Genomic DNA, 72,089 nt, shown 5'->3' with positions numbered 1-72,089 from the left:
GTATGAAAAATATTTTCTTTGTCACTTATACGCTATCTTTGATTGCAAAAGGGAGGATGAGATTCTGCTGTTGTTTTTTACCTGAATGAAATGTTGTTCAATTGTGCTCAGGTGTTATTTGTGCCTCAGTGATTTGGTTTGCAATGGAGCAGGTGTCTGTTTTTTTTCATGTTAATGGCGATGGGTTTGTTGTGGTTAATAAACTAATTTTGAATTTGTTTAGGCTCGAATTTATAGGTGGTTTATAGTTTAGCGTTGTTATTTTTGGAATTTCCTTAGAGTTTGCAAACTGTGATCGATGAAGGTAAACATGCATTAGATTACGTTATTGAAAACAGAATAATTAGAATGAATTGTTTCCAATTTCCAAATACTTACTCCACATACATACTCTGAATTATGAAGGTAAACATGCATTAGATGACGTTTTTGAAAACAAAATAAACAGAATGAATTGTTTCCAATTTCCAAATACGTACTCCACATGCATACTCTGAATTATGAATGTTAATTTTTCTGATTTTGAAATTATGTTTATAAAAAATCATGCATTTTTTCTCCAATTAACTGTATTAGTCTGCTTCCCAGAATAAGATCAAGCATTGTCATGAGATAAAAAATGGAGATAAAATATTGTTTAACAGCATTTTCGGCACTACTGCAAGGTATGAAAATTTTTTTCCTTTGTCACTTATATGCTATCTTTGATTGCAAAAGGGAGGATGAGATTCTGCTGTTGTTTTTTACCTTAATGAAATGTTGTTCAATTGTGCCCAGGTGTTATTTGTGCCTTAGTGATTTGGTTTGCAATGGAGCAGGTGTCTGTTTTTTTTCATGTTAATGGAAAGGTTCTGAAAATCGAACCGGTTATCGAACCACTCTAGTTACTGGTCTGGTTCATAGGTTCAACCGGTTTAACCGTAGTTGAACCGAAAAAACCGTTTTATAATAAAATATAAATAAACACATTAAAATATAATTATAGTCTAATATAAATCTTGAAATATCATCCAAATTAAAAGTATTACATAAACCAAAATATAACACCCTGGTATTTTCAGAAGACTCAAAACAAAAATATTAGTGTAACACTCCAAGAATGAACAAACACATAAGCATAAAACAACATGAAGTTAAATAGCAGAAAAAGCTGACTCTTACTCACTCAAACTAGAAAATTAGTTGCAGAATTTCAATTTCAATTCAAGAGAAATAAACAAACAAAACCTACCTATCAATTAGTTGTAGAATTTCAATTTCAATTTCAATTATTCAGTTGAAAAATCAGTTGAAATAAGCAAACAATTATTCAATCAATTATTCAATCACTATATCAGTTCACACTTCACAGTTCACATAAAAACAATTATTCAATCACTATATCACTATATTAGTTCACAGTTGAATGACTTGAATCAGAGTTCACAAAACTTCACTATATCAGTAAACCACATATCAGATATCACTATAAAAGAGACAATGGTTGCAAAATGGGACAGAGACACCGACAGACAGAGACAAAGACACCGAGAGAAGCAAGTATGTATACCTCAAAAAACCCCTCATGTAAACAATGGAAACAATGTTTATTCACGATGAGTTGCTTGCAAGAAATTAAAATGTGCATATACACAAATAGAGTAGGTAGAAAGAGATGTAGAGAGTAGACTAAAAGAGTTTAATTTGGTGATTAAACTGCATAATTCAACAAAGTAGCAAGACCTCTTCTGCAATTAAGCTCACAATCTAAACTCATATCTAACAAATAGCTCAAAACTTCAGGCCATCAACACACCAATACAGGCAACAAAGATCAAACAAATCATCAAATTGCTGTGTGTAATAGTAACAATGCATGTTGCAATTGCTCAGATACATTCTTTTAACTTTGACAAAAACTTCATTCAACTCAAGAGAGGGATAATAAATCTTGAATCTTCCTCAGCAAATCCAAATCAGCCATAAATTTTTAGCAAAAAAAAGTTGTAAATATTTAAACTATGTACAGACTGGCTTACAACACAGCATCAGAACAAAATGAAACAGGAATTCAGCAAAAATCCTCACTACACAAGCAAGCAACATGAATCCACACAAATGCTCCTAACTGAATCCAGTGATTAGGCTCAAATTAAAACAAGACTCAGCATCAACAGGCAGGATAAGGCAGCAATAAATCAGTATGCAGCAGCATCAATCAAGCCAAATTGGCATAGGAGCAAACCATACAGCACAAACAAAGCAAGAAAATCAATAGAACAACAACACTTTCAGTCATCATCATTATTCAAAACAAACCTAAATCCACTATTCAGCTCAGATTCGCTAACCACCTAATCAACTAACATGCATTTCTAACTAACTAAGCTAATCAAAATTAACTAGCTATAGCAACAAAATGAATAGAACAGGGGAAGGGCAGAGACCTGGAAGACAGAGAAGAAGCAGAGATGGGGGAAGGGAGAGTGAGAGTGAGGCGGTGGGAGACAGCGAAGGTACCTTATCAGTTCTCCACGGCTGCTGCGGTGGCTCGACGGCGGTGGCTCGACCCGTGTGAGAGTGAGGCGTTCTCACTTCTCAGTGCTCGATGGCTCTAGGTGGTGCGACGGCGGTGTCTCGACGGCAAGCCCTCGACCCGTGTGACGCGGTGACGCTAGTGACTTCAGTGAAGCAAGCTTGCTCGAAGAAGAATCATCAACAATGGGAACCACTGAAGCAGAGAGAGCAGCTAAGCCAATTAGGGATCTCAGTCTCAGCCTTGGGAGTTTTCGTGATTTAGGATTCAGACTTCAGAGGGAAAAAAACTAAAAAACGGCAGCGTTTTGTTGCTAACTTAAAAACCGGCCGGGTCACGGTTCGGTTCGACCGACCGGTTACTGGCCGGTTCGCCGGTTCAATTCCGATTTTTTAATTTTGCGGTTTTGATGATTGACTGATCCGTTTTTCAGTCTGATTCACGGTTTGATCGGTTCGACCGGCCGGTTCGAACCGGTTTTTAGAACATTGGTTAATGGCGATGAGTTTGTTGTGGTTAATAAACTCATTTTGAATTTGTTTATGCTCGAATTTATAAGTGGTTTATAGTTTAGCGTTGTTATTTTTAGAATTTTCTTAGAGTTTGCAAATTGTGATCGATGAAGGTAAACATGCATTAGATTACGTTTTTGAAAACAAAATAAACAGAATGAATTGTTTCCAATTTCCAAATACGTACTCCAAATACGTACTCCACATACATACTCTAAATTATGAAGGTAAACATGCATTAGATTACGTTTTTGAAATTAGAATAAACAAAATGAATTGTTTCCAATTTCCAAATACGTACTCCACATACATACTCTAAATTATGAATGTTAATTTTTCTGATTTTGAAATTATGTTTATAAAAAATTTGCTTCCCAAAATAAGATCAAGCATTGTCATGAGATAAAAAAATGGAGATAAGATATTGTTCACGCTCTAACAGCATTTTCCACACTACTGCAAGGTATGAAAAAAATTTTTCTTTGTCACTTAAAACTAGCCATTTTATGGTTAGAACTTTGTGAGTTACGGGACCACCCTCGTTAATCAACGGATTCACTACCTTACTAGGACTTACAACCGGGATTACAATCTGGGCTGACCAACGTATTAACAGTTCTCACTGCTACTTCAAAGTTGTAACTATAAAATATTTGAGGTTTATCAAGAAGACTTGTAATAAAAATCCAGTTAAAAATAATTTCTTTATAAATGTTATCAGATACCTTCCCCTTGGGCTGGCTCTAATACCACTCTTTTTCAATGGTTAATATTTTAATAGGATTGGGCTTTTCATAGTAAGGAAACTGTTCTTTCAAAGGTTGAGTGTTGTAGAGATCTGATGGTTGTAATAATGTGAATTTAGTTCTCCTTTTATATGTTCAATAGTAAAATCGAAACATGATAAAATAGCTTGCCATCTTGCAAATATTTGTTTTGAAACCAAATTTTTTACATCATTCTCTAAAACATTTGGGGCTGCTTTACAATCAATTCTTATTAAGAAGGTTTTATTAAATAAATCTTCTTGAAATTTTGAAACACATAATACTATGGCAAGTGTTGTGCGGAAAACGATCCGACACAAAACTCACCGGCAAGTGCACCGGGTCGCATCAAGTAATAAAAACTCACGGGAGTGAGGTCGATCCCACAGGGATTGAAGGATTGAGCAATTTTGGTTTAGTGGTTGATTTAGTCAAGCGAATCAAGATTTGGTTAAGTGATTTGTGATTTGCAGAAATTAAATTGCATTGAAAGTAAAGGGAATGTGTAAATTGCATGAAATTAAAGAGGGCAAGAAATTAAAGTGCTGAATCTTAAAGAACAAGAAATTAAATGGCAAAAACTTAGAATGCAAGAAATGTAGACTGCGGAATCTTAAAGTGCCAGGAATGTAAACGGCTGGAATTGTAAAGGGGATTGGGGATTGGATTTGCAGAATTTAAACAAGGAAAAGTAAATTGCATCAAACAGAAGAGTAAAAGAGGGTTTGGGTTGAATCGGATCTGAAGCAAAACAAGTAAATGAACATGAAAAGCAAAAACAGAATGTAAACTTTGGAATCAGATCTCAGGACCCAGAGACTAGAAAACCAAGTCTAGATCTCAATGCCTTCCTAGATCCAACAAGAACAATTGCAAGGGAAATGTAAATTGCAAAGAAAGTAGATGAAGAGCAATTAACCGAAACTGAAATTCAATTAAGCATTAAATAAACAGAGAGATTTCAGGATGAGATTGAAACAGAATTCCTTCAATTCTCCAATCCAAGATCCAAGACAATTGTAATTAAAATTGAAAGCAATAAAACTAAGAGGAAGAGAAGTAAATTCTCCTTCCCCGAGACTAAGAAATTAAAGATCACTCAATACCAAAAGCTCTCCGAAAACTATTCTGAAAACTAAAAGGGAAAGCTCCCTCTATGAAAACTAAAAAGAAAGCTCCCAAATAACTTGAATTCTATCCTATTTATACACTTTCTTCAAATGATCTTCAAGCCTTGAGTTGGGCCTTTGCTCTTGGTGGAATTGGGTTGAGAGAGGCCTTGGTTGATTGCTCTTGGAGTTTGGAGAGGAACCGAAGTGAACCAAGTGAATCAGGTTTGAATGTTGCAAAAGTTTGAGTAAAAGTTTGAGGCAAACTTTTACTCCAACTTTTCATATCAGCCTCCATGTTTTTGCTGATACCAACGTTGGTGCAAAAGTTAGGGGTCTAACTTTTGCTCCAACGTTGGCCTTCCTTAGTGCACTTATGGCGCCAACGTTAGCCCAAAAGTTAGAGGCTAACGTTGGCGCAAACTTTTGCTCCCCCTTTGTGATTTTCATGCGCCAACGTTAGCCTAAAAGTTAGGGGCTAACGTTGGCGCAAACTTTTGGTGGCCAGAGGGTGTTTTTCATGTGCCAACGTTAGCCAAAAAGTTAGGGGCTAACGTTGGTGCAAACTTTTTACCCAAAAGTTTGTGCAAAAGTTTGAGGCTAACTTTTGGTCCAGCTTTTTGCTTCCTGGTTCATTTTCACTTATTCCAAAAGTTTGAGCTAAAGTTTGAGGCAAACTTTTGCTCAAACTTTTTGTCCTCTCTTCCTCCTAGCCATTTCTTCTTGCTTCAACCTTTCTCCAAGCTTTCTTCACCTATCATTAATCAACCAAACACATCAAAGCTATGCTCAAAATCATGAGATATTCATTCTTTCACAATATGTAACAAATATAGCATAAAACCTCATGAAATTGCATTAATTCATCTATGGTTGATTCAATCAAAGGAAGCATGAAAATCTACCCAAATTGGCTTGCTTAGAGTTCAAGAAAGTGCATAATTCAAGTGAAAACAAAAGACAAAGACTAGTGAAACTAGGCTAAGATGACTTGTCATCACAATACCAAACTTAAAGCTTGGTTGTCCCCAAGCAAGAAATGAATTATTAAGAAGAAAGAATGAAATGGAAGAGGATGTTCATGCTAGCAGAGTATTATTGGTAGTTCATGGGGTTTTGTGTGGATATGCAAACACTCACTTCTTATTGACTCTTAGGCCTAGAAAGTCTCCTTCAAGCTTCAAGTACCATACTGCTATGACCTCTCATTATTCCTTTATCCTTGGCTATTACTTTGTTCAAAAGCTTTATTTTTTGAGTGTCATGTGTAGCAAGTTCTTTTTCTTTTATTTATACTTGACACATTATTCACCATAGACACTTGGCTCACATTCCTTCTTAAAACATTGATGCCCAGCACCTCTTTGGGTTACTAAATACCTTGTAGTTAGGTTGCTCTTGATAGTGGACTTTCAGCTGATGATCCCGGATTAGTTAATCCAAGTCACCAAGTGTTGATGCACTCCGAAGAGCTTACTAATCCAAGCAGATCCTAGTACAAAGACACCACAGGCATATATTTTAAGATTCAAGCTATTGGTGTCCAGCTTTGTTTCTTTTTGTTCTGCCACTTTCTATCTCTTTTCTTTCTTCTTTTTGTTTTTCTTCTAACCAAGGATTTTTATTTAATTGAGATTCATAGACATAGGCCACTTTACACTTGGGAGATATCCTAGCTCTTTATTCACTAAAAGTTAGCTATATACAACACACACATACTTTTTTATACTTCTATCTACAGAGACTATCTTGCTTCACATTCAACATTTCTTTTATTGATTAAAGATGCAGGGGCAAAAGCATGCTTTTTGCTAAGTGAAAGTAAACACACAAGCACACACATCTTACTTATTTTAAATTGAATCTGTTTGAACTAAGTGAACACTTTAACAGAACATAACTCAAAACATTTCTCAACAGCAAAGGTTATAGATACAACCTATTGGTTTGCAGTTCTTTTGTTCTTCCTTCTGTTGTGCCCCTTTTTGAGTCATGATGCATAATGTCTTCAATTGGTTAATTCCCAGACTTCCTTGCTACTTCTCTGAACAGTACTCTGGGCAACTTTTTGTTCTTGCTAAAGGTATAAGTCAGGACTAAAAAGCGTTAAATGGTTGAATAATCTGTTTGATTGCTTGGAACTAGCAATGTGCAGGAAGTTAGAATGTTTCTGAATGAAGTTTTAGTGGACACCAAACTTAGAATCCTACATTCTCCCTTAAGTTGTTTTTGGTGTACATACCAAACTTAGTTCCTTGCAATACATCAATATTCAACATTTCTATTGAAAAAGCTATGAAAAGAAAACTCAGGTTGGGTTGCCTCCCAACAAGCGCTCTTTTATGTCACTAGCTTGACATCTTTCATTCTTTCAAGAGGGCTGTAGGTTCTGGACCTCTTTTTCTTATCCCATGTCCTCCAAGTACACTTTGCTCTGTGCCATTACTGTGAATTGATTCTTGTTGCCTCATCAGCAGTTCAATACTCCCATAGGAAAAACTTTGTCACCAAATATGGCCCAGCACTTAGACTTTAGTTTGCCAGGAAAAGTTTAAGCCTTGAATTGTACAGGAGCACTTGCTGTCCTGGCTTGAATTCCTCTTTGTCTCTTGTCATGCCACCTTCTCCTTGTATATCTTAGCACTTTCATAGTGTCTAGCCTGAATTCATCTAACTCATTTAGTTGTAACAACCTTTTCTCTCCTGCAGCTGGGATCAAGGTTGAGGATTTTAGTGGCCCAAAAAGCTCTGTGTTCAAGCTCTACAGGGAGGTGCAGGATTTGCCATACAAAAGCTGAAAGGGTGACTTGCCAATAGGAGTTTTAAAAGCTGTCCTATATGCCCACAATGCATCCCTAGCTTTCTAGCCCAATCTTTCTTGTGATTCCCACTGTTTTCTCTAGGATCTTCTTTAATTCCCTATTTGCCAGTTCAGCTTGGCCGTTAGTCTGAGGGTGGTAGGGTGTGGCTACCTTATGGATTACTCCTATTTATGGAGGAGTTTTTTCATCTGTTGTTGCAAAGTGACCACCACCATCACTAACAAGCCCTTGGGCACTCCATATCTTGTAAAAATGTGCTTTTTAAGGAATTGGGGACGATCTGTCACAGTAGTTGTGGCTATGCTTCCACCCACTTTGAGACGTACTCCACTGCTACTAAGATGTATCTGAAAGAATAGGAGGAAAGGGTCCCATGAAGTCAATTCCCCATAGGTCGAACAATCTATTCCAAGATGAAGTTTTGAGGCATCTTCCTTCTTGTTATCCTCCTGCTTTCTGACATTCATTACATTGGTGAACATATTCTCTGGCATTGAAGAAGTTGGCCAATAGAAGCCACTCTGCAGTACTTTTGCAGCTGTTTCTGGGCCAAGTGTCCACCATAAGCTGAACCATGACAATGCCACAAGATGTCCCTTATTTCACTCTCGGGAACACACCTTCTAATTACTCCATCAGAGCATCTCTTGAACAGAAGGTTCATCCCATGAAAATTTCCTTGCTTCATTGATTAACTCTCACTTGTTGCTTAGAGAACTCTTGAGGTATCTTCCTTCCAACTTTGTAGTTTGCTATGTCACAAACCAGGTGCTTGCTGGATCTCAAGAGGTGCTCATCTGGGAAGCTTTCATTTACGGCTGAGAAGCTTTTTGAATTGTTTCATGTGGTAGCCTTGACAGATGATCACACCCGTTTTCAGTGCCCTTCCTATCTCTTATCTCATCAAACTCTTGTAGGAGCAATATCCACCTGATGAGTCGTTTAGCATCCTGCTTTGACATCAAATACTTAAGTGCAGCATGGTCAGTATAAACCACAACTTTGGATCCTATCAAGTATGATCTAAACTTATCAATGCATAAACTTTTGCCCAAGTACAGCACCAATTGCAAGGTCACTTGCATCACACATGAGTTCAAAAGGTAATTCCCAATCTGGAGGTGTGATTGGTGCTGTTGTGAGTTTTGTTTTTAAGGTTTCAAAGGCATGCCGGCATTTTTTCATCAACACAAAGGTTTCAAACATTAACAGATTACTTAAAGGTTTGGCTATTTTTGAAAAATCCTTGATAAACCTTCTATAAATCCGGCATGTCCTAGGAAACTTCTAACAGATTTCACATTAATTGGTGGAGGGAGTTTTTCTATTATCTCACCTTTGCCTTATCACCTCTATCCCTTTTCTTGAAACTTTATGGCCAAGGACATCCCTTCGGTACCATGAAATGGCATTTCTCCCAGTTTAAAACCAAATAGTTTTCTTGGCACCGTTTCAAGACAAGGGTTAAATGGTTCAGGCAGCATTGAAATTATCACCAAAATAGAGAAGTCATCCATGAAGACCTCTAGAATTTTTTGACCATATCAGAGAAAATGGATAGCATACACCTTTGAATGTGCAGGGGCGTTGCAAAGCCCAAAGGGCATCCTTCGGTATACAAAGACTCCAAATGGGCATGTAAAGGCAGTCTTCTCTTGGTCCTTGGGGTCCACCACGATTGTTATACCCAGAATATCCCTCCAAAAAGCATAATATGCATGACCGCCAACCGTTTCCAGCATCTGATCAATGAATGGAAGAGGAAAATGGTCCTTTCTGGTGGCATCATTTAATCTTCTATAGTCTATGCACATCCTCCATCCAGTCACTGTTCTAGTAGGAATCAACTCATTTTTCTCATTGGTGATGACCGTCATTCCTCCTTTCTTTGGTACAACTTGAACCGGGCTCACCCATGGGCTGTCAGATATTTGGGAAGATTATCACTGCATTCCACAACTTCTTACTTCTTTCGGACAACTTCCTTCATTGTGGATTTAACCTTCTTTGAGTTGAACTACTGGTTTGGAATTATCTTCCAAGAGTTTTATGTATACATACTCAGGGCTGATTCCTTTCAGGTCATCAATGCCATCCTAAAGCATCTTTGAGCTTTGAGTACATCAGAAGCTCTCCTCTCCTTCTTTGTCAGGGATGAATTAATGATCACTGGGAAGCTTTCTGATGTGCCTAGGAATGCATATTTGAGATGGGGGGGGTAGTGGTTTCAGTTCTTGTTTTCGTACTTCTTCCTTCTTGTCTTGTTTTTCATCTTGCTCAATGAAGGTCTCGGCTACTTGTTCTTCTGTTGCCCCTTGATTTCCTTCTTGCTCCTGAGAATTTTCTTCCAGCATTTCTTCCACCAAACTCTCTATCATATCCACTCTTACGTAGTCCTCTTGCTCAGGAATGTGTTGCATTGACTTAAAAACATTTATGACCATTTGTTCATTATGGACCCTGAAGATCACTTCTCCTTTTTCTACATCAATGATGGCCCTTGCTGTGTGTAAAATGGCCTTCCCAAAATGATTGAGTCGTTTCTTCCTCTTTAGTATCCCAAAATCACAAAATCTGCTGGGAAGATAAATTCCCCAACCTTCACCAACAGATTCTCCACAATTCCATTGGGTGTCTTGATTGATCTGTCAGCCATGACTAATGACATCCTGGTGGTTTAAGCTCTTCTATAGCAAGCTTTCTCATCATTGAAAGAGGCATTAATTGATGCTGGCACCAAGGTCACAGAGAGCTTTGTTGAGAATTATTTTTGCCAATGGTGCATGATACTACAAAGCTTCCCGGATCCTTGAGTTTTGGTGGAATGCCCCCGTTGAATCACAGCACTACATTCCTGAGTAATACGTTTCCTTCTCAGCCAACTTCTTTTCTTGTTAATAAGTTTTTTTCAAAACTTGGAATACAGAGGCATTTGCTCAGTGCTTCAGCCAGGGAATTTGATTTCCAGCTTCTTGAAGGTCTCAAGGAACTTGTGGAAATGCTGGTCCTTAACCTCTTTGTTGAACCTCTGAGGATATGGCAGTGGAGGTGCGATGCTCTTTCCTATTTGCTGCTGTCCTTGAGTCATTTCCCTTGAGCTATGTGGCTGGTTGTCCTTCTCTTTAAGTTTCTCAGTGCTTTTGTTTGGCATCACAACTTGCTCCTTAGCTTCATCTGCCTTTGTTTGCTTCTCATCCTCTGTTGGTTCTTTGATGCTCTCTGTTTGCTTCTTTGTAATGTCATTGTTGCTCATCAACATTCTCCCACTCCTTAATTGTATTGCCTTGCATTCCTCCTTGGGATTTGGGATTGTGTCACTGGGCAGTGAGCTTGAAGGTCTCTCAACAGAAATTTGCTTGGAAAGTTGCCCAATCTGCCTCTCTAGGCTTTTTAGTGATGCTTCATGGTTTTTGTTTGTTATTTCCTGGTGTTTCATCATTTTGTCTATCAAGGTCTCCAAGTTGGTGAGTCTTTGGGGTTCAGGTGGTGCTTGTGGTGGGTTGTGAGCTGTGGGTGGTGGATGATAAGCATTTTGGTTGGTGGGTTGGTTATTGGATTGGTACTGGTTGAGATTGGGGTAGTTGTTTTGAGGTTTTCTGTATGTGTTTTGATTAGTCTGCTGCTGGTTGTAGTTTTGATTGTTTCTTGGATTGTTTTGGTTTGAGTTCCTCTGCCATGGTTGTTGGTTTTGGTTGTGAGTGTCTCCCCATCTAAGGTTGGGGTGATTCTTCCATGAGGGGTTGTAAGTATCACCATAGAATTCATTTGGACTTGAATGCATGTACTGGACTTGTTCTTGCTGTTGCTCCTCTTGAATTTCTTCATTTTGCCCCCATGTGGTTAATGGTTGGCTAGTGTTAACTGCTGCAACTTGGAGGCCATCAATCCTCTTGGTCATTTGCTCAAATTGTTGTTGAATTTGCTGCTGCATTAATTTGTTTTGAGCCAGGATTGAATCCACTCTTTCTAGCTCCATTACTCCTCTCCTTTGTGATGGTTGGCGACTTCTTTGATGAGCAAAGAAATATTGGTTGTTGGCCACCATATCAATGAGTTCTTGAGCTTCCTCTGCAGTTTTCATGAGTTGCAAGGAACCTCCAGCTGAATGATCCAAAGCTTCCTGGGATTTCAGTGTTAAGCCTTCATAGAAATTCTGCAGCTTCTCCCACTCATTAAACATGGCAGGGGGCATTTCCTGACTAGAGCCTTGTACCTCTCCCATGCCTTATAGATGGGTTCAGCCTCTATTTGTGTAAATGTTTGTACCTCAGCCTTCAACCTTATGATCCTCTGAGGTGGATAAAATTTGGCAAGGAACTTGGTTACCAAATCATCCCAGTTGTTGATGCTGTCCCTTGGAAAGGATTCCAACCATTGAGTGGCCTTGTCCCCGAGAGAGAATGGGAATAGCATCAGTTTGTAACTGTCAGGAGGCACACCATTAGTTTTGACAATGTTGCATATCCTCAAGAAAGTGGATAAGTGTTGGTGCGGGTCTTCAAGTGGTCCTCCACCAAAAGAGCAATTGTTCTGAACCAAAGTGATGAGTTGTGGCTTGAGTTCAAAATTGTTTGCATTGACATTTGGAGCCAAAATGCTGCTTCCACAATGTCTAGGATTTGCAAAGGTATAGGAGGCCAAAACTCTCCTCTGGGGTGGGTTGTCATTGTTGTTGTCTGCTCCACCAGGTGGATTGGTTGAATGTTCCTCCATATCTTGGAATTCTTCTTCGGATTCCTCTTCTCCAACAATATTTTTCCCTCTTTCAGCTCTTCTTATCCTCTTAAGAGTTCTTTCGTCTTGTTCATGAAAGGTGGGTGTGATTCTCCTTGTACCTGACATACAATCATAACATAAGAAACGCACAAACTAGTGATACTTCAATCTACTGCTGGAATGAAGTTTTAGTTAGCTTAGGCAAAAATTCAAACAGTTAGTGGGTTAATCAAAAATTAAAGAAAAAGTGCTTGATCTAGATCTCCACTTCACTTAATCATTGTCAATCTAATCAATCCCCGGCAACGGCGCCAAAAACTTGATGTGCGGAAAACGATCCGACACAAAACTCACCGGCAAGTGTACCGGGTCGCATCAAGTAATAAAAACTCACGGAAGTGAGGTCGATCCCACAGGGATTGAAGGATTGAGCAATTTTGGTTTAGTGGTTGATTTAGTCAAGCGAATCAAGATTTGGTTAAGTGATTTGTGATTTGCAGAAATTAAATTGCATTGAAAGTAAAGGGAATGTGTAAATTGCATGAAATTAAAGAGGGCAAGAAATTAAAGTGCTGAATCTTAAAGAACAAGAAATTAAATGGCAAAACTTAGAATGCAAGAAATAGATTGCGGAATCTTAAGTGCCAGGAATGTAACGGCTGGAATTGTAAAGGGATTGGGGATTGGATTTGCAGAATTTAACAAGGAAAAGTAAATTGCATCAAACAAAGAGTAAAAGAGGGTTTGGGTTGAATCGGATCTGAAGCAAAACAAGTAAATGAACATGAAAAGCAAAAACAGAATGTAACTTTGGAATCAGATCTCAGGACCCAGAGACTAGAAAACCAAGTCTAGATCTCAATGCCTTCCTAGATCCAACAAGAACAATTGCAAGGGAAATGTAAATTGCAAAGAAAGTAGATGAAGAGCAATTAACCGAAACTGAAATTCAATTAAGCATTAAATAAACAGAGAGATTTCAGGATGAGATTGAAACAGAATTCCTTCAATTCTCCAATCCAAGATCCAAGATAATTGTAATTGAAATTGAAAGCAATAAAACTAAGAGGAAGAGAAGTAAATTCTCCTTCCCCGAGACTAAGAAATTAAAGATCACTCAATACCAAAAGCTCTCCGAAAACTATTCTGAAAACTAAAAGGGAAAGCTCCCTCTATGAAAACTAAAAAGAAAGCTCCCAAATAACTTGAATTCTATCCTATTTATACACTTTCTTCAAATGATCTTCAAGCCTTGAGTTGGGCCTTTGCTCTTGGTGGAATTGGGTTGAGAGAGGCCTTGGTTGATTGCTCTTGGAGTTTGGAGAGGAACCGAAGTGAACCAAGTGAACCGGGTTTGAATGTTGTAAAAGTTTGAGTAAAAGTTTGAGGCAAACTTTTACTCCAACTTTTCATATCAGCCTCCATGTTTTTGCTGATACCAACGTTGGTGCAAAAGTTAGGGGTCTAACTTTTGCTCCAACGTTGGCCTTCCTTAGTGCACTTATGGCGCCAACGTTAGCCCAAAAGTTAGAGGCTAACGTTGGCGCAAACTTTTGCTCCCCCTTTGTGATTTTCATGCGCCAACGTTAGCCTAAAAGTTAGGAGCTAACGTTGGCGCAAACTTTTGGTGGCCAAGGGTGTTTTTCATGTGCCAACGTTAGCCAAAAAGTTAGGGGCTAACGTTGCAAACTTTTTACCCAAAAGTTTGTGCAAAAGTTTGAGGCTAACTTTTGGTCCAGCTTTTTGCTTCCTGGTTCATTTTCACTTATTCCAAAGTTTGAGCTAAAGTTTGAGGCAAACTTTTGCTCAAACTTTTTGTCCTCTCTTCCTCCTAGCCATTCCTTCTTGCTTCAACCTTTCTCCAAGCTTTCTTCACCTATCATTAATCACCAAACACATCAAAGCTATGCTCAAAATCATGAGATATTCATTCTTTCACAATATGTAACAAATATAGCATAAAACCTCATGAAATTGCATTAATTCATCTATGGTTGATTCAATCAAAGGAAGCATGAAAATCTACCCAAATTGGCTTGCTTAGAGTTCAAGAAAGTGCATAATTCAAGTGAAAACAAAAGACAAAGACTAGTGAAACTAGGCTAAGATGACTTGTCATCACAATACCAAACTTAAAGCTTGGTTGTCCCCAAGCAAGAAATGAATTATTAAGAAGAAAGAATGAAATGGAAGAGGATGTTCATGCTAGCAGAGTATTATTGGTAGTTCATGGGGTTTTGTGTGGATATGCAAACACTCACTTCTTATTGACTCTTAGGCCTAGAAAGTCTCCTTCAAGCTTCAAGTACCATACTGCTATGACCTCTCATTATTCCTTTATCCTTGGCTATTACTTTGTTCAAAAGCTTTTATTTGAGTGTCATGTGTAGCAAGTTCTTTTTCTTTTATTTATACTTGGCCCAGCACCTCTTTGGGTTACTAAATGCCTTGTAGTTAGGTTGCTCTTGATAGTGGACTTTCAGCTGATGATCCCGGATTAGTTAATCCGAATTCTGCTACATAATTTAAACATCCCAAAAATCTTTGTAGTTGTTTTTTGTCAGTTATTTCATTTGGAAATTTATCTGCAAATTCAATGGCTCTTTTAATAGGTACTATGGTTCCTTGATAAATTTCATATCCTAAGAACCTTACTTTAGTTGTAAAAATTTTCATTTTCTTTTCTGATAAAACTAATCCTTGTTCTTTTATAATATTCATGAATTTTTCTAAATGATATATGTTGCTTTATTCCTTTTGAGTATACTAATACGTCATCAAGATACTATAGTAAATTCTATATGCGGATAAAATATATTATTCATTATTTCTTGGAATTCGCTTGGGGCATTTTTTAATCCTTGAGGCATAACATTCTATTCGTAATGTCCAAAGGGTACTATAAAAGCTGTTTTATATCTATCTTCCTCTTTTACTGCAATTTGATAATATCCTGATTTTAAATCAAATTTTGAAAAGATATTTGCTTTATTTAATCTTTTAATTAAATCACTTTTATTTGGTAAAGGATATAATCCATTTTAATGCCTTGTTTAGAGTTTATAATTGATAACTAATCTTGGAGCAATTTGATAATATCCTGATTTTAAATCAAATTTTGAAAAGATATTTGCTTTATTTAATCTTTTAATTAAATCACTTTTATTTGGTAAAGGATATCTAAATCCATTTAATGCCTTGTTTAGAGGTTTATAATTGATAACTAATCTTGGAGCACCTCTTTCTATTTCAGATGCTTTCATTACATAGAAACCTGTACAGCTCCAGGTGATTTTGAAGGCCTTATTAGTCCTTTATCTAAATTCTTGTATTTCTTTTTACAATATTCTAAATACTCTTTGTTCATATGTATCGGTTTTGCGTTTGTTGGTATATCTTTTTCATTAAACCCATCTTCATATGGTAAAGATATTTCATGTAATTTTCTATGCTGAAAAGCTGGGGTTTAGACTACATAATTCTTTTTAATTTTTCTTCAATTGCTTTTATTTTATCTTGTATTTCTGGAGTTTGTAATTGTCTTCTATTCTTTTATGTGTAACTTCTTGGTTTAAGTAGTTAATTTGTCTTATTTTTCTTTCTATAATATAACTTGACGCGGTAATTGTTGTAAAATTTTCTCTAGGCTCAAACAATTAATTTGTTTTACTTCTGTTTCCATTACATTAACATGTGTAGATAGGTGTTGTAACATATTGAGTTCATGCTGCTTTGGTCTTGTGAGAAATTCAAAATGGACAGGATGATTAGGGATTCTTGTACAAGTTATTCCGTCGATGTCGACATTAAAGGGATATAATAATAAAGTAAAAGGATTTCCTAATATAACTTGATGAGATATATTTCTTGCTAAAAAGAATGTAGTGGCAAAGCATACCCTATTTTACAAATTTTTGCTTTAGATAACTTATAGTCTAGTCATTTTGTCATTTTCTGCCATTAAGACTCTTCTGTAGTTTTCTCATAATATTTGTGGGTATTAATCCTTCTTGTATACAATTAACATCAGCTCCTGAATCTACCATAGCTATTAAATCAAATTTTTTTCTCCTACTATAAAGTTATCGTAGTGAACCATTTTTGACTACTAATAATGTTAATATATTTATATAATTTTCTGTACCTAGGTTAATATAATTCTCGGGATTGTTATATTACTAGTCCCTTCATTATTTTGCAAAGATTGTTCTTGGATTTTTATTATGTTTTCTCCTTCTATTTTTAGTAATCTGTAGTCCATATTAATGTTTTGTTGTTTTAATTCTGAAACTTCTCTTTTTAACTTTTTTATCTCTTCTTTGAGAGAATTAAGGGAAACTTCTTCTTGTGGATTTTTAAAACGATTATAAATTTCTTTTATTTCTATTGGTCTTATTTCTTGCTTACTTTCTTCTTCTTTTTTAACTAATTCAGCTAATTGTCTTATAAACTCATCCCTTAATGGTGTATCTTCTAACTTGTCAATTATTTTGATAGTTTCTTTAGGGGGATATTCAGATTCTATTACTGATCCTGAGCTTGTTTTCCAAACAACAGTTGGCTTTGTTAAAGGACATAATTTCTTATCGGGTTTGGAGTCATAATTAATGTACCAATCAAAGAAGTATAAGCTAATTCTATTTTCTTTCATAAAATCATAGAATAGTTCTCTTAGTCTAATAACTTCATTTTCTGAATGGTTGGTAAAATACCAATCTCTTAGTGATTTATTATAATCAGCATTAAAATCTTGTCTTATCCACTCTTTATCAATCTCAAATGGTTCTTCCTTTATAATTACTGATAAAACTTGTGATTCTCTTGGATCAAATTCTGAAGGTGATTTATATACAGCAGTGGCTATATGTGGCCTTCTGTTGTCAATTCCTATAATATCATCAATATTTCCTATTGATGAGTTATCTATAGAATTTCTATGACTAATAGTTTCAACATTATCAGGAATTCTTAATGATTGGGATCTATTCATCCTAATTCTAATATCAGATCCTTCTCTTATTATTTCTCTTATTCTAGTATTTTGTATTTGTGGTTCTTCAATACCATCAGGTATTACCCATTCTTCAGGCATTCTACTTTTTAATTCTTCATGTCTTAACCTTCTAGGGGTTTGTATATTAGATCTTTTTAGGTTTGCATGCATAATTATCGTTTCTTCTTTTGAAGATTGTCTTAATGCTCTAAAGTCATAATCAACTTTAGTAATTTTATAATATATCCTATAGATTATTTCGAATGGATCATATTTCTCATTTATAATGGTCTCATCAGATGTTACTTGCAATTTTAAGGCTTGCCAGGTGTAGATCATAGCATTTTTAAAAAAGATTCATGACAGTTACTTTCATAATTTGAAACTAAATTTTTAAAGTAAAAGTTAATAATATAGGCAGATTAATTCCTATTCTAAAATTAGGTTTTATTGCTACTTGTATTATATTTAGGTTTTTTATAAAATTTTTTCTTTTTAACTTTATGCTGTCCACTAGGTGCTTTTTCAGGAGTTATTCCATATTGATAACAAAAGTGCCAAGCTCTTTTTTACCGTGATACTTTCTTGTTTTATTTTCTGTTGTATCTTGGTATCTGTGCATACTTCTATACCTGTTTGTACTATTATATTATGCAATTGTCCAAAAGTTAATGAATTATAGGGAATCTGGGTCCCAAACTGTGTTTGTAGTTTTTGTAATACTTTTTCAGAGAATAATTTTGGTAAGGCTGCTATGAATCTTTCTTTCCAGAAAGGCGCATGTGCATCATCTCTTATCATAACTTTTGACATAAAAACATCTTTATACCATCTATAATCAGACATAGTTGGACATCTTAAATTCATTAATTGAGTATGTATCCTATCTTTAAAAATACTGGGATCTCCTACAAAATTTTTAATAATAGTATATATTAATGTGGATGTAGCGTCTGATGACTGATCTTCTTGTTTAATACTATTAATAATTAATTCTTTTTCTTGGATGCTGAGAAAATTATCCCACCAACCCTTTAATTGTCCTGTAAATTCTTGAGTTATCATAATTGCTGCTTCTTTATCAGAAACTTTTCTCATCTTATAGGCAGTTGCAGCCATAGTCATATTACACATTTGATCTAAAATGACTTGTTCACTTAATCCATCTATATTCCATTCTACTAAGTCTGATCTTGAAAAACTATTTTGTACTAATTGTGTTCACTCTTCTAGGCCTACATCTACTGGTGATGGTCTAGGATAATAATTTCTGGTTTTAGGATAATCTCTTTTATAGGATATTTTATTTAATTCTAATTCTTCTTCCTTTTGTAATGTATTAATTGTTAATTTTCCTAGGCTGATACTTCTAAGTTTTTCTTTTAGTTCTTCAACTTCTGTTTCTACTTTAGATTTTAAGCTAATATTATCTAAACTTTGTAATTTATATATAGGTTTTTCTATGGGTTTTTCTACCTTAATAACTTTTTCTATATTTTCCATTCTTCCTAATTGATTTTTCATTATATCTAACATGGTATTAGTAAAGTTTAATTGTTGATGTAATTTCTTAATATCTCTTTTCTCTATGTTTCCTTCTGCATTACTATCTTCATAAGGTGTTGCATATATATATATATGTGTGTGTGTGTGCGCTATCTTTAATTGCAAAAGGGAGGATGAGATTCTGCTGTTGTTTTTTACCTGAATGAAATGTTGTTCAATTGTGCCCAGGTGTTATTTGTGCCTTGGTGATTTGGTTTGCAATGGAGCAGGTGTCTATTTTTTTTATGTTAATGGCAATGGGTTTGTTGTGGTTAATAAACTCATTTTGAATTTGTTTAGGCTCGAATTTATATGTGGTTTATTGTTTAGCGTTGTTATTTTTGGAATTTCCTTAGAGTTTGCAAACTGTGATCGATGAAGGTAAACATACATTAGATTATGTTTTTGAAAACAGAATAAATAGAATGAATTGTTTCCAATTTCCAAATACGTACTCCAAGTATGTACTCCACATACATACTCTGAATTATGAAGGTAAACATGCATTAGATTACGTTTTTGAAAACAAAATAAACAGAATAAATTGTTTTCAATTTCCAAATACGTATTCCAAATACGTACTCCACATACATACTCTGAATTATGAATGTTAATTTTTTTATTTTGAAATTATGTTTATAAAAAATCATGCAATTTTTCTCCAATTAACTGTATTAGTCTGCTTCCCAGAATAAGATCAAGCATTGTCATGAGATAAAAAAATGGAGATAAGATATTGTTCACGTTCTAAGTAACAGCATTTTCGACACTACTGTAAGGTGTGAAAATTTTTTTTCTTTGTCACTTATATGCTATCTTTGATGGTAAAAGGGAGGATGAGATTCTCTGTTGTTTTTTACCTGAATGAAATGTTGTTCAATTGTGCCAGGTGTTATTTGTGCCTTAGTGATTTGGTTTGCAATGGAGCAGGTGTTTGTTTTTTTTATAGTTTAGCATTGTTATTTTTGGAATTTCCTTAGAGTCTTTGATCGATGAAAGTAAACATGCATTAGATTACGTTTTTGAAAACAGAATAAACATAATGAATTGTTTCCAATTTCCAAATACGTACTCCACATACATACTTTGAATTATGAATGTTAATTTTTTCTGATTTTGAAATTATGTTTATAAAAAATCATGCAATTTTTCTCCAATTAATTGTATTAGTCTGCTTCCCAGGATAAGATCAACCATTGTCATGAGATAAAAAAATGGAGATAAGATATTGTTCACGTTCTAAGTAACATGAAAAACAATCGTTGGCTAATAAGTTTACTTGTATGATATTATTTATTTGATATTACATAGGTAATACTCTTAGAGAATATAAATTCTAATTTTCCTTGTATGCTATTACTAATGAGTTAAACTTTTTTGTTTGTCAAAACTCTTGTAACCAGATAATGTACATTATATAATTGTTTGTCATTTTGGGATTAGGCTGAGTTTTATCTTTATTCATCTGTAGATGGAAGGACCTCCAATGACATTTGTGTTTCATCATGGTGGCAAGTTTAAAACTGACATAAGGGGAAGAATGATTCATGAACCATATCACACGGAAGTGTTAATGGGTAACCACACATGCACCTGTAGGTTCTGGCAACTCACAGTATATACTCTAACCCAATTTTGTTATACTCATACAATGTCAACAATATCAATTAAGGAATTATTTTTGTCATGCAGGAATGCTATGCATGCATGCGATTGCAGCCATACAAGATAAGCATGATAAGAGGCCAGAGGAGTATTGTCATAAATGGCTAAGGATGGAATCATACAAAAGAACCTATGCTTTCAATGTCGACCCGGTCAAGGGACAAGATCTTTGGGAGAAAACACCATCCCCAGCCCCCGTTCCGCCCCCAATTAAGCTTAAATCAGGAAGGCCAACAACAAAGAGGAGAAAAGACAAGAATGAGGGCCCTTCCGGCACAAGGTCAAAGATGAAGCGAAAATACAATCCCATAAAGTGCATGTTCTGCGATGAAGGTGGTCATAAGAAGAGAACTTGTCCAAAGAAGAAATAGATAGACATTGAGGAACAAGCAAGGCAAATGCAGCTGCAACTTGCAGTTTTAACTACTGCTGCCCCTCCATCTGATGCGAACCCTGCTGTCCCAATTACTTAATCACTCGCAGCCAAGCAGAACGCTCCAACTGAGCTTGTGCTTAGCCAGACATAACCCTACCCATCAACACAACACACGCAAAACTCAAAAGGTTGCATTTGTAACTTGGAAAAATTATATGTTGTTATTTCTATTTGTAATTGAAATTGTTTTTGAATGTTGGATGAAATTCTTGCTGAAATTATGCAGGAAACTGCTCCAAGGCCATCAAAACTGAAAGTTGTTAAGGGAAGAGCCAGAGAAAAATCCTCCCTCCAAGCTGTAGCAACATCAACAGCTTCTCTTTCTGTTGAAACCATGAGGGGAACTAGCTCTGCCACTGCCAAGAGACTTGCCGACTTTATGACATTTGTTCCTACTCCAGGATTCAAACCTCCTAAGAAGAAGGATAAACCTACTTGATGCTGATATCTGGACATTATGTAATTAAAGCTAGTGATATATTTTTTGTATAGGGCTCTCTTATCGCCATTTAAAAACATTGTGGTTGGTTTCAATGTGAAGTCCCTTTTTTTGGTTTAGCCCTTTGATTAAGTTAATATGGTTAGTTTTTTGGATATCGACCAGACAATTATGATCAAACAATGTTGCTATTTTAGTTTCAATATATGAAAATATTTTATTTATCTACATATCATTGTAATCTTGTGTAATTGGGTATAGTTGTGTAATGTGTTTACTGATTTTATAAAGTGTTAACTTCAACCACTACTTTTAAGTTCAATTAATCAGGTTATAATTTAAAGGATAATCTTGCTAGAATAAAATTTAGAAAAACAAGTTGCTCAATTAAAGGCTGAATTGAATACAACAGGACATATTTTCTAGTTTTTGTTCATACCAAATTACATGCCTAAATACAAATTAATTGCACTATCACTTGAAAATACAAAATGTGCAAATTAAACCCACAACTAAAATCACAATTATCAATCCAATGAACATAAAGGTCATTAGCATTCTTGCAAATCTCACTTCTGCTTCCAAATTTCCCATTCTCCATGCAATGTTTACTTTCCACTCATCATGATTGCTGTCTACTTCCGCATTGATTTCTGCATCTCCATTTTCTCCATCATATAGAGTTATGGTTCTCTACTCATTGTATATAACTCATTGTATATAACTCTTCTATACACTCAGCAATGCCAATCATCTTTGATGTGGATCGATATTGTATCTCACAACACTTATAATTGATTAACAGTTGACAATGTAAGTTTGAGGTTAAATTTAACACAGAGATCAATTTAAAATCAAAAGAAGGAATGTATAAAATATTTTTGAGAAATTTTTTTTAGAGAATGTGATTGTGCCAATGATGGTGCTAATAGTTTTGGTCCCATTTGGCAATATCATATTGATTGGAGCAATATTTTGAAAACTTGCAAAATCTTTTAAGTCAAAAGTCACATGATCTGTTGCACCAGAATCAATGACTTATAGTACAGAATTAATGACTCATAATTTTCGCATTAAAATGTAATGCAATGGTTTTACTTGGAGTGGAAGTCTGAATGGAATTAGTCAAAATTTGATTTGCATTATGAGGTTGTTGATGCACACTTTTGTCTTTGAGCAACTCTAACGAGGCAAATCTTTGCTCTGGAGTGAACTCAGATCTTGATATTCCAGTGTTTTCTTGGAGACAATTGAGCTGGAATTGTTTGTCATTGAGTATATCACCATGCCCCTTAGTGATCACGTGATTGATGGTGGTGTTATGTTGCTGCCGTTGATAAAAATGAGAGGAGTATCCATGCTTCTTATAGCATACATTTTCTGTGTGGCCTTACTTGTTACAATGAGAGCAATCCAATGTAACTCCACGACCTCTACAATGGGAGGATATGTTTACCATGTTCGCCATTTTGAGAAATCAATGAATCACAGAGTAATAAGGATTTAGATATTCTTCCTTCCAACTCATTGATCAGAACAACTGTGTTCACCAAGAAAGAATCTTGTGAAATAACCTCTCATCAAACTCTATTAGATGAGTTTGAAGGAAGGGGTAAGAATGGGAGAAAGAAAATGTCAAAAGAAAAATTAGGGATAGGAAGAAAATGGCGAAATTGGATTGGATCTTAATTCAAAACTTTCTTTTTTTAAAAATTGGATTCACAACTTGGTTGCTCTCCACGTTCATCGCACCATGAAGAAAATCTTATGTCCTAAGCTGTTCAAGCTGTGATATTGATGGTTTGATGAACCAGAAGGGATTAAGAGAGGGAGAAAAATAAGTTCTTCTCATTGTTGAAAAGAATGAAAAATTTCCTTAAAAAATATTTATTGAGTTATTACACCTTATATACTATGTACTCTTTATGTATTCTCATTAAAAAATAATTACAATGGTAAACCTATTGATAAAAAAAAAAATCTAGGTAACAATCTTCATCAATCCACTTGAAGAAGCTGCAATGGCTGTCCTTCTACAGAAATTTAAGGAATCCTACGATTGAAAACCCCCACAATTAGTAAGAATATTGAAGATAAAGGAAGTTATGAGAATAACTCACTCGTATCTTGGACATATATGGAACAATCTATCTGGGTTTTCTGAAGTTCCAGATTTCTTAATCAATATCTTCAACCCACAATGACATATAAGGTCTTCATTCTTCATCTTTCTTCGTATAAATGAGCTAGACTCATAGCTACAAACTGAGTGACAGGAGACCCATCCACGACGATCTCTGTTTCCACCACCCATCATGCCGGCGAGCTCTAATATTGATCTCTGAACCTCTATAACTGCACTCAACGTAAGGAGACATATATACACTATGATGAGATTAAGGTTATTAGTTAGGGATTAATTTTACAAATTTCATAAAGTAGTCGTGCTGGCAGACAACTAGGATGGATGGGTCTGCTGACATGAATCCTAACATGCCATGTCAACTTTCGTTAACGGCGTTAGTAAGAGAATTGCTAGAAGGACTAACGTGACTCACTGAAAATGTTTCGGGATGGATGGGACCAAATTGAAAATCGCGTAATCTTTTAGAAATCATTTTGACTATTTATTCATTTAATTATAAAAAAATATACTTTAAATTAATTTCTAAAATATACAATTTTGATCGGTTGATTTTTCTATCTACTACATAATAACAAATGACATGTTACGGTCTGGCCCAAGCCACACACGGGTCGACCCGACCCATTGGGAACCCGACCCGGACGATCGAGCCCTTAGCGCCTGCCACGGCATCTGGACACGCGTCCTCATCATTCCCCTAACACAGCTGGGAGGAACCTTCGCGGAAAGTGGGCTCGTCCCTTCAGGGCCCACCTCTGACACAGTATAAATAGGGAAGGACCTGTCCTTCCCCAAGGTACGTCATATCCTTTCACCTCACTATTCTGCTCGCCTGCACATCGCTGACTTGAGCGTCGGAGTGTCTTTGCAGGTGGCACCCCCCATCCTCTCTCCAAGACAAGTGCTCGGCTACTCGGCAAACCCGCGACCAGTGCAACCAAAGCTAAGGCGTCCTCACTCCCTCACCTGTTCACCCGATCTGTCCGAAACCCGACAACCGAACATTGGCGCCGTCTGTGGGGACACCTCCTGCCTAAATGGAAGTCGTGCTGGGTCCCGGTGACCAAGCTCGAGCAGCCGGAGCGGAGGGGGCAGCCTCCGTCGCCTCGCTAAGGGGGCGGCGGAGGTCCCCCCAACAACACACGAGAACACGACCATTCGGGGGAACGGGCGGAGATAGCGCCATAATAATGCAGGAGCTACGACACAGGGTCCAGAACCTAGAACGACAGTTGGCCGACCGGGAGCGGGATGGACGGTCTACCGATCCCAGCTATACCCCGTCTCCCGGGAGCGAGGAGGAAGACTCTCACCGAAGCCGCTCGCGGCGTACACCCGCATCCCGGACGGAAGCGGAGAGCACGCGGGAGGAGTCACCCATTCTGAGAAGACGAAATGACACGATCATCTACTCCCGCGGCAGACCAACCCGTCGAGCGGCAAGAGGTCGCGAAGACGGGGAAGGGAGATCCGAGAGAACACGACAACCTGTGATAATGGGCGTCACCCCGTTCCACCGATCTGTCCTCGAGGTCCGGTTGCCGAAACACTTCGACAAACCAACGGACATGAGGTACGATGGAACTCAAGACCCTCTAGAACACCTCACGGCCTTTGAGGCCAGGATGAATCTGGAGGGAGTGGGGGACGAAGTAAGATGCCGCGCCTTCCCGGTAACCTTAGCAGGGCCAGCGATCAGATGGTTTAACGGCCTCCCACAAGGTTCCATCTACAGTTTATCGGACATCAGCCGTGCATTCCTGGCCCAATTTACAACACGGATAGCAAAGGCCAAGCACCCTATCAACCTTCTGGGGGTAACCCAGAGACAGGGAGAGCCGACCAAGAGGTACTTAGATCGGTTCAACGACGAATGCTTCGAAATCGACGGCTTAACCGACTCGGTGGCCAGTCTTTGCCTGACAAACGGCCTCCTCAACGAGAACTTTCGAAAACACCTTACCACGAAACCGGTTTGGACAATGCATGAAATCCAGACGGTGGCCAAGGAGTACATAAACGACGAGGAAGTCAGCCGAGTTGTGGCCGCCAACAAACGGCAGCCCAGCTACAATCAAGCCCGGCAACAGGGCAATGGGGAAAGGCCAAAGGGACAAACCAGAGAAGAGGCGCTGAGTAAGGCACCAAGGACATTCTCCCGAGTCGGGAAATTCACCAACTACACTCCGCTTAACCTCCCTATCGTGGAAGTCTACCAACAAATAGCCGAGAAAGGAATCCTGCCAAAGCCCCGACCACTCAAAGACCGCACAGGAGGGAACAAGAACCTTTATTGTGATTACCACAAGGGTTACGGTCACCTAACGCAGGATTGTTTCGACCTGAAGGATGCATTGGAACAAGCGATAAGGGAAGGTAAACTGGCGGCTTTCTCCCACCTGATCAGGGAGCCAAGGAGGCGCTACCGCGACCAAGACGAGGAAGGTAAAACCCGTTCAGCAAAAAGGCGACAAGAGCCAGAAAGCGGAGAACACGGCCTAACGGTGATAAACGTAGTGACGGCCAAAAACGCCGCACCAAGATCCAAATCCGCACATAAGAAGGACGCCAAGATATTGTCAATCTCCTCCTCGTCGACACGAAGCTCCAAGAAGCCTCCGTTCATTTCTTTTGGCCCGGAAGACAAATGGTTCGACGACGTCACGGAAAACCCTCCCGTGGTCATAACGGCCAGAGTAGGGACCGGCCTCGTCAAGCGCATCCTTGTCGACACAGGAGCAGATTCAAACATCATGTTCCGCAACGTGTTCGATGCGCTGGGATTAAAAGATGCCGATTTGGCAACTCACCAACACGGGGTGATAGGATTAGGTGACCACTTCATCAAACCAGATGGAATAATATCCTTGCCAATCTCAATAGGGCAACCCCAGGGCAGGAGATCGGCGATGGCCGAGTTCGTGATCCTCCGAGACTCCACCGCCTATAATATCATTCTGGGAAGAAAAACGATCAATGATTTCGAAGCCATAATCAACACAAAGCTGCTAATCATGAAATTCGTTACCGATGATGGATCCATAGGATCCATAAGGGGAGACCTTGAAACGGCAGTCGCTTGCGACAATGCCAGTCTTTCCCTCAGGAAGAAGTCTAAGGAGGCATCTGGAGTGTTCCTAGCCGACCTGGACGCCAGGGTAGACGACAAGCCTAGACCGGAGCCGGAAGGGGATCTGGAGAAGTTCAGACTCGGGGACGAAGAGGGAAGGTTCACATTCGTCAACAAAAACCTCCCACGCGAATTGAAGGAACCTTTGGTCGAAATGATAAGAGCCAACAGTGACTTATTCGCTTGGACTCCAGCCGACATGCCGGGCATAGACCCAAAAATCATCTCGCACCATCTGGCCGTCAAGACGGAAGCACGCCCAGTGGCCCAACGGAGGAGAAAGATGTCGCCAGAAAGAGCGGAGGAGGTGGCCAAACAGACGGCCAGCCTCCTAGAAGCAGGCTTCATACGGGAAGTGGATTACTCGACATGGCTTTCAAATGTGGTATTGGTAAAAAAACATAACGGCAACTGGAGAATGTGCGTGGACTATTCCGACCTCAACAAAGCATGTCCTAAGGATTGCTTCCCCCTCCCTAACATAGATGCACTCGTCGACGCTGCGGCAGGATACCGGTATCTAAGTTTCATGGATGCCTATTCCGGTTACAACCAGATACCGATGCACCGCCCAGACGAAGACAAGACGGCGTTCATAACGCCAGGAGGAACTTTCTGCTATAAGGTAATGCCATTCGGCCTAAAAAATGCGGGGGCAACGTATCAGAGGCTGATGAACAGGATATTCCACGACCTCATAGGAAAGACAGTTGAAGTCTACGTGGATGACATCCTCGCAAAAACAACACAACCTGACGACCTTTTGAGTGACTTGGCAAATGTATTCACGTCCCTCCGACAACACGGTATGAGGCTAAACCCCCTCAAGTGTGCTTTCGCCATGGAAGCTGGAAAGTTTCTCGGGTTCATGATAACCCAAAGAGGGGTAGAAGCCAACCCGGAGAAGTGCCAGGCGATACTCCAAATGAAGAGCCCAGGCAGTATCAAGGAAGTCCAAAGGTTGGCAGGTCGGCTGACTTCGTTGTCACGGTTTCTTGGAGCATCGGCAACAAAGGCCTTACCATTCTTCAATCTCATGAAGAAAGGGATAGCGTTCGAATGGACACCCGCATGCGAAGAAGCCTTTCAACACTTTAAAGAAATTTTGGCGACACCACCAGTCCTCGGTAAGCCAAGACAAGGGGAGCCATTGTACCTATACCTCGCCATAACAGGAGAAGCCTTGGCCTCAGTTTTAGTACGAGAAGAAGGAAGGACACAACAACCAATCTATTTTGTTAGCAGGGCCTTACAAGGGGCAGAGTTGAGATATAACAAATTGGAGAAGTTAGCCCTGGCCCTCCTGACCTCTTCGAGGAGATTAAAGCAGTACTTCCAAAGCCACCGGATCGTCGTGAGAACAGATCAGGGGATCCGGCAGGTACTTCAAAAACCCGACTTGGCAGGGAGAATGATGACCTGGTCGATTGAGCTCTCTCAATACGACATACAATATGAACCCCGGCAGGCCATTAAAGCACAGGCAATGGTGGATTTTCTAGTGGAAGTATCGGGGGACCCAGCCGAAGACACGAACATACGGTGGAAGCTCCACGTAGACGGAGCCTCCAACCAGACGTTCGGGGGCGCCGGGGTTATCCTGGAAAGCCCAGCTGGAGTCGTATACGAGCAATCAATTAAGTTCGATTTTCCCGTCTCAAACAACCAAGCAGAGTACGAAGCCCTCATAGGAGGCCTAACCTTAGCGTCAGAGGTCGGGGCGACGAGGTTGGAGATATGCAGCGATTCGCAAATCGTCACCTCCCAAGTAAACGGGAGCTATCAGGCTAGGGACTCGCTGCTACAGAAATACTTGGAAAAAGTCAAGGACTTGAGACGGAAGTTCGAGGAAGTCACGATCCAGCACGTCCCGAGAGAAAGGAACACACGAGCAGACCTCTTGTCAAAGTTGGCTAGCACCAAACCGGGAGAAGGTAACCGGTCTCTAATCCAAGGAAAATTAAAAGAGCCAACGGTCACATTACACCTCTCGAAGCTAAGCCCCTCTTGGCTGGATCCCATTATCGACTTCCTAGAAAGCGGCAAGACTCCCGATGACGAAAAAGATGCCAAAAAGCTAAGAAGGGAAGCCGCCAGATACGCCATCGTCCAAGGTCAACTCTTCAGGAAGGGATTTAATCATCCCTTGCTGAAGTGTTTACATCCCGACCAGACGGACTACGTCCTCAGGGAAGTCCATGAGGGATGCTGCGGCCACCATATAGGTGGCAAAGCCCTAGCGAGGAAGTTAGTCCGAGCAGGATATTACTGGCCGTCAATGATGGCTGACTCCAAGGAATTCGTCAAGAGGTGTGTCAAGTGCCAAGAAAACGCCAACTTCCACCATGCACCCGCCTCTGAGCTCAACTTGCTAACGGCCTCCCGACCATTCTCGCAATGGGGAGTCGATCTCTTAGGACCTTTTCCCATTGGTCCGGGACAGGTCAGATACCTCATAGTCGCCATCGACTATTACACAAAATGGATAGAGGCTGAACCACTGGCCAGCATATCCTCAGCTAATTGTAGGAAATTCATGTGGAGACAAGTCATAACACGGTTTGGTATCCCTGAGGTCGTCATCTCGGATAACGGGACACAATTCACCGACAAAAAGTTCGTAGAATTCCTCACCGGCCTAGGCATAAAGCAGAGATTCTCCTCGGTAGAGCACCCACAGACAAACGGGCAAGTCGAGTCCGCGAATAAGGTCATCCTGCAAGGGCTCAAGAAGAGGTTAGATAGCAAGAAAGGTGCGTGGGCCGACGAGCTAGCCTCGGTCCTATGGTCCTACCGAACAACCGAACAATCCTCCACCAAAGAGACACCCTTTCGGCTAACCTACGGGTCAGAGGCAGTGATACCCGTAGAGATCGGAGAGCCGAGTCCACGGCTACTCTTGAAGGGAGTAGACGAAGCCGTCGAGAAAGACCTGATAGAAGAAACCAGGGAAATGGCCCATCTGGCAGAAGTAGCGCTAAAATAGAGGATAGCTCTACGCTACAACGCCAAAGCGCTCAAAAGGAAGTTCGAAGAAAACGACCTCGTCCTGAGGCGTAACGACATCGGCCCGTCCACTCCGGGAGAAGGCAAGCTTGCGGCGAACTGGGAGGGGCCATACCGAATCAAGGAGGTAATCGGTAGAGGAGCATACAAACTAGAGAGACTCAACGGCAAGGAGGTCCCGAGAACATGGAATGCCGATAACTTAAGGAGGTTTTATTCATAAGTCATCTATTTCGTAATAGCACTTCAGTTTCTTTTATATAATGACTAAACCCTCCTAACTCTTTACATGCTACATTTGCCTATGATATTTTCCAAACTCTTAATTTTTTACTTTATATATTTGCCTATGCTGTTTCCCAAAATGCCAACTCTCTAAGCAACCGCTAAAAGAACGACGATGTGAGGCCCCGGGATTGATCACCCCGGGAACCCCTCAGTTCAAAGAATGCGAAGAACGACCACGACAGGAACGCAAGCCATAAACGGCTAACGCGAATAAACGGAAACACGAAGTAAATCAAGGATGGATAAAACAAGAAAAGTTAATCTTACGGGCAAACAAGCCCACAAACCCACTAACGGGCAACAAAGTCATAATAACGGTCAACAAAAAGTACAAACAATACAAGCATCACTTTTTCGGCATGTCAATAATTTTGCCATCCTTAATGGTCTTGAAGACCCCGATCGCCGACACATCGAAATCCGGGGAAACGACCTTCACCTGAGCTTTGAGGGCCTCCTCAGTCGTGAAAATTGCATTTTTCCCTTGCTCCCGGACTTCCTTGTGTTTCCGCTTGAACAACTCGGCCTCCTCCCGAGCGGTCTTAGCGGTAGCCACCGCTTCGTCTCGCTCTTTCTCCAGAGCGGACACCCGACCTTGCGCGGCACTCAGCTGATTTTTCAAGGTCATTTCCTGTTCCATCAAGCGGGACACCGAAGCATCGGCAGTCTTCAGTTTTTCTTCTGCCGAAATAGCCTTTTTCTGGGCGGCGTCGAGCTTACTCCCCGCTTCGACTAACCGATCCTGAAGCGTTTTAACTTGGGTTTTATACTTGTTGTTGGCATCGACAGCAGATTCAAGCTTCCGACGAAGCGAGGCCATACCAGAAAGTTCAGATTCAGCCTTTCGGGCTATGGCCGCGCCGCGAAGGAGGGTACGGTACATCCACCGAGCCTGCCCCGAGAGGTCGGTGCCATGGAAGTGGTCCTCCGTACCCGGAAGCAGCTGGGTATCTATGAACGTACCAGCATCGAAATTCCTTTCCATGACAGTCAAAACCCCCTCGGGACTAGACTGTGACCTTTGCCTTTTGGGAGTGGGGATGATGGACAACTCCTCCTCCTCCTCACGACGAGATGAAGACGAGTGCCCGGTAACGGGTACCTCGGGAGGAATCGGGGTTGCAGAAGTCGGGGTGGCGACCTTCGCAGACGTTTCAACCTCGGGAGGATGAGCGTCCGAAAGAACTTCTGGAGGAGCCGTCGCCTCATGTCCTCCGGCCTCCTCACCGGCGTCGTCCTTAAGGAAAGTTTCGAAAAGGTTGTCCATGCCGGTTACCTCGGCAGAAAGTCCCACTGCAGACAAGTTAAGAAAACGAATTAGTAAAAACAACAGCGGAACATTTAAACAGACGCCAACACGACAAAAGAAACTCACGGATATAATCTCGAGCGGCCTCTCGGCTACCCATAAGGAGGTGCGGATTCACATTGTTCCTCCCAAGAACCGCCCACAAGATGTCGGCCACCCGCCGGTCCACGGCCGACATCTTGTTATAAGAAACTTTAATAAAAGGGTTAGACCCCGCCCCGAAGCTCTAATATGTCGGGATGAGGCGCTGCTTTTCCAGAGACAACCAAAAGGGGTGACGACCCTTGACCGGGCGGACCTTAAAGTACTTGTCCTTGAACCCGTGGTAGGAGTCCTCGAACAAACCAAAGATCCTCCGGCCTTGGGCGGACCGAAAGGACATGAAACCTTTCTTGTGCTTCCCCTCCTTCGAAGGGTTTGTTAGACTGAAGAAGAAGAGGAAGACGTCGACGGAGGTCGGCAACTCCAAGTACTCGCACACCATCTCGAAACAGCGAATGGAAGCCCAGCTGTTCGGATGCAATTGAGACGGAGCCACCGAGATTCGGTTCAGGAGGTCCATCTGGAAGGAGGAAAGGGGAATGCGAACCCCCACCTGAGTGAACATGGCCTTGTAGAACCAGATCCAATCGGGAACCCGGGGGGCATGAAAGTTAATCTCATAAAGCCGCTCGTGAGGGGCAGGGACGAACACGTCATAGTTTGCCTCCTCGTCGGTACCCCCACAGAGATACTCGGCCTGACGAAACTCCGTCAACTCCTCCTCTCCCATCTGATTGGGAGAGTTCTTAACGTCGGAAACTACCCACACGTATGGGTCGTAACCCGCAGCGGAGGTCGAAGCTCGGCTAACGACACGAGGCATACCTACAGTGGGGGCACCGCGCGGTTAGTCCGTGAGGTCGGAATCCGGGAAAAACCCAAAGAAACCCCTCATGCCGCAGCCACAAGGGGGACCAGACAAACCAAGACCGAACAAAAGCATAAACCCCCCCCCCCCCCCCCCATGATCAATGAAAAGAAAAGACAATGCATCCCCAAAGTGCGCCCATAAATAACCAGAAAGAGCAAGAATAAAGCAAGAGCAGGAAAAACGATCATGGCAGACATGCAAACAACCATTATAGTAAAAGGAAAAGAAGCAGTTACCTGGAAGAATCAAGGAAGTTCAAACGAGGATGAAGTGCGTTAGAGCAATGTGTGTTGGAGCAGTGGAAACAGTTTTTGTGTGATGGGAGCAAAGAAGGGACGAACGGGCAGTATGATCAGAGAGGTAAATAAATGGAAGAAGAAGAGAAGCATGAAAACTGTTCAAAACCGCTCTGTTGGAAGCGCGAAAGACCTGGGGGCAGAATTGTCTTTTCGCACACGGGAATTTTCAATCTTTTATGGGCATTTAATGCCCGGCGCGAGAAACAAGGCGGAAACGAAACGCCCTGAACCACGAACGGGCACGCATGCGGGCAGCGCGTCTCCCACACGAACGGTCGACCAAACGACAACAATAATAGGATACTCGCCGCCAACAGCCTACACGGCAGATTAACGGCGCGTGGGGGCACTGTTACGGTCTGGCCCAAGCCACACACGGGTCGACCCGACCCATTGGGAACCCGACCCGGACGATCGAGCCCTTAGCGCCTGCCACGGCATCTGGACACGCGTCCTCATCATTCCCCTAACATAGCTGGGAGGAACCTTCGCGGAAAGTGGGCTCGTCCCTTCAGGGCCCACCTCTGACACAGTATAAATATCCTTTCACCTCACTATTCTGCTCGCCTGCACATCGCTGACTTGAGCGTCGGAGTGTCTTTGCAGGTGGCACCCCCCATCCTCTCTCCAAGACAAGTGCTCGGCTACTCGGCAAACCCGCGACCAGTGCAACCAAAGCTAAGGCGTCCTCACTCCCTCACCTGTTCACTCGATCTGTCCGAAACCCGACAACCGAACATGACATAAATTGATTTTTCTATCTACTACATAATAACAAATGACATAAATTTAATATTAATACGATTTTTTAAAGACGATTTTAATAATTAATCTATATTATCTATTATGTAATAGTGTAATACTAATATAAGTCTCAAATGGTTAATGGTCATATCCAGTTCTCATAAATAAGTGTATACAGCTTGTTTTATGATCAATTCACTGGCCAGTGGCCACTAAATGATAATCAGTGACAAAACCATGGATTAGTATTGGCTTCTGCATAGTAAGGCTTAGTTAACCCTTTATTATCTTCTTATATAAAAAAATAACATAAATATGTATTTGATTTTTATGTTTTATTTTTAAAAAATATTTTATATAGGATACAATCACTTCTATTTTTTATAACTATTTACACGATGAATATAATAAAAATTTATATATAGTTATTTTTATGTGAAATTGCTAGATAAAAATTATTAAATAATAATTTTGTTAAATATGTCAAATTATATAATACGTCTTAACTAACCACTTTAGATGAGGATATGCTGTATGCAAGTCTTCTCTAACTATATACATCAAAATTAAATTTTTTAAATAAAAAAGAAAGTTTTAAGACACACGAAAAAAAAAAAGAATAATTGAGAAGAGAAGAGAAGAGAAGTGTGTATAACATAGGGGTGAGTGCAGAGGATTGCACCACAGACCAAGTGTAACCGACTCAGCTGCTGTTGATGAAATTCACGGCGATCGACAACGACGACGACTCGCTCTTTTTCTTCTTCTGCAATGGACTCTGTTCCTTTCCACGATGGCAACATCCACCATATTCTCGAAACCCGATACCTTCACTCTCGCCAAGTATCATCCTTCTTCTTTTTCTATAATTTTCCTTTCGAAGGGTTTACTACTTCGCGATTCCTACTTTTTTAATATCTTGAAATAATTACCGAAATGTTTTCTTGTTTTTGATTAGGATGTTAATCATAGCTTGCAGACACACTCCTCGTTGATTCGCAGGCTTACTCAGGAGAGAGAGTTAGAGGTTGGTAAGATGCTTTATATTCATATTATTACTTTCATATGATGAATTAGAAAGTTCATCTTTGATCACTTTTGTATTTCTTTTCTTTTGTTTTTTGAGTATTTGAAAGTAAGGAGTATGTAGCTGTGTTGTTTTTCTGTTCTTGTAGGATTATTGTATTCTGGAAAATTTGTGACATGTGCATATCGGTAAAAGAAAGTGAAAAGAAATTAGTGTATTGCTATATAGGGTTTTAAATAGTGATTGTGTGATTGCTCGCGCATTGCAGTGTGACTCCTTTTATTTTTTATTTTTGGAGTTAACAACATTGCTATACTGTGGTACTGTATCATGAGTTTGTTACTACACTGGCATTAGCATATTCATCCTTTTTTGCCTATTATGACCCTGGGAATTATTTGAATGTTCTCTTGTGTATCTGTTCTTTATGTTATCTTCTTGAACCAGGTAGGAAGTAGATATCAGGTTCTTAAGAATGCTGCCATTTCTCACACATGATTGGAATATAGATTGTCTTCCAGCGTTTAGCTGTTTGCTTCATTTGCCATGTGACGTACCCTCACATTCATTGTTATATTTTTACTGAGTATCCGCTTGCTATGATTTGAGCAGGGCCACCTTGGCTGTGTCAATGCTGTGGCTTGGAATTCCAGAGGCTCATTATTGATATCTGGATCAGATGATACACGGGTATGGCAATTTTAATCTTAAAAAACCTAAACCTGTAATCTATATTAGCAGCTAAGTGGTAGTTCTGATGTAAAAACAGATAAAAAGATGCTGAGCAAGATCTTATATAGGAGATTCTTCTTCTTTTTAATCCCCCCCCCGCGGGGGAATCTATGTCTATAATAATATAAGAGAAATAAGCTTAAGGGTTTCAAGTCCGCAAAACTATTGCGTGTGCCTGTTCCATGAATATATTTCTCCCGTGTGAAAATTCATCTACATTTGGAATTAAGATGGAATTTCTTCTTCCTTGGCTAAATGGGCTTTTTGCCTTCCACATGATCAACATCTTTTCTGCATATTGTGCTTGTGCATGCTTTCATTTCCCTTAACAAGTAGACTGGTTGATCAGGAGGGAGGGAGGACACTGTACTGAGAATAATACTTGGATTTTATAATTAATCTAATTGTCTTTCTTCTCGTGCAATAGCTTATCTTTCTATCTATATTTAGCTACTCTTATCTCTTCAATAAAAATATAAAGTTCATATTCCATAAAAGTTACGATTTACATCTTATATTTTAAAGACCGGACTTGTTTGATGAGTTCAATCTTAAAATATATGAAAAGAGAGTGATAGAGCAAATTATTCCAGTTCTTTCTTTATATGGGCTTTTAGAGTAGCAAAAGGCACTGAATTGTGTGTAATATTTCCAGATCAATATTTGGAACTATGCTGATCGGAAACTTCTACATTCGATTGACACTGGTCATACTGCAAATATTTTCTGTACAAAGTTTATACCAGAAACTTCTGATGAGATTGTAGTCTCTGGAGCTGGAGATGCTGAAGTAATTCCATGATTCATTCAATAGTTGTAAGTGGCTTGTGCAAATTTAGTCATCGATCATAATATATTTTTCCGTTTGGCAGGTCCGATTATTTAATTTGTCTCACTTAAATGGATCTGCTGAAAATGCCATTGCTCCATCAGCACTTTACCAATGCCACACAAGGAGAGTCAAGAAGTTGGCTGTGAGTCATGTGGACCAAGACAATTTTAAATTGAAATATTTTCACAACATAATTTACATGGGAGTATCTGATTTTATTTGCATCCTATTATCTGCAAGGCTTCATTGTTATATATTCATTTTGTGTAGGTTGAAAATGGAAACCCTAACGTGGTATGGAGTGCTAGTGAAGATGGGACCTTGAGGCAGCATGATTTTCGAGAGGGAACATCTTGTCCGCCAGCAGGATCTTCGCACCAAGAGTGTAGAAGTGTTCTAGTAAGTGGTTTAACTTCTTGTAATTCCTCCTGCTTGCAGTTTTGAACTCAGATGTTGTTTCTCTAGCAATATTTGCATACTTTTCAAACCATCGCATGTTGCAATAATTGTTGTTAATAAATCCTACATTAGCGCACATGTGAAACCTTTATTACTGAGGCATATCAAGGGAGATCAATAGGTTGAAATTTACATATGGCTCTTTGGCAGGCACTTATGAGTTGCATACTTGATGACATGATCTCACATGGTTATCTTAATATTCTTAAAATTACATGCCTTGCATACCGAAAGCAGTTAGGGTCAAATCTTTCTATGATATAGTTATTAGAATTTCTCACTGGGAAGTTTGTTAGGAAAACCATGTTGTTTTCAAAAGCTAGAATCCATGGCATAGTTTATTTATTATTTTTCATGTTTAATACGGAACCCCAGCTCGACTTACGGAGTGGAGCCAAAAGGTCACTTGCTGATCCTCCTAAACAAGTTCTAGCCCTAAAATCTTGTGATATCAGCTCAACTAGACCACATCTGCTCCTTGTTGGCGGGAGGTAAATATTCTATGTTGCTACATGTTATTTATTTCCCTTCATAATTTTTTTAATACATATTACATTTTGATATTAAATTCTCTATTTTGTTTAGCGATGCTTTTGCTCGCTTGTATGATCGGAGGATGCTACCACCTTTGAGCTCCTGTCGGAAAAGAATGTCACCACCACCTTGTGTCAATTATTTCTGTCCAATGCATCTTTCCGATCGTGTTAGTTCTGTGCTTTTTTATCTATTATATCTGCTTTTGATCAATTATTGCAAGTTCTTTTTCCTCATAAAAATGAATTCTCAATGGGGATATAGATATATTTTAAGGTTCCTGTCAAAGATATGTTTTTGGTTTGGAATATGAAATTCATATGTTGAAGGGTTCAATTAATGCAATATTCCTGCATCATTGGGTATGTCTTCCTGTTTGTAGGGGTTGGTAGTGGCTGTACTATTATGTTGAATACCTGCCATTTGGCATGCTGATCATATTTCAAGATGGCAGCAGTACATGCTGTTTTATTTATTTATTTATTTTTTGTTTTTTGGGGGGGGGGGGGGGTTCATTACAACACAACACACCCACGTTTTACACACCCTACATGGGTTCCTTTTTCCATTGCTGGCTAAAACCAGATTCGAACCTGGATGTGGCTGTTTGGGGGGCATACGATATGCCACTTGAACCAAGCCTCCAACTGCAGTCCATGCTCTTGAACAACTTCTTTGGATTCCATTGCAAAGCCAACATCCTCTGCAGTTTTGGGCTTGCTTAGATCTTGTGGGGAGGTGGCAGCAATTGGGCATGACAAAAGTCTCAAATGCAGTTATGGTGGTAGTGGTCATGTAGATTTGGCACCGACTGTGGAATGGCAGGGATGGTAGAGGTAATGGTGTGTTGTTGATTTTGTAGAGGGTTTTGGGAAAGATTCCTAGCAATGTCCAACATTGACATGGCTACAGTGGGAAAAAATTCTGATAGTAGTAATAATATCCTAAAAATGTCTAAATCAAACCTAAGTAGTGTTTAATGTGCCCTACTAAAAAATAGGTGATCTGTATTGTGAACCTTTAATTCTGCATATCAAATTCCATGTGTTATGACTTACTATGGTCTCTATTACTCAACAATTTCCCCTTAGGATATTATGCACATGTAACTCTTACTGGAACTAAAAGCCAACCATTGTTGCACTCAAATTGGGTCTTGGTTCTTTCAGGGACATCCAAGCTTGCACTTAACTCATGTTACATTTGGTCCTGATGGAGATGAGGTTCTCCTTAGCTATAGTGGAGAGCATGTTTACTTGATGAATGTTAATCATGGTAAAGCATTTTAAATTGAACCATGTCTTGTTTAGTTGTTTATATCACACTAGTATTACTGTGATGTGATTTTTATCGTATTTTGTTTGATTGGATTGTTGGGTACTTGCATCAATAGTAGCAACAATAATAAGTAACCAAGGCTTTTTTTTTTATATTACATTATCCTAAATGGTGATTTATAATTTTGGATATTTCGATATGCATCTTGAACACGATCAAGATCCAGTTTGATCTATAAGATGGGATGTTATGCTGTGGCTTGAATAATTTAGCAGTCCAAATCTGTGGGACAAGGCTTTGTTGTTACTGTTGTAATCATCATTTAGTATCAAGTCTTCATTGATGAACAATAAATCACATTATTGTCTAGGTGCGGGTATGGTATGGATTTGGGTGTTATCAAAGATCTATACATAAGCTTTTATTTGGGTCAACAAGATCTATTCATAACCTTCCTTTTTGATCAACAAGATCTATTCATAACCATATAGATATAATAAGTTAATAACATCTATTCTGTTTGTTGTTTATTACCATGTTATATAAACTACACTACTTATTGAAGTCATACTCATTCATGTACCATGCAGCTGGATTGAATGACATGCAATATACTTCAGGAGATGTATCAAAACTAATGACATATTCTCCAACAATTAATGGAATGGAATTGCAACCTTCTGTATCTAGTGTTTTCCCAAATGGATTTTCAATAAAAAAGAATGTTGCTGCAAAGGTATGCACTTTTTTTTCTCTCTCGATTTTTATTGTATTTTATATTATTCTATAAACTATTATGCTTTTGTTGCCGATCTGTGGTGAATCTAGCGATATAATTCTCTGGTTTGGCATTGACTAACTGGGTTTTATAGATTGACTACTGCAGGAAACTAATAAAATACGCTGAAAAGACCTTGAATGATGGTCCTTATTATGGAATTGAGGCATGTAATGAAGTTTTGAATTGCTACAGTCTTACTATTGGGCCTGCACTAAAATATGAATGCCTGTGTATTCGAGCTGCACTATTGCTTAAGGTTCTTCCCACTATATAATTTTTCACTTAGTATCCTTGTTAGTCCAATATTTTAAAGTTAACATCAGTTTGGAATTTATAAGTCTAACACTTTTTATTATGATTCTTTCTGTCAAATTATTGTCAATGTACATTATGTTATTCCAAGCTGATCTTGCTTTTTTTTTTCTGCCTTGGCTAATGAAGGGTGGGATGTTTCTTCTCATTCTGAAAATAAATGAATTAGGAATAAAAATCTTACCATCTAAGTTCCTAAGCATCAATGCAGATCACCATTGATTTGTCTCTTGGATATGCAAATTGGCAGAACGTTTGAAGCTGCAAAGTAGTAATTATTTGTCAAAAGGATAAAATTGATATAGAAATTTAAATACTAAACTGATATCAATTTTCTCCCCATGGTTGATGTTAACTTCAAGATGTTATGATTAAGGAGGATATTTTTTTTCCCTCTCCCCCCTCCCCCCTCCTCCCCCCTCCCCCTCTACCAAAAAAAAAAAAGAAATTTCTTCTCCCTTTTTCTTTATCATGTTTTAAAATTTTGATGCTTATCTAGAGGAAGTGGAAAAATGATGCTCACATGGCCATAAGGGACTGCTGTGCTGCTAGGAAAATTGATAACTACGACTACAAAGCACTTTACTATATGTCAGATGCATTGTCACAGGTAATTCTGGGTTGTATAATCTTCACTTTTAGCATAATAGTTCAGTTAGACAATCTCAACTGACTGTTTATAAGGCTTTCAAGGAAATCCAAAAGCAAACAAGTAATCAAAGATTAGGCATCTGAAAATTTTGATGCACTGAAAATTAGGTCATTTCTGTGCTTGGTAAGGTTGACTATATAGTGCTAGTGCTACAATAAGCTTTAGTTGAATGAAATTTTAGGTTTGAGTGTACATTTTCTCCTAAGTTATTTGCCAACTCTTGTTGATAGAACTTATCTTTTTGGATCTATGAATTAATTAATTTATATGTTAATGTTATGTTGCAGTTAGGAAGGCACAAAGAAGCATTGGATTTTGCTGTTGCTGCTCAGCTGTTGGCCCCATCCATACCTGAAGTTGCAGAAAGAGTAGAGAAAGCTAAGAAGGACATTTCTTCAGGTGAGCATAAGTTGGTTTCATGTGTGGATCATAGGCTGGATTTGGTTCTGAGAATAGGGCAAGACAAGACACAAAAAACAGACACATAAAAATTAGAGTTCTTGTATTTTGTTTGGCGATAAACTAGAACAAATTATAAAAGTCCAATTTATTCTCATTTTTTTCATTCAAAAAATTTGGGAAGAAAAATATAATAATAAAAGCTACAATTATGAAATAGTAATAAGAATAATGAAAGAAAAAATAAAAAAAATAAGTTGTACTTCTTGTTGGTGTTTCTGTGTCCTTTCTATCAGGATGGACACAAAATACACTAATTCAATGTCTCTGGACACAATGTCTCTGTCCATGTTTCATCTGTCAAACACAATTTTATGTCTCTGTGTCTGTGTCTCAGTGTTTTGTGCCTGTAAACAAACGCAGCCTATAGTTATTTGGAGGAGGGTAGCCCAGAGTGGTTGATCTATGAGGCCATGATGGTTGCTATTTTGAAATGCATCTTGACATATTGCCATTGTGGCTGCCAAGTGATCCACTCCTGCTATGCCACTATAATATCACTATAGGGTGGATTGAAATTTGATTATAAAAATGTTTTAATGAATCCAGTGAGTGGCCCTTTTCTTAAGAGGTTTGTGCACCATGGAAGTAACTGAAACAAACAATCCACCTTTTTCTCATTGAAACCATTGATGTTAGACTTTTAAGGTTACTATATTGCCAAAATCGCTAAGATTCAACCGAAAAATCATCTTTTTTATGTTGAGGGAGTCAAATGGTGTTTCTTTTTATGGTTTTATGATTATCTAAATGGTTTGTTACTTAACCAGCCGAGGCAGAGAAAAATAACAAGACAAATGATGGAGGATCAAGATTCGATAGTCGAGGTGGGAGAATTTTGTCATTAAGTGACATACTCTATCGTTCGGAGGCTAACAGTGATGCTTCCCAAGATGGTCCAAGATCAGAGAGGGATGACTCTGATTATGATGAGGAGTTGGAGTTGGACTTTGAAACATCAATGTCTGGTGATGAGGGACATGATGTTGAGTCCAATATTCTTCATGGGAGTTTAAACCTTAGAATTCACCGAAGGGGTGACTCCAGAGAAAGCACTGGTGCAAATGGCACTGTTGAATCACCTTCGTCCTCATCACAGAATGACAAAGCTTATCAGGTTTACATTTGTCGGCCTTTTTTATTCATATTATTGCGTTCTCGTTAATCTGTATCTTAGATAATAATTTGCTTTCTTCTAATTCTATTTTGTGTTGACAATGGTTTCCTTTTTATTTTCCATTCACTTTGTTGTGATGCAGTCTGAAGCAGCTATTGACATGAATCAAAGATATATTGGCCATTGCAATGTTGGAACTGATATAAAACAGGCCAGTTTTCTTGGTCAAAGAGGTAAATGACTTTCTGTTCTCGTGATTTTATATAAACTTTCATGTAGAGAAGCAAGCGCTTTCATCTATTAGTCTCGGTCAATCTCCAACGAAACTATATGTACCAGAAAGAATTATCTTTAAACAATCTCAGCAGTCGGCACCAGTGGTTCATGTGTGTTAAGAAACATATTGCTCCCCTTAAAAAGAGATGAAATTATATTTATTTTTAGTTGTTCCCCTTACTTTGTATGATAATACATTCTTTAGGAATGGAAAGCAATGATTTATACCAGCATAATCAATTCTAGTTTTCTTAAAATAACAGTTAGTCCATGATAGGCACAATATTTTCTTGTATCTTCATTTGCAGGTGAGTTTGTTGCTAGTGGAAGTGATGATGGCAGATGGTTTATCTGGGAAAAGCGAACCGGTAGACTCATAAAAATGCTGAACGGTGATGAATCTGGTAACCATTGTTTTCTCCATGGTTTCCAGTATTAGCAGCCCCCTCCCCCCCTTCTCTCTCTCTCTCTCTCTCTCTCTCTCTCTCTCTCTTTCTCTGTGGTTTCCTGAGGATTTTGTTTCTACTCTGCAGTTGTAAATTGTGTACAATGCCATCCATTTGATTTTGTTGTGGCAACAAGTGGAATTGATAGCACAATAAAGGTGAGAAGGTTGACTTGATGTTGCTGGTGTGTTTTGGTAGAATGGAAACCTCCTTGAGAAATATTGTAGCGTTTTTTTGTTTTCTTTTTTCTTTTCAATAAGAATGAAAGCTTTTGGTTCGAATAGAATATTTCTGAATCTCTGGTAATTTGGTTATGCATTATTTGCAGTTATGGACTCCAAGTGCCCCTGTTCCATCTGCCGTAGCTGGTGGTGCAGCGGGACCAGAGACTGCTGATGTATTGGTTGCTATGGAGAGCAATCAACAAAAGTTATCCCGTGGTCGTGATTCCATTCTGTAAGGCTCTTGAACCCAGCATCTAGGCATAACATATCATTTGTGGTAATGCCGGCTAGAATAATGGTCATGTTTTGGGAAGCATAATGGCTTGTAACCTGTTAGGAACACCCCCCAACAAAAAAATAAAAATAATAAAATGAAAGGGGGGAAGAGTCCTGTATTTCTTTGTTATATTGCGGCATTCAAGTACATAGGTATCTCCATTAGTGCTTCCTGAAGTGATCCACTGTTTTAGATATGTTTGATTATATCGTCGTGATTTCTGCAGGCCCTTTGAGCTTTTGGAGCCATTTAGAATGCATGAGTTTCCCGAAGGATCCCTGCGCCTGCGTCCTTTTGAATGTGCCCAGAGCTAAACATACACTAATCCTCACATGCTGGTAAATTTTCTCTCTTGCCCAAGTCAATGTTCACGTCTTGCATAAGTTAATCTCTGTAGAAGCCTTGTTGCAAGCTATTTGAAACACAATAAGTTTATCCGAGTACATACTGGATTGGTATATTTTCTCCACAAATTGAACCATTTCTGGGTTTTTATCTTGTGAAACCATTATTTATTATCAAAGTATTGATCTCTGTAAGTTCACTTTCTTTATTCTGCACGGTTTTTCATGTCGTATTTCTTATATTGTATACCTGAAGTTTTTAATGTATTGAATGTTATTCGAAACTTAGAAATCATGCCTTTTCAATATCTTGAAAATGCCCTAAAAACATAACCAAAAGAAACAACTCGTTAGAATCTAAGAATGGACAGCTTTGACTGTGGCTGATCCTTAGTCTTGCTAAATGGAAAAAAAATGGTACATACCAAAGTATTTTACAACATTCGGCCCTTCCAACTTCTAATTATGTAGCATTTTTCATGTTTGTATTATTGCAGGTACCGTATCCTGAAGTTGCATGAGTCTGGATTAATCAGTGATGTGTGGAAAACTGGAAATTAACAATAATGGGAAGCTATTATCCGTGTGGTAGTAGAATTGACCAAGGAACGCTTTTCAATGACAAGCGAAATAAGTTGCAACATTTACCTCCTTGGTTTATTTCCTAAGACTTCGTGATTTTTGAGAATTTTTTTGTACAAATTTAGTGGTCGTCTCACGGAGAGACATGTTAGGTGACTGATATTTCTTTCTTGCATTTGCTTTGCATTTGAGCCAACATTAGTCAAACTTTTCATCTTCTTCCATTAAAAGTGTTGGCTCTTTACTTCTTTAGTATTCCTTGTAATATAATATGTATAGTAAAAGGTGATACCTAAATTGAAATATGATGAGGTTTATTAAATTTATTTGTACAGTAAATGTTCCAGACTTATTTCTTGATTGTCGAGAGGATTTGATTCAATTCCTATAGGAATACTACATGATGATTTTAGGTTTTGGCCATCCTCGGGTATTGAGGTCTTACTATTTAATGATTAAGGAAGAAGACTAATTTCATTTTTTATGTAAGGCTTAATCTTAAAAGAGAAAATATAGAGAATATCAATTATAGTATAAACTAGCAGAAGGATGCAAGAATCGACAGGAAATGACTGTAGGGAATCTCCTAAGAAAGCATGGTCTTCTGAGATTTGGCAACCGAGTCTAGAGAGCATCACCGAAGAATGAATTAAATTTGGGGGCATGCGAAGCCATGAGTGTTGATGATATCCAATAATATATCAGCCGGAAGTTTATACTATAATTTTGTTACAAAGACTAATGAAGGCAAATTTTGTTACAACTGCTTGGAAGTTGAATGTACATATCAGCCGGATAACTACATGAAAGAGAATAAATTTTGTAAACAAAAATGAAAAGTAATAAATCTAGCGAGTATCATTAAACACTAAAATACAGAATTATTGTGTGAGAGTAGGTGTACTATATCATAGCCGGAAGAATTACATTATCTGATGGCATGGACCATCCTGTTTGTAACATTCAAATAGAGGGGGCCTCCAATGGTTTGCAATTTTGAGTAACCCAAAAGAAGTCCATAGAAGCACAAAGATGGAGAGAACCTACTTCAAATTCAAAGTCCTAAAAAAGAATGTGTACCTTGTTCATGTGGAGACTGGGAGGACGCGTTGTTCTCATAGTCACAGGTGTCGCCCTTTTGCAAGGAAGTGTGTTCTAAGATGCCCTCGTTAGAATCCATCTTTATTACTTTAGCAGCTAGTCTGAAACCAGAATCCTTCAAATTATCTTGCAAACTAAGAAACTGAAAATTCGCACATACCAATTTGGAAAAAAGAGAAAATTTCACAACCTTTACCTTGGATCGCAAATCGGTCGAGCTGAGGAAGCAGCTTCAGAGTTCTGCAGACTATAGACACATACATGGCAGCGTGGCAAGTAAGCTGAGAAAGCAGCTTCAGAACTGCGAAACAAGTAATAAGCATGTGTAGCATGTTTTTGTAATTTTTTTAAACTTAATTTCTCTTTGATAGTTGGTTGGCTAAAAAATTTAGTTATGCAAATGAGATGAGTGATATATCTTAATATTATAATTTTTTGTATTTTTTAAAATTGTGAGAAATATAAATTGGAGGGTTCCATTTATGTTTAAAAAATTAAAAAATTTTGGAATACACAAATTGAAGGATTGTGTATTCCAAAATTTTTTTAATTTTTAAACACAAATAAAAAGTTCTAATTTTTGCTCTAACACCACAATTGCATAAAGTACCTATACACTCTATAACTACTTTTTATACGTTTCTCCATTCCATTTTTAAATTAAAAAATACTAGTAGGTCATCTACTCATCTCACCATCTATTTATAATATAACAAAAGAAATCAAGATAAATTGACAATTATTTTTGAACATTTAAAATTTTTTTATTATACCACTTCATATTATGATGGCATCATCTAGTTTTATTCTTTGTATCATAACTTATGATTTTTCTCATGATTGAGTTTTTTTTCTTTTTGTTTTCATAATACTTATTTTTTAGATCTTTTATATTTTTGTATATGTATATTTTTTGTTTTTATGTATATTATTTTATATCTCTAATGTTAATATTATTTTTTAATAAATATAAGTTAAATAATAAAATCTAATTTAATATCTCCTTTCATATTAGTTCTTATATTTATTATATAAATTAATATTTATTTTATATTTTTTCTTATTATTTTTATTTTATATAATCTCATGCTTCTTATTCTATTACTTAATTCTTGCAAATGTTTTCAACAAGTATTTTAAGATTTTAGTCAATGATTATAGTTTTTTTAAGGTTACTACACATATATATAATTAGATGTCTCTAAACATTAGAACATATAATATCTCATACTTTCTCCCTTTCATTCTTATTAATACTAACATGAAGGCCGTGCATTTGCACGGGATTTCATTTTAGTCAACATGTTAAAAAATAAAATGATTTAACATTCTCAAAAGAAGAAAAAATATAACTGAATAGTTCACATTTATTTATAGAAACTATTCATAACATAAAGCAAAAAATAACATAGATTAATTAACAAGTTCACATATTATACATATTATGTATTTTAGAGGATGAAAAATTAAGGTTCTAAAATATGATACACATCCCAAAAGTAAATCAGAAAGTTGAGAATCCACCTAAATAATTACTTTTAGTTACAGAAACTTGAATTAGATGATCTTCTTTCAAAACTATCTTAAAAACACATGAATATGCAACTTTAAGTTTATACATTTTCACAAAATCTTTCTATTTATGACCAATTTTGTATTATCAGTTCTTGTCTTTACTTTTTAGCACATTCATTGCAAATCTTTTAATAATCTCTGAGTCCTTAACAACAAACTTCTAATATTTTGATCTTTCAGTATTAAGTAGTAACCTAACAAAGTGATATGGGATATGCTGTGTAAAAAAAAAGTAACAATTAGTCCATAAAAAATAAAGTAACCAATAAACATGAAAATATAATTATACAAACTTACAAATCGATCAGCTTTGACTTCATACTTAGTCAAGATCTTGTCATGATCTAGAACAACATATTTATTTATTTCAATGTTAATTTATAGAAAAAGTATCATGAAATTAAATATTACAACAATGAAAAATGTAAGACGATGCTATACAAAATATTCTAAAATACAAATTAACTATTCTACTCAATACAATTTGAATGTAACAAACCTAACCACTAATTAGTTTACATTAAGAGATACAAATTCAAGAACACATGTAAACTAATGTAATATTAAATCGGAAAAGAATAAAAAATAATATGAAAATAAAAATTAAGCATAAAACATGTAATCCTAAAAAATTTAAAAGAAACTAATATGCAAATATTTAAAACATATGATAATACCTTACGCTAATAAATTTTGTGTTAGACCACCGGCATCTCGATCAATATCTATATCATTTGACATTTAAAAAAAATAAAAAGAACATTCAAATAAAGAAAGAAAGAATATAGTATTAAGGAAAATTATAAAAACAAAAAAAAGAAAAAAAAGTCCATATATAAAAAAGATCATAATTATAATAATAAGAAATATAATAAGTGAAAAGGAAGGAAAAGCTACAATATTTAACTATTAGAGAAAAAAAATAACTTATAGTATTTGTGGATGTAGTGCTAGATAATGAAGAAATAACATTTTTTTTTATAAAATATCACAAATAGTGAGCACAATACAATATATATTATATCTAACACTTGGTTGAGAAATACATGAAAAAAAAAATTACACGAACCATGTGAATGTTGAGATTTTTGACTTCATTTTTTTTAAACATTTCTTTTTATATAACCTTGCTAAAGCACATAACTGAAACATTTAAACTTGATTTGTCTCACAAAAATAATATAAGATAAATATATCAATATGTAGCAAAGAATCTTCAACATGATACTTGAATCATTTTGTTTATTAAAGAATACCAACTAATCACTTCAACAAACAAAACTATACACATATATATAGAGACACACACGTATATAGATATATCTATGAAGTAAACCTACAATAGGAATGGGAGAAAAAATCTAAAACTCAGATATCTAATATGCATATGATCCTAGTCTAAAAAAAATATGTAGAAAAATCTGACTCCTAAAATATAGCACCAAAGCTATACCTAATAATACAATATACCTAGTACATAACTAGATAAAAGAATAATATATAACTCATAATTTCTTGTTTCACACTCACAATAATCTTATATGTTTTACCCTTTGATATGGATCCTGTTGTTATTAAGATGACCATTATTATTATTATTATTATTATTATTATTATTATTATTATTATTATTATTATTATTATTATCTTCTAGATATTAGATTTAAAAAAAAATACCTTGCTAGGATACTCAAATAATTATAAAATAACTATTAATGAAAATAAAAATACACACTACATGAATAAATAAAAAAGCTGCTGTATTTCATTTATTCTTGTGCTTTCACACTGATGAGTTTGGAAAACTCAAATTTATTTTGATGATAAACAAATATTATTGAAATAGTTAATTACAAAATTATAAATTTGATTTTCATTTAACATATGTTAATTAATAATTTTGTGATGCAGATTTTCTTATTGGGCCAAAAATAAAAGATAAATATTGCAAGCTCAATATACTTAAAACCATTCAGCCTTGTTTAAATGTTTTCTCTATTATGTGGCTGAAGCAATTTGTAATTATTTGGGCCGAAATGAAAAGAAGAGATCCCAAGCCCAATAAAATTAAAATTCAGCCTTATGCAATTTTTGTCATATGAATGTTGGCTGAAATGTTTTATTACTTGGGCCAAATTGAACTATTATTGGTATAAGCCCAAGTTAATTATTTTTGCTATACACCCAATGCATGATCAAAAAACAATTAACCAGGAAAGCAAATGTTGTTATTGCTTTATGCCTTCAACGGATCTCACACTTCACTATGAGAGAGAAAGTGTCATTGATTTGATTGAGGACATCAATGCTGCACGCTAAACTACAAGGGAAGTAAAAGCAATCTCATTTCAATTAATTTGATTCATTTAATTACTTTTCTTCTAGCTCTATCCTCTCTCTCATCTCTTTCTTCTCTTCGGTCATATCACAGGAAATTATGGAAGCTAAGTTGAGCTACCAAAAGAAAGAAGAAGCTATATGCATCAAGACCATCGAACTGATGGCAAGAAAATATAAAAATATAGTGGCTGAGATTCTTATCACTTATGGTAAGATATGGCGATGAGATCTTGACTTCTCCATACCAAAAATGGTTGAAGGAGATTCGGCCAGTAAGGAGAAGATCCTTGGAGAGATGTCTTGTCTCTGCTTTTGGGTTCACTCATCACATAAGGTAGCTAGGGTGGCTACGTGAGGAAGGAAGCAAAAGTGGAGCAGAAGAAGTCATCATCATCATGAAGCATCAAGAGCCAAAAATTCATCTTGGAGAGCGAGCCAAGGATGGAGTGCTCGGATTGATGAAGATTGATGACCAAGGAAGGACTAGAGGTAATTGCATGTTGGTTATTGCATGGGTTATCTCTTCTCTCTCTTTGGCCGAACCGATTTTGCATGGAGAAGAAGAAGTTGGCTTGGTTTTTGGCTTCAACTGTGGAGGCTTCCCTCTTCTATAAAAAGAAAGAACAACCACGGTTTGGAGTAAGGAGAAAGAAGTTAGAGTGCAAGGCACAGGATTCTCAGAGTTACCTGAGCTAACAGTTTTTCTTCGCCTTCAATGTATTCTGTTTTGTATTTTTTGTTTAATTTTGTCATGTCTTGAGTCTCATGAAAAAAAGGAAAACAGTGAGGTTTGTTTAAAAAAGCCATAGAGCGGAAAAAGACAGAGAATGCAAAATTAAAAGAAAAATCTATAGATGTCCTTAGAGTTCCTTTGTACATCTGTGTTGTGTATCATGATTCTATGGGAATCCCCTTGTAAGTTGGGTTAGCACTTTACAGTCTGTAATCAAGAAGATTATAGTAAAATTCTATCATTGTTATGATGGAGACTGAATGTAGGCTACACTGCACTTAGCAGCTGAACCAGGATATATCTGGGTGTAATTTTCTCTCTTCTCTACTCCATTTCTGTTTCTACTGCACAAGAGCTAAAACTAAAAATATCTCGTGCCAAGTGACGAGACAAAAATAAAAGTCTCGTGGCTAGGGACGAGACAAAAATAAAAAAGTCTCCGGAAGTTATTTCAAAGGACAGCAAGTGTTACTGAGCGAAAAGGGGGCTAAGATTCAACCCCCCTTCTCTTAGCCACTGAAAACCATCAATTGGTATCAGAGCTTGGTCTCAAAGAGATCAAGCTTTGCAGCTTGGAGAAAAGATCCAAATGGCAGAAAGTAGTGGCTCAAATCTGGTGTCTTACAACCTCAAAGAGGGACAGTCAAGCAACAGACCGCCTCTTTTTAATGGGAAAACTATACCTATTGGAAGGAGAGAATGAAGATCTTTGTACAAGCAGTGGATTACTGACTATGGAAGATTATCCTAGAGGGTCCTCAATCTCCAACTAACACAAGTGCTGAAGGAGTAGTCACTCTTAAACCAGAAGCAAGCTGGACCGAGGAAGATAGAAAGAAGGTGGAGCTAAATGCCAAGGCTGTAAATCTGCTCAATTGTGCTATCAGCTTTGAGGAATACCGACAGGTATTACGATGCACAACGGCAAAGAAAATCTGGGATAAACTTCAAATCACTCATGAAGGAACCACCATTGTGAAGAAGACTCGGATAGACATGTTAAACAGAGAGTATGAAATGTTTGCAATGAAGGAAGGAAAATCCATTGATGAAATGTTCGAACGGTTCAACACCATCATTGTTGGCTTGGATGCTATAGAAATAACACATTCTGATTCTGTGCTTGTGAGAAGAGTATTGAGATGTCTCACTAAAGAGTGGGAAACAAAAGCTTTAATTATTTCTGAGAGTAGTAATTTAGACTCCATGACATGTGATGATTTGAGAGGAAACTTACTTGCTTTTGAAAACACTTACTTGAAAAAAGATTCAAAAAAGAAAGGAATTGCTTTTTCTTCTGTAACTAACCCCCTGGATGATGAATCCAGTGATAATTCCTCTGAAAATGAGTTTGTGTTGTTTGCCAAAAAATTTAGGAAAATGGTGAAGTTCAAAGGGAAAGGCAAAGGCAGCAGCTCAAGAAAAAATGAAGAAAGACCTAAGCAAAGTAACTTGTTACAACTGCAAGGAAATGGGGCATTTCAAATCTGATTGTCCTAAGTTGAAGAAGGAGGAGAAGCCGAAAAGAGGAAAGAAGAAGGGACTGATGGCTTCATGGAAAGACTTGGAAAATGACTCAGATGATGATGAGGAATCCGAGATCAAGTCACAACCATGTGTCATGGCAGATCACATAGATCAGGTAGTCTTCCACAACCCTAACACTGAAAATCTTCATCTTATGATAGACCACCTTTCTGGAAAGAAAAGATGTTTTCTCCTTGATAACCAAGATTTTGAACAACAAATTATCATTCTTAACACTAAAAATGATTTTCTCAAGGAAAAACTAAGGGAGGCCAAAATTGCTTGTGATCTTGTTGAAGAAAATAAGCAGTTAAAAGCCCAACTTGAAAGTTGTGAAAGTAACAATTCTGTTGTTGTATATGTAAATTGTTTTAAGGAGAATGAAGAGTTGCTGAAAAAGATTAAAAATCTTGAAAATGACTTAGCCAAGTTTACTTAAAGTTCTGAAAATTTAAATCAAATATTGGCTAGTCAAAAATCACTCTTTGATAAAGCTGGTTTGGGATTTTACAAATCTGCTGAGAAACCTTCTTTTGAAAATAAAGCTTCATTTTCTAATGACACAAGGTTTCAAGATCCCACCTACTTTAACAAATCAGCAACTCCAAGATTTTGTAAACTATGCAACCGAAATGGATATTTTCCCATTCAATGTTTTTTTGGTGAAAGAATGATTGGTGACAAAGTTTACAAAGTTATTTTTTATTACAATGGTTTGGGTCATAGAAGATGGTTTAACGTGAAAGGATCCAAAAAAAATTTGGATACCTAAGGTCACTTGAGCTTGTTTTGTAGGTATGCCTAGCATCCAAACGGAAGGAAAATATGTGGTACATGGACAGCGGATGTTCTAGGCACATGACCGAAAAGACAACCTTCTTCATAAAGCTTGATGAGTATGCTGGAGGACTTGTCACTTTCGGTGATGATGGAAAAGGAAAGATAGTGGCCGTTGGAAAAGTTGGTAAAAGCTTTTCATCTTGTATAAATGATGTTCTTCTTGTAAATGGTTTGAAACATAATTTACTTAGTGTAAGCCAATTGTGTGATTTAGGATTTGAAGTTATTTTTAAAAAATTTGTGTGTTTGATTATTTGTGAAAAAATTGGGGATATTCTTTTTGAAGCTAAAAGATGCAACAATGTGTATGGATTAACTCTTGAGGACTTGAAAGAACAAAATGTAACATGCTTTACTTCTCTTAAATCTGAAAAATGGCTATGGCATAGAAAGTTGGGTCATGCTAGCATGTACCAAATTTCTAAGCTAGTAAAGAAAAATCTGGTTAGAGGAATTCTTAAAATCAAATTTGATAAGGATCTTACTTGTGATGCTTGTCAATTAGGAAAACAAGTTAAATTCTCTTTTAAATCAAAAGATGGAATTTCAACCAAAAGGCCATTAGAGATGTTACACATTGATCTTTTTGGTCCAACAAGAACTCAAAGTCTAGGAGGTAAACACTATGGTTTGGTAGTGGTAGATGATTACTCTAGATTTGGTTGGGTACTTTTTCTTGCTCATAAAAATGATGCATTTCATGCTTTCTCAACTCTTTGCAAGAAAATTCAAAATGAAAAAGATTTAAAAGTGGCCCATTTGAGAAGTGATCACGAAAAAGAATTTGAAAACAAAGACTTTGAAAAATTCTGTGATGACTTTAGAATTACTCATAATTTTTCATGTCCTAGAACACCTCAACAAAATGGGGTTGTTGAAAGAAGGAATAGAAGCCTTCAAGAGATGACTAGGGCTATGTTATGTGAGAATGAGGTTCCAAAGTTTCTATGGGCTGAAGCTGTAAATATAACATGTTATATTTTGAATAGGACCATTATTAGGAAAGGGTTAAAGAAAACTCCTTATGAGATATGGAAAGGAACCCCTCCAAATCTTAAGTATTTCCATGTTTTTGGATGCAAGTGTTTTGTGCTTAATAACAAAGAAAATCTTGGCAAATTTGATCCAAAATTATATGAGGGCAAGTTTGTTGGATACTCCACTACTAGCAAAGCCTATAGAATTTACCTCAAGGATCATAGAACTATAGAGGAATCCATACATGTTACTTTTTGTGATTCTAATTTAATTCCCAGTACTATGATAGATAATGATTCAGATTGTGAAGAAGCTGGAACAAGCAAAGAAAATCCCAAGTCTGCCCAAAATAAAGAATCTGCCAGCCCAGTTTTGTCTCGTCAGAATGGAGGAGACATTTCCATTTTGTCTCCTGAGCCAGCAAGAGAAACTGAAATAGTGAGACCCACAGAAGCTCATCAAAGCTCAACACCACAAAGGAAGCCTAGAGAATGGAAGTCCATGAGGGGCTACCCTCATGATTTTATCATTGGTGATCCCTCTCAAGGTGTAACAACAAGATTCTCAACCAAAAGGCAATCCGAACCAAGCAATCTTGCCTTCTTGTTACAAATGGAGCCCAACAATGTGAGACAAGCTCTTGAAGATCCATCATGGGTCAAAGCCATGCAAGAAGAGCTTGCTCAATTCGACAAGATTGAGGTTTAGACATCAGTACCTCATCCGGATGGTAAGAAGGTAACGGGTACTAAGTGGATTTTTAAAAATAAACTTGGTGAGGATGGACAAGTTGTTCATAACAAGGCTAGATTAGTGGCCCAAGGTTATGATCAAGAAGAGGGTATAGATTTTGATGAATCTTTTGCTCCGGTAGCTAGAATGGAAGCAATTAGGTTGCTTCTTGCCTATGCTGCGCATAAAGGCTCTAAAATGTTTCAAATGGATGTAAAATGTGATTTCCTTAATGGCTTTATTGATAGAGAAGTGTTTGTGGCTTAATCCCCCCCGGTTTTGAGCATAAGGATTTTTCAAATCATGTTTTCAAACTCTCTAAAGCTCTTTATGGTCTTAGACAAGCTCCAAGAGCTTGGTATGAAAGGCTTAGTGCCTTCTTGTTGAAAAATCGATTTCAAAGGGGTACCACGGATACTACTTTATTTATTAAAGCATCTAATAATGATATTCTCTTAGTTCAAGTTTATGTGGATGACATTGTGTTTGGTTTGGCCAATGAGACCTTGTGTGAAGAGTTTGAAAAACTCATGACTAGTGAGTTTGAGATGAGTTTAATGGGAGAGTTTACTTTCTTTCTTGGCCTCCAAATTAAACAAACTCCTAGTGGTACTTTTATTCACCAAGGAAAGTATGCAAAAGAACTTATCAAAAAATTTGGCCTAGAAAATTCTAAACCAATGGGAACACCAATGCATCCTAACACTAAACTTGAAAAGGATGACAATGGGAAAGATGTGGATGAAACAAGGTATAGAGGAATGATTGGTTCACTCATGTATCTAACTTTCTCTAGACTGGATATTGTTCAAAATGTGGGTGTATGTTCAAGATTTCAATCTCACCCAAAAAAATCCCATCTTTCGGCTGTTAAGCGCATCATTAGATATATTAAGGGAACATGTGATTATGGCTTATGGTATCCAAAATCTGATGATTTTTGTGCAGTAGGGTTTTGTGATGCAGATTATGCGGGAGATAGAGTGGATAGACGAAGTACATCCGGCATGTGTTGCTTCCATGGAAGCTCACTTAACATGTGGTCAAGCAAAAAACAAGCCACAGTGGCTCTATCCACAGCTGAAGCTGAATATATATCTGCATCTGCATGTTGTTCACAATTAATTTGGTTAAAAATGCAGTTGGAAGATTACAAATTAAAGATCAATAGTATACCCTTATTTTGTGATAATATGAGTGCTATTAATATTTTAAAAAATCCTGTTTTGCACTCAAGAACAAAGCACATTGAAATTAAATATCATTTCATTAGAGAACATGTGCAAAAGGGTACTATTGATATTCAATTTGTAAAATCTGAAGACCAACTTGCTGATATTTTTACAAAACCCCTATGTGAAGACAGATTCTGCACATTGAGAAAAAGTTTGGGAATAATTGATTTAAGTTATATTGATAACTTGTGAAATTCTGATTCTGCTCAGTTTTGTCTCGTAGGAATGGACGAGATAAAAAGAGTGTTAGAAGGGCTGTGATCAAGGGGGAGGCTGCGCAGAATTTAATTTTTCGTGGGCCCTACCAAATCTCTTTGACCTCACCATGACAGTTTTGTTAGTTCCTCATTTTTTTGAAAATCACAATCTCTTTGTTGTCTCATCAAATCTTATTGGAAGAGGATGGTGTCAAATCAAATCTTTCCCTCCACCTAATCCCTTGATTCTAGGAAACCACCTTTTTCAGTTTATTTCAAATAAAAGAGAAACTCCTTGGGTATTAACCGCCTCTTAATGGACATTTAATTCACTTAATTCTTTCTCCACTCCACATTAAGAAAATGGTTTACCCGGGGCTGGTTCGGGAATTCTATGCGAACATGCGCCTAGTAGATGGCTCAATTCATTCCTATGTAAAACGTGTTTACATGACTCTCAATCCTCAAACCATAAGCGCTGCTCTAGGGTACACGGATGAAGGGTCAAAAGTATACATGACTGACAAATGGGATGACCAGGTTGGAGTCACTCATCAAACTGTTCTGTAGCACATTTGTGCAAACTTATTTGGATTAGATGGGTCAATTCCCACTCATAAAGCTCTCGGCCCTGAGAACTCACTACTACACCGGATCATCACTCACATTCTGACACCACAAAGTGGTTCTCACAAAAAGAGTAACGGTTTCTGACTCCATTATTCTCTTTGCCCTTGTTACCTCTTTTCCAATTTTCTTTGCTTATCTTATGATTCGTCACATGTGGGAATCGATTAAAAGTACTAAAAAGGCTAATCTTCCTTATGGAATGTTCCTCACTAGTATCTTTGAGTATTTTAAAGTCGATTTAACTAATGAAACTGTTGAGAATAAGGTTTCAGTCATTTAGGGAGGATGAGTTACAGGGAGGATGATGCTGGACAACCTCGAGGACAAGTTGGGAATTGATAGTAAAGAAGGCGCTGAGGAATCTAACTTTAATCTCTTTGATGATTAATTACTGTTTTCTCTATGTTTGTTGATATTTGGCATGTTTAGGCTCAATCTAATTCTATGGTTGTTTATTTTGGTACTGTAGACACATGACACTGTAATACACTCTTGACCTTTTGGATACATTTTGCACATTCTATTCTATATGTCATCTTTTTGCAGGTGCCCCTTGATGCCAAAAGGGGGAGAGATAGTGTTGAAAATTGAAACTGAAAAACAGGGGATGAAATTCTCTTTGAGAGTTCATGATCACCCTTGTTGATGCTGGATAATGCATATTAATAATGCATTTGGTTTATGATGTTTGATAATGCATTTGTTTTTATTATGTGGCTACCTAGTTGTTGATTTATCTTGATAAATATGCATGCTTCTATTGAAATAGGAATATTCTGATTCATCTTGGTAAACATGCTTGCTGAATACTTTATTTTTGGCAGTTCCTTTAAGCCTTGGGTATGAAAATAAATGTTGAAAATTGCTGTGATCATGTCGTGATTAAAATTATTTTCTTACCATAAGTATGTTGCTCTGATTTGATTGGAAAATATTTTAAAATAGCAATTTATCTTCAAACATATTTTTTGGATAATTATAATGTGTGTTTGAGCAGAAAATCAAATTATTGATAACAAATGAGTTTTGATTATCATCCAATTCTGCTCATAAATCAAGCCATTCAACATCTTACATTGAATATGTTGAATAACATTGTTGCCTTAGGCTTGATAAAAATTGTTACAGGTTGGAGCTTCCCTTGGTAAAAATGGTATATATTAAGGGGGAGTCATGTGACAATTAGAAAGGGGGAGAAATTCAAATATTCAAAGGGAGTACTCTATACTCTAATCTTTAATTTCTTTCCATTTCAATTTTTAATAATGTTTGTCATCAAGGGGGAGATTGATGAGTTTGGAAAGCTCAAATTTATTTTGATGATGAACAAACATTATTGAAATAGTTAATTACAAAATTATTAATTTGATTTTCATTTAACATATGTTAATTAATAATTTTGTGATGCAGGTTTTCTTATTGGGCCGAAAATAAAAGATAAATATTGCAAGCCCAATATATTTAAAACCATTCAACCTTGTTTGAATATTTCCTCTATTATGTGGCTGAAGTAATTTGTGATTATTTGGGCCGAAATGAAAAGAAGAGATCCCAAACCCAATAAAATCAAAATTCAGCCTTATGCAATTTTTGTCATATGAATGTTGGCTGAAATGTTTTATTACTTGGGCCAAATTGAACTATTATTGCTACAAGCCCAAGTTAATTATTTTTGCTATACACCCAATGCATGATCCGAAAACAATTAACCAGGAAAGCAAATGTTGTTATTGCTTTATGCCTTCAACGGATCTCACACTTCACCATGTGATGGAATTCAAATTTCATTAAAGTGAAGTTAATAAATGCATGGGAACTATGAGAGAGAAAGTGTTATTAATTTGATTGAGGACATAAATGCTGCACGCTAAACTGCAAGGGAAGTAAAAGCAATCTCATTTCAATTAATTTGATTCATTTAATTACTTTTCTTCTAGCTCTATCCTCTCTCTCATCTCTTTCTTCTCTTCGGTCATATCACAGGAAATTATGGAAGCTAAGTTGAGCTACCAAAAGAAAGAAGAAGCTATATGCATCAAGACCATCGAACTGATGGTAAGAAAATATAAAAATATAGTGGCTGAGATTCTTATCACTTATGGTAAGATATGGCGATGAGATCTTGACTTCTCCATACCAAAAATGGTTGAAGGAGATTCGGCCAGTAAGGAGAAGATCCTTGGAGAGATGTCTTGTCTCTGCTTTTGGGTTCACTCATCACATAAGGTAGCTAGGGTGGCTACGTGAGGAAGGAAGCAAAAGTGGAGCAGAAGAAGTCATCATCATCATGAAGCATCAAGGGCCAAAAATTCATCTTGGAGAGCGAGCCAAGGATGGAGCGCTCGGATTGATGAAGATTGATGACCAAGGAAGGACTAGAGGTAATTGCATGGGTTATCTCTTCTCTCTCTTTGGCCGAACCGATTTTGCATGGAGAAGAAGAAGTTGGCTTGGTTTTTGGCTTCAACTGTGGAGGCTTCCCTCTTCTATAAAAAGAAAGAACAACCACGGTTTGGAGTAAGGAGAAAGAAGTTAGAGTGCAAGGCACAGGGTTCTCAGAGTTACCTGAGCTAACAGTTTTTCTTCGCCTTCAATGTATTCTGTTTTGTATTTTTTGTTTAATTTTGTCATGTCTTGAGTCTCATGAAAAAAAGAAAAACAGTGAGGTTTGTTTAAAAAAGCCATAGAGCGGAAAAAGGCAGAGAATGCAAAATTAAAAGAAAAATCTATAGATGTCCTTAGAGTTCCTTTGTACATCTGTGTTGTGTATCATGATTCTATGGGAATCCCCTTGTAAGTTGGGTTAGCACTTTACAGTCTGTAATCAAGAAGATTATAGTAAAATTCTATCATTGTTATGATGGAGACTGAATGTAGGCTACACTGCACTTAGCATCTGAACCAGGATATATCTGGGTGTAATTTTCTCTCTTCTCTACTCCATTTCTGTTTCTACTGCACAAGAGCTAAAACTAAAAATATCTCGTGCCAAGTGACGAGACAAAAATAAAAGTCTCGTGGCTAGGGACGAGACCAAAATCAAAAAGTCTCCGGAAGTTATTTCGAAGGACAGCAAGTGTTACTGAGCGAAAAGGGGGCTAAGATTCAACCCCCCTTCTCTTAGCCACTGAAAACCATCACACACAAACATACATATACATAAACATCATAGCTAGAAATAAAAAAATAAGGTTAGAATCCGTAACCTGACTATATCACATCATTTATACAGGACACTGTGTACAATTCCTAGCAAAATAGAAACTAGCAAAAGGGAACTATCAAACCATGCTAGTCTTTGAACACAGCTAAAAAAATGGATGGGACAGAGAGACAGCATCTTCATACTCATTTGTAACATTGGATTCAGTGCCTATGGCTTAACTATTTCTTAGATTAGTAGGCTATTTTACAATAACACCAGCATCTCCATTAAAACATCTTAAGAATCACAGTTCTTGAGAACTTTGAAAACTGGGGCAAGCTCCTCATCAGCAACTTCATCAAAAGTTCTCTTCAAATTTCTCTTAACCTTTGCATCCTTAGGAAGATTCTCAACAGTCTCTTTCTTGATCACATGAACAGGGGATCCATCAAGAACAGCGAAAAGTACTTCCTATCATGCAAAAGAATGGAATAATTAAATAAATGTATACAGGAGAGAACATGCAACCATATAAAGAGGCGCATCATCCTAATTTTCCAGCAAAAAAAAATTTACAATCATCTCTAATTCATGAAATACAGCAGATAATTTAACCAACCAACACATTCATAATTTAAATTTCTCCAAAATAAATAAATTACCATAGTTTCAGTGGGAGAAAAATTCAAGAGGACCTCAATTTCGAGGTTGCACTCCCCCATCAACAAGTACACTATCATCAACAGTTTTGCCTTTCTCTTTCATAATATTAACTTCGCTGCTTATATCATCCAATCCAGGAACTCCAGCATCTTTTTCACCAAGGAAATCAATAAAAGGTCCGCAGTTTGTCTTCACATCGGAACAATTTCCATCACAAGAAATACCTTTGCCCAACACCTCAAACGGATCCTTCTTGCCAACAATATATTCATGGTCACTTGAAGGGATCTTTCCCAAAGAACCATCCTAAACAGCATTTATTAAAAACATAAAAGAAAATCAAACGACAAGAAACCAACAAAGAAGCAGCAAGGAATAAAGTAAAACAACATTATGAAAGAGACACCTATCAAATACAGGAGTTTGAAGAGGCAACCTTGACTGGAGTACGCTCATCATCAGCATCATAGATTCATAGTTAGGCAACTCAAACATGGCAATAATAGCAGCATTATCGCAAACTCTTCTCACACGAAAAGTTCCAAAATATTTATCAGCACCAACACTCTTGGTGTCTATCTTAAGAAGCAATTTTTTCCCAACAATTATTGGAACATCACAGGATAACTATGTCCACAAATAACCTATGAAATAATTTGAAGTGTGTGATTCTTAGAAAAATCAAGGACCAATTGCACACTCAAACACAATCAACATATACAATTATACATGACACAAATAGATCATATCCATTACTAAATTCAACAACAAGAAAAAAAGCATAAATCATACATTTGCATCCTTTTGAACCTCCCCAAACAGATCAGCACATGATTTTTTCAATAAATAAGCAGCCTTATGATCGAACAAGACAAATAACCAACGAAAAGAAACAATAAACTAAAAGAAAAAAAGAAAATGGAGGGGGATAAAGAAGATACGAAGTCACCTACCAACTAAGTAAACATAATCGTCAGTCATCTTCAAGAACTCATCAAATGGACAAAAACTGAAACATGTCTTGGAGATAGCATCATCAGGGACAGGAACAACACTTGTACGGTTAAGGAAAACCAACTTAAACTCATGTTCTGCTGCCCTATAAATGCCTTGATTTGTAATAACATTAAAATATGCCATTCAATATGTTTGACCCTCAATAATATTTTCTTTAAACCTATTTATCAGCTGCTTCTTAACAGTTGTCTGAATTTTGTTAGACTGCGAAAATAAATTAAGCATAAAAAAACAGCCACAACAACTAAAATTTAGGAACAAAGAAAGTCATAAATAAAATCAACCAAAAACTAATAATGAACAGCCACTCATATCTGCATCAACAAGAACAACTTCTATTGAATTTGCAACATCATGATTTCCGAATAAAGGAACAATCCAAGTCTTTAGTACCCTAACTTTAAGTCTCCATGTTTCCATTAGAGGGTGAATCTTAGAAATAGAATCAAACGAGAAGGCATTAACTCAACCACCAAACACAATAGAGTGAACTAACAATAAATAAAAAGTAAGAACAAAGGATTTGAGAGAGGAAGAGAGATGTATTGGACTACACAACCAAGAAGTCCTTTTTTATAGAGAAGATAAGACATCATCAAAAGATTTGAATTTGAATACCTCAAAGAAAAGGTGAAAAATATGTATCACATATCGTAATACATCATCTATCACATACATATTCATACATATGTAGTTACCACAATCAAGAACACCTATGCTATACTCGTTGGGCACTAATTGAATAAGAAAAAACAGATTCCAATAAATCTCCTACCATTATAGAGTAATAGAATAGAATACCCTACAACCTACTAACATCTAATCTACTTGAACATGTACATATACATCTATTAGGAAATCTCATCTTATACTATTATACGATTATATTATATAATAATATAATTCTCCAAAATCTAGTAAAAAATATCACATATCATACTATCATAGAGATATAGAGTATACTATAACCCACTAATATCTAATTAAACCTATTAACTCAATGTAGACCATTAAAATCTAAATTCTAAAATTTCAGTTGTAGAAAAAAATGTAAAAAAAAAAACATATAGATGATAAATAAAATTATCAACCAACAAATCAGTTAGACTAATCAACTACAAACAAAATAGAAATATGAAGAGTAACAATATTAAAATAATATTAATTGTCTTAAAAAATCAATTAATCAATTAAGCTAGATATAACACTCAATGGAATCAACTAATCAATCAATTAATCACTAAATATATCTATAGCTATATATTACATATTAACTAAATTAACTAAATCATAGTTAATTACCTAAGTGATTTGACAGATGTAATATATAAATAATATAAAACAGTTCAAAGAAGAAAAAATCACAAACTGTCCCAATCTCCTACATAAAAAAAGTTCAGTTGACATATACAAGACTTAGTAAACCTATAAAAAGTAAAATCTACTTGAAAATACTAACTACCTCTCTCAATCACATCAATCATTACAACAAACAATAAATACCTATAAAAAGCAGTCAACATATCAATCAAGATGTAAAATGAGGAAAAAATAAAATTACTAAACTCTAAAACAGTCCAAAGAAGAAAAAATCACAAACTGTTCCAATCTCCTACATAAAAAAAGTTGAGTTGACACATATAGGACTTAGTAAACCTATAAAAAGTAAAATCTAATTGAAAATACTAACTACCCCTCTCAATCACATCAATCACCACAACAAACAACAAAGACCTATAAAATGACATTAACACATCATCCATCATGTAAGGTGTGAAAAAAACAAACTAAAATAAATAAATTATTTCATTTTTTAATTAATATTTTTTCTAAAAATAATAACACATTATACACAAAATTTCGTAAAGTGCTTAATCCTAGTTATAAGAGCATATGAAAAAAAAAATACAACAAAAAATCAACATACAAAGAAAAAAAAGGTAAAAAACCATATGTAACATAAATAAAAAGGAATATAAAAATTAAATTAAATTCATATTCATATTCATTTGAAACAAAAAAGAAAAAATATACAGAAAAGATAACAATCTACCATAGACTACTAATTCAATAGAAAAAGACATGATTCAACAAATCTAATACTATTATAGAGTTATAAATTATCCTACAACCCACCCACGCCAAACTGAACTCTATCACCTCATCATAGACTTTTAACCCATATATTATTAATTTCTACCAAATTCATATAACAAAAGTACATCAGTCAACATAAGTACCCCATATCATTGCATCATAAACAGTACACTGCTTGGCTAATCGCATCCCCGCGCAACGACATTCTTTGTGCGCCCCTTACCGTTCTCGCTCAGTCTTTGCAACGGCTGGGGAGGCTGTCGTAGAAGCGAAGCCTATCGCCACGCCGACCATCAAGAGATTGGGCCCCTTCTCAAAGATTTGATGGAATGGCCCAGCCCACCCAAGAACGCTTATGTAATATGGGAACTCATGGCTGGAAACAATCCACCGAAAAAATATAATTATCAAAAATTTAATTTTACATATATAGGAGTTAGGAGACATATAAAAAATAAAATCTTAAGGGGAATATCAAGTATCTCTCTGAATCATATCAATAATGATAACTAAGATGAGAGACCAATAAAAATAAACAAATATTATCCCTTATAAAACAACTCAAATTTGAGAGCTTTAAATCAGTTATCAAAAATACATTTGACACTTTTAGATGAGAAAATATAAAATTGAGAAATTTGAGACATTTAAATATAATTTACATCCATTAAATATAACATTTTCTTTCCTAACAAATTGTCTAATTAGAAAACTTGTCATTTCAATAAAAAAGTGTTATCCAATTCAAGTAACTAATTCAAGTGGCTAAATCCTTTTTAAACTGATTAGGTATTCACCAAATCAAGTAACTAATTCAAGCGACTAAATATTTTTTTAAACTGATTTTAACACAAACAAATCCTACACTTTTTTGCATTTAGAAAGTGCATACAAATCAATTAAAGCAAAATCACACAAACAACTTTTATACAATTTAAGTAACTAAATCTTTTTTTAAACTGATTTTAACACACATAAATCCTACAATTTATTCATTTGGATCAACAGTGCAATGAGATGAAAGGTAATTAAGTCGTCGTTGCATCAATCAATCAATCAATATTATTTTAAAAATAAATACCAAAAAGAAAGGATTTACCACAGAAAAGAAAAGGTAAAGATTGACCTCATATAATATACAAAAATATCCATTCATAGCATAAACTTAATCATTTAAACAACTAACTCGATATCAACTCATCATCATTAGAGAAAACGGCAGCACCTTGCATATAATGCATGGAAAACTTAGTTCTTCCTTCTCTCCCTTGTAAATGTTCTTAAAAAATAAATTGAAAGTAGATATAAGTTTACTAGATGTAACAACAGACAAACAGCAAAAATAGAGATTTTGAGAAATAAGAAGTTAAAGAAAACATTAACAACTCAAATGATGTTTGTTATGTTAACAAACACAATCTTAGCTTCAATATTACTATAATAATGTCCTAAACATAAAACATGATTTTAATTTCTGAATCTCAAGTAAAAAAAAAAAAGAAAAAAACTATAGCTAATTATTAATTAAAATAAAATAAATAGTTAGACTAACATAAGCAAACACTATACACTAACTTATCACAATTTAAAAAATAATAAGGGTTAGAAAAAGAAGAGTTGAAAAACAGAACAACAACCTTTTACCTTACTCCACTAATAAGCCTCTTTAGTTGTTCTTTAGTTGTACTTCATTACTTGAAGTCATAGCTTGTTGGCCTAATTACCTGAAATTATAAGATAACCAAGAATTAAAACTAATTCATGAATTCAAATAGAAAACAAACTTAATATCCAACAATTTTTACTATAAGCCTACTATTTTTCTCATTCAATAATTTTTTTTTGTTTTCTTCACATCAAGAATGGAAAAATAAAATGGACATACATGATCATATATAGATTCCCCTAAGAAAAAGCCTTTTGATTGGAATCACCACAAGCTCACATTTAAATCAAAGTAGAGATATAACAAAAAAAAAATTAAATTGACTTTAACAGAGAAAAAATTCTAGTTTTATCTAATTCAATACAATAAAGTATGATAATTTAAAAAACTATTGCTGACAATAAAAGCAAAAAAAATTACTAAAAAATACAAAAATGTAGAAAATAACAAAAACAAAATAAATTAAAAATATACACACACAAAATTCAAAATGCAAGAAAAAACTGAAAACGAAGAAAAGATTGAAAAATCACAACTTATTAATATAAGCAACCCAATATATAAATTAAAAATTAAGAACGATTGTAAATCATTCTCATTACCTAGAGCAGTAGCCAACAAATTCTGGTGTCGTGTAAACACATTGTAGTGACATATAATTAAGCAAATCAAAGCTGACATAGTCCAAAATGCAACCGCCGAAAATATTCCTTTGCTTTGTAATGGATACAGGCTACCACAACTCCACACACCGGATGATCACGCTCACCGGAAGGTCAAGCTAGCCTAGAAGATCCTTTACCTTGATTAAAAATAAACATGCAAAACAACTCAAATCATCGGCAAAAGAAACACAACTTAAAATTCCAAATAAAAAAGATAAAAAGTTCAGAAACAAAAAAAAAGTGATAGAGGGATTCTGAAGTTAAATTCACCTTCCAACAGAATAGAGAGACCTCAAAGGCTCATAGTAAAGTTCAATGGGATTTGCAGCCTCTATAGAAGCCCGACTACTGGCAAGGGCATAAGGTACTCCTCAGCACGGGTGCAAGGGACACATTGAAAAGTTCAAGTAAAGCAACAGATAAGCATTTTATCCAATAAATAGTAGAGTTTCTAGGTGTCTCTGAATAATCTTTGTTCTCTTTCTTATATTACAGTCCTCAAACACATCTAAGTGTCTCAAAATTGAAATTTTTTAATAACTAATAATATTTCAAGAAAAACAGATTTTTTTCCCTTTTTAAAAATAAATAATTAAAAAAATTTGTCACACCCTATCAATCCAAGAATTAATGGTGACTCCCTGTAATACAAATACACAAACATATTATATAATAAGTGATTTATAAATAAAAATTACCTTCTCTTTTGTCTTAGCGATTAATTCATATGTACTTCTCTTTCGTCTTTCTTCTTAGACATCCCAAGATCTTCATCAAATGAAAGAGACAAAAACACCTGAAGCATTATAAAACAACAAACATCACTCAACAGCTTTGTGCTAAACGAAAAATCTTCCACAAAAAATTTAATGAGTTTTGCAAAGAGAATTTATGATTCTATCACTCTATCAGTTTATAAAGCACAACATCAACTTATTAGAGAAATAGAAAACTGACAACGTACAGAATTCAAACACAAATAGAACTAAATGAATTAGCAACTATCATCAGAAACAAAACCCATTCAATGGAATCAGGATACAACTGATAATTATTAGTCTTAATATAATTTAACTTTTATAAAATAAAATAGCTCAAACCCTGGGCAAAGAAAACGCAACTGAAAACCCCAAATCAAAAAGATAAAAAATTCAGAAGCAGGAATAGAGAAAATCCGTACATCAGGGAGACACCGGTTGAGATCTCGGGTCAGAATTTGTCAACCAGGTTAGAAGTGTAAGTGATAACTATATCATTTTAAAGGAACAAATAGAATCAATATACTCTACCTGTTTAGGAATCTGGATCAAGTAAACCTAGTAATCAACACACAAAAAGAATTTCAAACTACAAATATGAGTCAAAATAAAAATTCAAGATTATTCCAAACTACACACATACAATAGAATTATAGATTACCACAGAACACATCCTTTCATATATAAAACAAAGTATCACAGGAATCAATTGTCAAAGGGAATATTAACACATATCAAAAGTATAACCAGAACCATATTAAGCACCTGGCACAAAGGCTAGCCAATTGGCTCCAGGAACTCTTATCCTCTAGCCCTAGCAACAACACCAACAGCCTGAAACATTCACATATCACGAAATCATTAGACCACTGCGAATATATGAATCTCATATTTCAATTGATTAAAAAGAATAGTGATTCAAGGAAAACCCCATCAAACAAAAAGACATTTGATTCAATAACCTCAACACTGGCTGGATCAGACCAGAAACCCTCGCTCAATCGGCCGTACTGATCCATTGGGCGGACACAATGAAACCGGATCTGATGGAATAGAAAATGAAAAAGGTTCTTCATTTTCTACACTAAGAAAGACCGATGATCACATCAAACACAAAAATACCACAACAAAAAATCCTCCACAAACTTAAAAATCAAACGAACTATAAATTTTACATCGGCCCGGTCACAGGAATGGTTGAAACGGTAGCGAGAACCATAGCCACAGAATCCAGTCCTCAAATAGTAGATACAATAAGCCTCACCAGGTCTTTGGGGATAAAATTCCTCTGCAGCACCCAATCTCATTTACCACACAACCTCTGTATTCTTCAAAATCAGGATCACACACACTTCACAACACCCCACATTCTCCTATAAGACAAATTACAATCGCAAAAAACCACAAACATTGGAAAAAAAGAAAACGATTTTCATATTTTATTTTATGAACAAAAAATGAAAAAAAAATAGAGCAGTTGGAGCATTTTATCAAATCTAACATAATATCATACCTTTGAGTCAAATTCCGATCCACTCTGTCCATTGATCAGATCGGGAACCCTCGCTGGATCGCCCGTACAGCTCCATTCCACAGACACAAGGAAACCAGAGCTGATGGAATAGAAAATAAAAAAAGGTTCTTCCGATGAGATCTGTTGCTGGATCTCACTGAGATAAGCCTCAATGTAGTCCTTGAAGTTGCACTCGAGCCTCATAGTAGTCCCTGAACTTAAAAGTTCCTCAGAGTTATCCCCGAACTTGCACTCGGGACTCAAAGTGGTTCTTCCGGCCATTTCAGCACACGTGGCGCAACCAGAAAGCTTAGCTGGCAGCGTTGGTGACACGTGGGACTCACAACGGCTAGCTGATGTGGCAGAGTAAACTCTTCCGACTCAATTTGGTCCCTCAGGGTTAGTTAAAACCCTAATCCCCAATTTTGAAGGCCACATTGTTCACTCTGTTCTCTTCTCGTTGGAGCTGTGTTTTTCTCTTTTCCCTCTCTGAAACCCGCCAGTTATGGCTACCATGAGCAATGCAGCCGGGAGCTCGAACAACGCACAATCATTTGGAAGCATCATGAGGAGAATGAACAGAAACAGAAAAGCTCGTTTGCCAGAATGGTGTGCCTGCGGGTCGAGACCGGTGCTCCAGTGGTCAGGGACAGATTCTAATCCAGGGAGACCGTTCCTGGGTTGCCCAAACTACAATGTAAGTGTTGTTGTTGTTGAATGCTGTATTGGAGGATATAAATTTTGCTGATTGAATTTTCTTTGATGTGCATACCGTTGGGAAGAAATGGTGTGGATTGTTTTTATGGGTTGATAAAGTTTTAGAAGATACCATGCCATGTGATGATAGAACAAGACATTCAGTTGATGATGAAGAATGGAAGATGAAGATGGCTTGGAAATTTGGTAAATTAGAAGCTGAAATTAGGGTTCTAAAAATGGAGAGAATTTTGATGTTTGTGTTCATGCTGCTGATTGTAATTGGTGTTCTTCTATTAAAGTTGAATAGACAGCAGGGTCAACTGTATCTAGCAAAAAATAAATGACATGCATGTTATATGCATTCCTTGTTCATGTAGTTGTTCCTATCCTTTTGTTTGAAAGAAATGAAAATTAAGGTGTTTGATTATATGCATACTTCTGTTCCTGGACTTCTTTTCAATGAAATAGAAATGGATAGCACTTGAACTAGTCTTAGATTTGTAACAGAGGATAATATATAAAGAAAAGGCTGAGAAAACTCAATTGAATAAAATCATAATTCATAATTCATATTCATATTGGTAATGTTTGATTCAAAAAAGGCATTATAGAGCCAAAACTCCAGCAAAATAGATACAAAAAAACAGCCTGCTTTTCCTAAAATTCCCAACACTGGGACAATGTTTTAGGCATTGTAAACAACATCAGCAAAATAGATACAAAAAAGCAGCATGCTTTCCCTAAAATCCCCAACACTGGGACAATGTTTTAAGCATTGTAAACAACATCAGCAAAATAGATACAAAAAAACAGTCTGCTTTCCCTAAACATAATCATCCTAATCTTCATTTTTTGTGTCTGGGTGCCTTGAATCAAGGATTGGGCACAAATTTCATGAAATTTGCAAGCCTTGTAGCAGTTTCCTGTGTTGCACCTTGCATAGGGTTAGGTGCGGGATTCCTTGATGTATAACTACTTCCTGGTGGGGTAGCAGCAGGTGAGGTGGTTACTGGTGGATTGCTACTTCCTGAAGCTGGTTTTTCACAACCCTTGGCTAACTTTCTTTTTAAAGGGAGCTTTGGCGGCCTAACAGGTGAGGGTAGAACCTATCAGCCAAAAAATGTAACATAGTTAGTAAACTAGGTAAGGATGTGAGTATGATAAATTTAAAATCATATAAGCTCGTGAACCTGTTAAGAGTTATCAGTTGCTTTCGAGGGTGGTTGACTTTGGTCAAAATTAATTTCGGTTGGGGCTTCTGAGACAGGGGCAGCAGAGTTGGGCTGACCTTCACCACCATTAGCAGCAGTGGGTTGTGCAGCGGCAGCCTCTGCAGCGGCAGCCTCTGCAGCAGCAGCCTCTTCGGCAGCAGCCCTCTTTGGACAGTTCCTTCTCGTGTGTTCTGCTTCGCCACAACAACGACATCGACCTTTTTTATATATTCTTTTCATCTTCGTCTTCAACTTCTTACTGTCACTTGGCTCTTCATCAGCATATTTTCTTCTTTTTTTCTTGAGTGGTCCGGGCTTGTTTCTAAATTTTGGTGCTTGTGGTCTGTTATATGGTGACTTTTCCCATAGTGCTTGACCTGGAATTGGATTGATATGGAAGGCATATGTGTTGTTATATGCTTCCATGGTCAACCACTGGTGACAGTAGTCCTCTGGTCTCTTACCATCCCTTGCCAGTGCAGCACACGCATGCACACATGGCATCCCTAAACAACATTCACACAACAACGAAGACAACAACAGTAAGCCTACAACAAAGGTTGATAATGATAATAAGACTAAGACAATGAATTTAAAAAACATTACCACTCAATTGCCAGAAACCACATGTGCAGAGCCTCTTTCCCAAGTCCACAACCATGTTGGTTGGCCAGCCATGTACTTCGAACTTCTCATAATCTGCGTCACCAAACCACATCGGGACCCAATTTTTTGATTCCTTCCGTATCTTTTCTAACCTCCTGCGTTGTATAGGAGGTAGAACTCCAATGTTCGAATTCAGCTTCACCTTGTTCCTAGCTATCGACCTCATTGCATACATTCTGACTTCTTTCAAGAGTGTGATAATAGGCTTAGCTCTAGCATCTTTGATCCTGGAGTTGAAGACTTCACAGGCATTGTTGCAGATGTTATTTATTTTAGGTGCGTTACTGAAGAATGCCCGGCTCCAAGAGTCTCTAGGCCACTTGTTCAAATACTCCCAGGCTTCCTTATTAACCCTTTCAATCTTTTTGATGATATCAAGGAAGCCATCTTGGCTAGTACACCTTGCACAATCCCAGAGTAGCCCTCTAAGCTGGAAATCCTTCCATTGCTTGTTGAAGTTCTTCCACAAATGCCAAACACAGAATCTATGATGCACATCTGGAAAAACCTCCTTAACTGCATTTATAAGGCCCTGTTTCAGATACCAAAGAAGGGGTCAGATAGTTGTTATCAGGCAGCAAATATGTCCCTACAGTTATATAAGTGACATCAAAATAGTCCCTAGACTTGTTCAAGTGACATCAAACTAGTCCCTACACTTATGTAAGTGACATCAAACTAGTCCCTACACAACACTATTACAGAACATTATGCAGAATATGATAAATGAGTAAGAACAGATTGACAGAACATTATGCAGCATATAATCAGTCCAGGATTAATTCTGCATATATAGACAGCAGCCCAGTGTATTAACATCAGATAGATAACTACAATAGATAGGTTGACACTAAATAACTTAGAATTCTTAAGTCATAACCACTGTATAAATAAGTCACAATAGATTAATTCAGCAACTATAGACAGCAGCCATGTGTTATTATCATCATGTTGAAACAGAGCTAATAGGTAACTAATAAGTAACAACAAGTGACTTGTTATAACTAAGAACTATTAAGTCACAACCAGTGTATAAACATCATTTTAAGTCACAATAGATTAATTCAGCATATATAATCAGCAGCCCAGTGTGTAAACATCATTTTAAGTGACAACCTATAAATATTGCATACCTTCTGCATATCTGAGATAAAACAGAGCTTGTTCTTCTTATAATCCCCCAGGTCTTGATGGAGTAATTCCAAGAACCATCTCCAGTTTTCAGTGTTCTCAACAGGGACAATTGCATAGGCAATAACATATATATGATTGTTTGCGTCTTGGCCAATTGCAGACAATATCTGACCACCATGCTAGGTCTTCAGAAAAGCCCCATCCAAGCCTATGAGGGGTCTGCAACCAGCCAGAAATCCTTTTTTACATCCCTCCAAATAGACATACATCTTCTCAAAAATTGGATCATCATCAGGGTTGGGCTGAGGTATAACCCCAACTGTGACAGTGGATCCTGGATTGCTCTTCAGTAGTGTCAGCCCATAATCTCTCACCATACCATATTGGGCAGCTGCATCACCGTACACAACAGATCTAGCATCTCCTAAGGCCATGGTTAGTGAAGACTTGTTTAGTTCCAGATCACATTTAGTCTTAAAATATTGTGCAGCCTCGGAGTGTCTCAGATTCGGATATTTTCTTAGTTTCTTCACCAATTTGCAGGCTAGCCACTTCCTATTAGCTAGTCTATTTTTGGTCTCTCTTGCACATGTGTGGTCATCCATGAATGTCTTGATCTGCCAGCATTTGTTCTTAGTATTGTTAGAGGCATACATAAGCCAGCCACAGCTCGCATCCTTACACACAGCTCTCATCCTCACGTTATCGTTCTTCTTAAACCAAATCCTTCTACCCTCTTGTATGCAATATTCACGCACAGCCTCTTTAAACTCCATTTTTGTAGTGAAAGTCATTCCAACCTCTAGCCTAAGCTCTCCAAACCTCCCTCCTTCTCTAAATGCAGGGAATACGTCATCTGAATCAACTTCCTCTAACTCATTCTCAGAGTTTGGAGGAGTCTTCATTTCTTCCGAGTGCCATGAGTCTCCACCATCAGAGTCATTATAAGGATCATTGAAATTAGATTTTTGACGGTTTAAAATTTCTCAAATAAAATCTCGTCGAAGTATAGTCTCTAAACCAGCAATAATCCTTTCATACAAAAAGTTGTTTGTCACTAGTACAAACCCCTAAAATTTATAAACCGAAGTATTGGACCTCGGGTCGTTCTCCCTAGGAATTACAATAAAGTGTCTTGTTATTGGTTGTGAGTTATTTTGGGGTTTTGGATAAGAAGCATGAAAAGTAAATGGCAATGAAAATAAACTAACAACTATAAAAGGCTCTTGGTAAGGTATGAAAATTAGAAGTCCTATCCTAGTTATCCTTCTCAATTGTGAT

General features: G+C 36.9%; 2 protein-coding genes across 2 annotated transcripts; one reads left to right on the top strand and one right to left on the bottom strand.

Moving 5' to 3' along the window:
* The first annotated feature begins 33,986 nt into the window (after positions 1-33,986).
* Positions 33,987-44,085, top strand: LOC130944854 (protein ALTERED SEED GERMINATION 2). The gene is made up of 20 exons (XM_057873419.1): positions 33,987-34,197; positions 34,313-34,381; positions 34,994-35,071; positions 35,769-35,903; positions 35,986-36,087; positions 36,216-36,344; positions 36,780-36,895; positions 36,990-37,107; positions 38,108-38,213; positions 38,807-38,952; positions 39,089-39,253; positions 39,809-39,919; positions 40,249-40,360; positions 41,191-41,537; positions 41,680-41,770; positions 42,122-42,217; positions 42,347-42,417; positions 42,588-42,715; positions 42,987-43,098; positions 43,602-44,085. The coding sequence occupies exons 1-19, from the start codon at positions 34,126-34,128 to the stop codon at positions 43,072-43,074; spliced, it is 2,280 nt and encodes a 759-aa protein (XP_057729402.1). The 5' UTR covers positions 33,987-34,125; the 3' UTR covers positions 43,075-43,098; positions 43,602-44,085.
* A 24,584-nt stretch (positions 44,086-68,669) lies between these two features.
* LOC130945477 (uncharacterized) lies at positions 68,670-71,713 on the bottom strand. Its single transcript, XM_057874188.1, has 5 exons — positions 71,072-71,713; positions 70,808-70,975; positions 69,615-70,206; positions 69,063-69,514; positions 68,670-68,903 (listed from the first exon to the last, which is right to left on the bottom strand). Exons 1-5 carry the CDS (start codon positions 71,711-71,713, stop codon positions 68,670-68,672), a joined length of 2,088 nt encoding a protein of 695 aa, XP_057730171.1.
* Between the last annotated feature and the right edge of the window lie 376 nt (positions 71,714-72,089).

The sequence above is a fragment of the Arachis stenosperma genome, chromosome 8, assembly GCF_014773155.1.
Source record: "Arachis stenosperma cultivar V10309 chromosome 8, arast.V10309.gnm1.PFL2, whole genome shotgun sequence".
NCBI classification, from domain to species: Eukaryota; Viridiplantae; Streptophyta; class Magnoliopsida; order Fabales; family Fabaceae; genus Arachis; species Arachis stenosperma.
Note: the sequence above shows the minus strand (reverse complement) of the source record. Positions and strands in the feature narration are given on the sequence as shown.

Coding starts and splice junctions, on each gene's coding strand:
- LOC130945477 (XM_057874188.1), bottom strand. CDS start 71,713: ATGAAGACTCCTCCAAACTCTGAGAATGAGTTAGAGGAAGTTGATTCA. Junction 70,976..71,071: donor CAATTTTTGAGAAGATGTAT/GTCTATTTGGAG, acceptor CATGGTGGTCAG/ATATTGTCTGCAATTGGCCA. Junction 70,207..70,807: donor TTATCTCAGATATGCAGAAG/GTATGCAATATT, acceptor TATCTGAAACAG/GGCCTTATAAATGCAGTTAA.
- LOC130944854 (XM_057873419.1), top strand. CDS start 34,126: ATGGACTCTGTTCCTTTCCACGATGGCAACATCCACCATATTCTCGAA. Junction 35,904..35,985: donor CTGGAGCTGGAGATGCTGAA/GTAATTCCATGA, acceptor TCCGTTTGGCAG/GTCCGATTATTTAATTTGTC. Junction 38,214..38,806: donor CTTGATGAATGTTAATCATG/GTAAAGCATTTT, acceptor TGTACCATGCAG/CTGGATTGAATGACATGCAA.